The sequence below is a fragment of the Sitophilus oryzae genome, unplaced genomic scaffold, assembly GCF_002938485.1.
Source record: "Sitophilus oryzae breed Bouriz unplaced genomic scaffold, Soryzae_2.0 scaffold_535_pilon_pilon, whole genome shotgun sequence".
Classification (NCBI taxonomy): domain Eukaryota; kingdom Metazoa; phylum Arthropoda; class Insecta; order Coleoptera; family Curculionidae; genus Sitophilus; species Sitophilus oryzae.
In genome coordinates, this window is record NW_022147124.1 from 1,425,142 (window position 1) to 1,497,230 (window position 72,089).

The 72,089-nt window shown below is 32.3% G+C and overlaps 7 protein-coding genes across 8 annotated transcripts; 2 read left to right on the forward strand and 5 right to left on the reverse strand.

Moving 5' to 3' along the window:
• Window positions 1-11,752: 11,752 nt before the first annotated feature.
• Window positions 11,753-12,926, reverse strand: LOC115886914 (vegetative cell wall protein gp1-like). Its single transcript, XM_030906241.1, has 2 exons — window positions 12,804-12,926; window positions 11,753-12,678 (listed from the first exon to the last, which is right to left on the reverse strand). The coding sequence occupies exons 1-2, from the start codon at window positions 12,855-12,857 to the stop codon at window positions 11,827-11,829; spliced, it is 906 nt and encodes a 301-aa protein (XP_030762101.1). The 5' UTR covers window positions 12,858-12,926; the 3' UTR covers window positions 11,753-11,826.
• Window positions 12,927-17,671: 4,745 nt separating this feature from the next.
• LOC115886926 (cathelicidin-3-like) lies at window positions 17,672-18,667 on the forward strand. Its single transcript, XM_030906255.1, has 2 exons — window positions 17,672-17,729; window positions 18,255-18,667. Exons 1-2 carry the CDS (start codon window positions 17,676-17,678, stop codon window positions 18,495-18,497), a joined length of 297 nt encoding a protein of 98 aa, XP_030762115.1. The 5' UTR covers window positions 17,672-17,675; the 3' UTR covers window positions 18,498-18,667.
• Window positions 18,668-29,840: 11,173 nt separating this feature from the next.
• LOC115886917 (clumping factor B-like) lies at window positions 29,841-30,454 on the reverse strand. The gene is made up of 2 exons (XM_030906244.1): window positions 30,353-30,454; window positions 29,841-30,219 (listed from the first exon to the last, which is right to left on the reverse strand). The coding sequence occupies exons 1-2, from the start codon at window positions 30,407-30,409 to the stop codon at window positions 30,028-30,030; spliced, it is 249 nt and encodes an 82-aa protein (XP_030762104.1). The 5' UTR covers window positions 30,410-30,454; the 3' UTR covers window positions 29,841-30,027.
• Window positions 30,455-39,768: 9,314 nt separating this feature from the next.
• LOC115886927 (procyclic form-specific polypeptide B1-alpha-like) lies at window positions 39,769-41,114 on the forward strand. 2 transcript variants are annotated; one of them, XM_030906257.1, is made up of 3 exons: window positions 39,769-39,867; window positions 40,172-40,418; window positions 40,463-41,114. In XM_030906257.1, coding segments are annotated over exons 1-3 (303 nt in total). In that variant the 5' UTR covers window positions 39,769-39,813; the 3' UTR covers window positions 40,465-41,114. The 2 variants fall into 2 exon arrangements, with proteins under 2 accessions (XP_030762117.1, XP_030762116.1); XM_030906256.1 differs by having other exon boundaries at window positions 40,172-41,114.
• A 2,601-nt stretch (window positions 41,115-43,715) lies between these two features.
• On the reverse strand, window positions 43,716-45,523 carry LOC115886909 (cell surface glycoprotein 1-like). The gene is made up of 3 exons (XM_030906236.1): window positions 45,403-45,523; window positions 44,502-45,119; window positions 43,716-44,160 (listed from the first exon to the last, which is right to left on the reverse strand). Exons 1-3 carry the CDS (start codon window positions 45,454-45,456, stop codon window positions 43,768-43,770), a joined length of 1,065 nt encoding a protein of 354 aa, XP_030762096.1. The 5' UTR covers window positions 45,457-45,523; the 3' UTR covers window positions 43,716-43,767.
• Window positions 45,524-53,600: 8,077 nt separating this feature from the next.
• Window positions 53,601-54,830, reverse strand: LOC115886934 (vegetative cell wall protein gp1-like). The gene is made up of 2 exons (XM_030906265.1): window positions 54,777-54,830; window positions 53,601-54,488 (listed from the first exon to the last, which is right to left on the reverse strand). The coding sequence occupies exons 1-2, from the start codon at window positions 54,828-54,830 to the stop codon at window positions 53,601-53,603; spliced, it is 942 nt and encodes a 313-aa protein (XP_030762125.1).
• Window positions 54,831-55,373: 543 nt separating this feature from the next.
• Window positions 55,374-55,781, reverse strand: LOC115886935. Its single transcript, XM_030906267.1, has one exon. It carries the CDS (start codon window positions 55,779-55,781, stop codon window positions 55,374-55,376), a length of 408 nt encoding a protein of 135 aa, XP_030762127.1.
• Window positions 55,782-72,089: the final 16,308 nt, after the last annotated feature.

Genomic DNA, 72,089 nt, shown 5'->3' on the forward strand with positions numbered 1-72,089 from the left:
ACTTCACTGGGAACCTAATGGGTCAAAGACCGCTGAATGAACAGAAGCTGTAGTATTTGGGGAAAGACCAAGGGTAAGCTTATCCTTTTCCTTGGGTAAATACTCAACCGTCTTCCAGACAAATATTTGCCATTCGACAATGTGCGAGAGAAAATCATAAAAGAGCTTATTCAGGTATATAAGCTCATCAATATATGCTCAGACAGGCAGGCGGCACTTGGGGCGTTTAAAAGTCCAATGAAAAAAATTAACGACCATGAAAAAATTTAACGACCATGAAAAAAGCTCAACCTGTATCAAGGAAGTCTTTGCTGCAAAGTCTGCGATAAAGATGCTGAAACAGCTGAGCACATAATTTGTCACTGCGAGGTTCTGGATCGCCAGCGCCACTTTTTATTTGGAAAAGCTAAGCTAGAACCGGAGGAGCTATGCTCCCATCTTACCAATGATACCTGATTAAGTTAGTGCATGGTACAGGGATAGGAGAATAAGTGCAGATATAGAAGGGAGACAAACATAACAGGTCGCAGTGTTTCCGGCATAGAAGTACCTCTTGTTATTGGAAAAAGTGGTTGCCTTATCAGAGATATTTCCATATTTGGATAAGTAAAGATATTATTGTTGTTTGATATAAAACCTGCTTTAAATTTGCGTTTTTTTTTCAATGATACTCCTTGTGGTTAAACCGACTCTGACCACTTTATATTGTGCTGTTTGAATCACAATATAAAGTGTGGACAGAAAGAAAAGTCCCAGGCTAAAAACCAGTTTTAATTTTATATTATTTGGCATTTACCTGATCTTTTCTGATGTTCCTTTCACATATAGAATACCTAGTTTAGATAAGTAGTATCTTGCTGAAGCTGGTACATCAATGAGTCGTTTTTACAATTCGATATAATTTTGTCCAGAGACTTACTACTAGACAGTAACTATTCTGAAGCAAATTCGTTTTAATATCGTAATATACAGGGTGAGTTTTAGATCAGTGTAAATATATTCAGGGTTGGTTGATCTCGATAAAAGAAACATTTTCTCTTTACCGTTTTTCAATTAAGTCCGAAATAACCTAGATATTTTACTTTGAAATCCAATACTTTACTTTTCCAAATCCAAAAAACTTTTCAAAAAACTCCAAATACTTAACAAAAAATTCGCGAAAAAAACTCATAGACGTGTTTCTGGGATCGAAATACCCAAAAATATTTGCATTTATTTAGGACTCACCCCGACTCAGTATTAGTTCTCGGATTTCTGCTTGGTCGAAATAATCTTTTAGTTATTCCTTTCTTACAATTCCAATTACAAGAAATCACCAGTTCAGATTAAAATATTCATTTTCTTTAATTGGATAGATTTGTTGAAGACACCTCTTCCCAACCTCTTCGAGTACATGCAATAGACTTTGATCGATAATAAGCTGCGCTTTTGTCGGAATTAGTACAAGGGTGCGCGCCGCCCCTGCCTCCCCGAGCACTGGCAGATTTGACCCTCAATTGCAATTAGGGCCTGATGACTTGCGATTGCTATTAACTCAATTTGGTCGCGCGTTATTTGCTTGTATTAAGTGCTTGACTGGCGACCCTTATACGTCGTGCTCGGTCGGCGGGTGCCCTCCACTCGGCGCGTCGCCCACATTTCGTCTGCAGAGAGAGGCCCGGAAAATTAATGACGTCCTCCCGACGTCGTTTTTTCCTCTATCTTTGCCGGAAAGCGCCTTTGTGACTTTGATCGCGCTAAATAAACTGCGGAAATGAGTATTGATTTAGCTGAATTTTTAAGAAGGCTATTTGTCAAGGATGCGAAAAGTTATTTCTGTAGCAATATCTAAGTATCTTCTAATGATATTTTCATTAGTCTGAATGGAAAAAGAGTAGAGCCTCGTTAGAAATTAATCTTTTCAGGTTTGGAAAGGTACAGAGAAGTGCGTGAGTGTGCATAGAGTATATTATATAGCATTACACAGATCAAGTGTTTTCAAGACAGAGATACTTGCCATTTGGAAGGCCTACGAATGGCTGGGACACCTTTCGGGTAGGAAACTGCAATAATCATTTACATCTAAGTAACCACATCGGCGCTAAACTATAAAATATCTTCCAAAATCAATATCAATCTTCCAATCAATATCTTCCAAAATAGCTCGCGGTGATTATGCGCTGCATTCTAAATATTCTACATTCTACATGGATATCTCTTTTAACTATGGAATCGTTTCCTTGGAGGCTATAACTTCGTAGATGTTCAACATGTTGCCGGGAAGAGCAAAGCAGAAGTCATCCGTTTAAGCAATGCCACCGAATGGTTATAAACACTTAAAAATCAAATTGTACGATCCATAGGGATAGAATCTTAGAGAAAGTGGATCAAAATGACAATTCTGCTAATTGGAGTTCGACACGCGGTCGTATTCACCACCTTAACCAACTAAACATAACATTCTTAGGGTCATTAATGTCTATTACCATTGCGGGGGGTTCATTCATTGAACTACAAAAAAAACTGGATGTCCAAACCAAACCAAACACCGGAAAACCCAGACACTTGCCTTGGAATCCAGATTGACAGTGGCTTTTTACTAGTACTAAAAACATTTTAGCCTAAAAGACAAAAATATGCTTCACATTTCAGGAGGTTCATATAACCATTCGTTATCAGAAGCAAAAAATCGAGAAGAAAAATATATTTTTTTATTGAAATTGTGTCAAAGACAGCTAAAACATATCTAATCTGGTATTATTTACAAAGGAATTATACTTACAGAAACGGCAAAGAGATTGATATTGCTTGCATTAGTAGCAGAGTTTGTACTAACGCAACGATAGAATCATAATATATAAACTCATACGGAGAGTTTAAAACTTTAAATTGCATATCATATGTTTAGATCTACTTAAGGATTAAGTAAGACACAAATTATATTCTAGACGTCTATCTATATCGATCTTTATAATATACAGGGTTGTTCACCACATACGACACGGAGTATTGTAGATAAACGATTAGATTTTTACAAATTGTAAGTTTTGGGTTCGTTGAAGAACTATTAGAGCTACAATTTGAAAATATTTTTACAAGATACAGAGTGTCCCAAATAAGTAAAAAATATTATAGTTGTATTTTTTTAAATGCAACACCCTGTACATTATTACATTTTTAGATTCTACTATTAAAACAAAGGTAAATTTGATTAAGGTTTATCACACTTAAAACTTACCGTTTTTGAAATATTTTCAATTTTATGAAATTGCAGTAAAAATTTTAAGGCTTCATTTCTCAAAGCGTTACGAACTTTTTAATACTAAATAATTACTGAAGTTTATTTATTGATCAGCTATCGTGTTGCAATAATAAACAAAATACTACCTTATACAAGGTGTCTAAAAATTTATATTAAATAATTACTAGCTTTAAACGGCAATAACTTGTTTAATTTAAATGGAACACCCTGTATATTTTACGAGAATCAGATGCACATTTTAATTGTCTATCAAATTGTATTATGCCATTTTTACTTATCTCTTCAAGTTTTCATAGAAGTAGCATTTTCTGCTAAATTAGACCTCATTTATCACTATACCCATGGGATATTGACATTTTAGATTATTTTTAAAAATGTAACAAATTTTCAGAGTACCAGCTATTAATATTGTCGATACCTATAATTCGCTTATTATTTCATTAAAATAATAAGAAAAATTATTATTAAATATTTGTTAAACAGTACCAATTAATATGATCCCAGTGTTTAAACTATATTAATTGGCTGTTTACGTTGATTAAAAGTAATTGCTCCAAATACTAAAAACTGAATTTTGTATGTGTATTAGACAGTGTGGCAAAAAGCCAACTTATATTGTGTATTTCATTCTTTGACGAATGCTTATTTAAAACAATAGGGACGTTCATTTTCATAACTTATTATTGTATTGAGTCAAATCCACATTTGTTTAGAAACATTTATTAAATAAAACAATTAAGTATGTAATTAACTAATTGTTAGGCGGAAATAATATTCGAAGTATATTAATAATTAGTAATAATTGGTATACTCTTGTACCAAGATTTAAATAGTTTTCTTTTTGTAAACAAATGGGCTTGCAATATTATTATTTTTACCATCTGTATTTTTTTTTACATATGTTGCTTTAAAAAAATCTAAAATGTCAATATTACATGGGTATAGTGATAAATGAGGTCTAAATAATAAGAAAATGCATTTTCTATGAAAACTTGAAGAAAAAGGTAAAATATGGTATAATAAATTTGATAGACAATTAAATTGTGCATCTGATTCATGTAAAATATATAGGGTGTTCCATTTAAATTAAACAAGTTATTGCCGTTGAAAGCTAGTAATTATTTAATATAATTTTTTGATCACTCTGTATAAGGTAGTATAATTTTTATTATTGCAACATAATATCTGATCAATAAATAATCTTCAGTAAATATTTAGTATTAAAACCCTTAATACCTTTGGAGAAATAAAGCCTTAAATTTTTTACTGCAATTTCACAAAATTGAAAATATTTCAAAAACGGTAAGATTTAAGTGCGATAAACCTGAATCAAATTTACTTTTATTTCAGTCGTAAAATCTAAAAATAGAATAATATATAGGGTGTTCCATTTAAAAAAATACAACTATAATATTTTTTACTTATTTGCGACGCTCTGTAGCTTCTAAAATTATTTTTAAATTGTAGCTCTAATAGTTCTTCAACAAACCCAAAACTAACAACTTGTAAAAATCTAATTGTTTAGCTACAATATTCCGTGTCGTATGTGGTGAACAACCCTGTATAGTATAATTATTGGTAAATAAATAAGAAAAATACTTTATTTGGTTACCGCTGTATTAGAATATTCTAATAGGAAATTTCAGGATATTAAGAATAGATTTTCGGAATATTAAATTGGAAATGGAATGATAAAGCATATGTCTTCATTATCTGGTTCATAATTGCAAATGGCGAGGCATATTGTGGTATATTTAATTAAGCCTAATAAAAAGTCCAGTAATAGGCCTAAGATCTTTTACAAGTATCAAAAGTGCTTGTAGAAAAAATACATATCAAGTATCTGATGTGTTCTAATATTTAGATGACTTATGACTTATGGTAAGTGATTCTGTATGGGTTGATGGAATCTCTATTAGTGATAATGTCTATTTATTTCTGATAATAGAGAATATTTTCTTAAATTCGTATTGGTTTTAGTATCGCCTTGATATTTTCAATGATGTTGCCTAATAAATCGGTACAAATAAAAACCGAATATGTAGGTTTACGTAAGCAGTATTTAGATTAAATTTAGTAAACTATTTCGCTTAAACGTACTATCCCCAACAAACGTATAGACTCTATTATCGAGATAATAAAGTCCTTCAAACATACCCATCCCCGATCCAGCTAAAGCCATCATTGTAATGAACATCTGCCGCGAACACGTAACCCGAAGAATAGCAAAAAACGGCCATTTTGTCTGCTGCCACAACAATGGCATCCCGATTATAAAAAGCACTCGGTGCGGCTCGGTTTACCGCACTGGTTAAACATCCCCGACAATAAACAAATACTTTGACTCGTCTCTCTCTATCCCTCTATTCTGGAGGGGGACGCGCCTCGCACCTGCCCCGAGGCAACATTTTTCAATCACTTTAATCTGAGGACGGGCTGGAAATATACTACTATCTTTTGAGCCGTGCTGCGCCCCACGAAATGTGTCACCAAACCTCGGGCTGTATATTTAAAAGTAGTTAAGGGAGGTATTTGCCGAGGGAAAAGTTTAATTAAGTCGTTCGAGTATAAAAAAGACGGAAAAAGTTTCGAAGAAAGAAAAATACATATTATTCACTTATATTGTAAAAACTAAATCTATACTAATATATAAAATCCTTAAGTGACTGACATACTGATTAATCACGATCCTGCTCAAACCACTCAACGTAAGAAGCTCAATTTTGGCATACAGGTTGACTCTATGGTTTAGAGGTTCGATAAGAAGGGATTTTTTGAAATTCCTGTTCCAAGAGGGTGAAACCATTCCTCAAATATTATAATATTTTTTATTTAAAAAACGGTCAAGTTTCCGAAAAAACGCTTAAACACGTATATTCCATTTTGCTTTTTACATATTTTAAGATTTTTTAAAAATGTATACAGGGTGTTTCCAAAAATCTGATCATTGATTAATCACGATCCTGCTTAAAGCGCTTGACGTAAAAAGCTGATATTTGGAAAACAGATTGACTTTAGGGTGTAGAGGTTCGATAAGAAGGGATTTTTCGAAACTCGAATTCTAAGGGGCTGAAACTATCTCTCAAATATTAAAATATATTTTATTTAAAAACCGATGAGTTTTGCGGAAAAACTCATATAAAAACACGTATATTTTATTTTGTTGTTTTACATATTTTAAGTTTTTTTATAAATTTATACAGGGTGTTTCATAAAATATGACCATTGAGTAATCACAATTCTGCTTAAATTGCTTGACGTTTAAAGCTGATTTTTGGCAAACGGATTGACTGTGGGGTGTAGAGGTTCGATAAGAAGGGATTTCTCGAATCTCAAATTCTAAGAGGGTGAAAACGCTCCTCAAATATTACAATATTTGTTATTTAAAAAACGGTTAGTCTTTCGGGGGGAAAACGCTTGGACAAGCATAATTTATTTGGTTTTTTTACATAGGTATTTTGAAATTTTTTGAAAAATCATACAAGGCGTTCCAAAAAGTTGGGTAATTTCTTAACCACGATTCTGCTTAAACTGCTTGACGTAAAGATTTTATTTTTGGCAAACGGATTTTTCGAAAGTCAAATTCCAACGAAATAAAACTACGCCTCAGATATTACCAAGTTATATAATAATATCGCCATATTGTTTTTTCTCATGCTGACATAAATGTGAGAAAATTTTATCCAGTTTGTATGTTAATGGAAATTCTTGCTTTGCTTTATCATCACTATTACAAATGATTAATTCGACGCGAACGAAGTCGCTGGTACACGCTAGTTAATTATAAGACTTGTTATATTCCAATTTCTATAAAGGAAATTACGAAAAACTTTTCACATTGAAAAGGGGGCTAAATAGAAAAAAAATATTCCTTATTTTATACAGGGTGTCCCAGGCTGAGCGTGCATTAGAAGTTTGGTTTGGTTTGGAGAAACAGAACTACAATAGTTAAATCGGAGATTTTTTGTACATCATTGTTTCACAACGAGGTCTATCGATTAAAACTATTTCCAGAATGGAGGCACTTCCGGAAATAGTGGAAGCTGATAACAACTTTTTGAAGTGAAACTTCTTTAAGCGCGTTGGGAGTAAAAAATCAAGGCCGTGACACCGGACTTCAATGATGGCCATGACGCACATTCGGGATAGATTTGCCCCGTTGTAAAACAATTTAACCTCGCTATATCGTGATATTCTACCCCGATGAAAAATAAGCTTGTGGCAACATTGTTTTTTTTAATTTGAAATGGGTACCCCCATTTTTTATTACAAAAAAGTAAAATAAAGTAAATATTTCAGTTAACGTCTCCTTTTTGCTGCCAGGACTAATCTGAACGGGACCTACTTTGTTTACGCGGAATCCGAACCGCGGTCCTCGGCCATATCATGGTCAATGGCCTACCGACTTGGCAAGTGTCTAAATCGACTCTACTCACGAGATATCCGATCTCATCCGGCCTCGAACCGGCGTGAATGAGCAGTGTGTGTCAATAGATTTTACACTTTTGCCTTTATTGGACAACAGCACGATATAGAGTTTCGAACCAGTCACCGGTCCATCCACTAGTATCGCCTTACGTCGCTTAACTTCGGTGTTCTAATGGGAACCAGTGTTTCGACGTAGCTGCGGGCCGTTGCCACTTTTTTATTACATAATTAAATTCTCGGTAAAGTAAAGCTTTATGAATTTTGATATATCAAATACTCTATTCTAACATTAAGCTTGTGAGAAAAAAAAATGCTGGAGGAAAAAAACGGCCTGTCGAAAAAATTTGTATAGCCTAAACGTCAAATTTAGTGATTATCGCAGCCACTGTGACATAAGGAGAAGACATGTGGCTATCTATTTCGAAAATTAAATTATTTGAATGTCATATAAACGTAAAACGTAAAATCCTTACTTTACTTTTTATATTATTACGTATTCCTGTAGATAGCAATTAAAAAACGAATAAATAGCCAAAAAAAACGACAAAATCTGGATTCGTGACCGCACATCAAGAGAGTGGACCCGTTAATCAAACGTAGCATTGTTTGGGGAAACGAATGTTGAACGAACTTTGGGATTAATTAAAATTTTAATCCAATTACCGCGAAACGTCGTATTGGAAGTGGCATCTTGCCTGGTCGTGACACACGTCGCACGCAACACCCCAACTCGCCTCGCACCCTTCTCCCTCGTCTGCAACGACCCCAGCCAATAGCAGTCAAGCGTTAGTAATAGATCTGAAATTGCTCCGAAAAATTCCTTGTTGAGTCGAAATCTCGCAACGTACAAAAATGCAGTTCCATTAATACTAGCTGATTTATACGATCAGTTCTAAAAGTAGACACTATAGATACAGGGTGGTCCGAACTGTATTCCGGAAACTTTGGCAGCATATTCTGCAGATAAAAATAAGTAAAAAACTTCGTATAAATGTATGTCCTAAAATGAAATGAAAGTTTCATTTTTATTTCGATTTTTTCCAAATAATTTCCGACGTAACGTCAATATTTGAATGAAAATTGGTGTCTGGAAGTTTTTTGACATGAGAAATTTGATTTTGATGTCAATATGACTCCTACTAGTAGAGGGCGCCACCTACATATTTTTTAACTGGTTTGAAGACTAATAACTTTTCGTCCGTACCTGCATAAAACTACTGTGTAAAAAAATATTCATTTAAGACGCTGTTTACGTGAAAAAGGTCTCTTAATAAAAATCGCTTTTTTTCCTCGGTAGTTTTATATAGGTACGGACGAGGGGTGTCTCATTCGGGTAAAAAATGTACACGTACTGCCAAAATATCCTTCCACTGCTAAGCCACTGCCAATGTCTATGAAGAAGACTGCCTATGACTGCCATGTAATTATTATAGGCGACTGCCATAAGACTGCCAATGACTGCCAGCGACTGCCAAGAAAATGTACATGTAATTCCAATAGTGAGACACCCCTCGGGTACGGACAAGAAGTTATTACTCTTCAAAACAGTTAATCCGCCCTCGGCGCCCTCTACCAGTAGGAGTCATATTGACATCAAAATCAAATTTCTCATGCCAAAAAACTCCCAGACACCAATTTTCATCTAAATATTGGCGTTACTTCAAAAATTATTTGAAAAAAATCGAAATAAAAATGACATTTCTACACCCTGTATCTCCGAAACTAAGCATTTTAGGACATACATTTATACGAACTTATTTACTTATTTTTATCTGCAGAATATGCTGCCGAAGTTTCCGGAATACAACTCTGACCACCCTGTATAGTATAGTGTAAAATCGCTTATTTCTGGGGCTTACTCAACCGGGTCTCACAATGCAAATTCACCTCAAATATCCATTTAGTTGATCATTGGCAAGCACTCTCTTATTGTACATGAAAATAACAAAACAAACATTTACTGATCTGGATAAAATTGATAATTAAATAGTAAGACTCACCCGGGGGTATTCCGCCCCCTAACCACTGATATCACTCACATTCTATTCAATATATTACATTTCATATCTTCCATCTAATTCAAATATTATTCGGATCTATTGGTTAATAATCTTCAACAACTAGCTAGTGTCACCTGAAATAGTATAGGGGCTTCCCCCGAACGCAATTCTGCCGCTAAACAGATTCGCATCCCAATCGAATATGCTAATTGGGGTAGCTCACTACCCCAACGCCGCATCGTGTCAATCGAGAAGACAAGGGAGACCTCAAACTCTCAAGACCAACCTCGAAGGTAAGACGTCACACCACAAGAGGTTTTCTTCTGGTCAAACGACCCGTTGCCTTACAGTACTTGCAACGTTTATAGTCAAAAGACTTTCAACCCCCAAATATCAGCTCTATGACAAAACACAACACAGCCGGCCGGCATATCAACTACCGACTCGCCTCCGGCAAGCTAAGCCTCCTCTTATATCGCAATTTTACCGGATCGCAAATATTTACATTACTTGCCAATGAATCATACTATTTTCTCTAATCGACTTTCAAATAGAGTGTTTTAGTATTACTAGATAAATAAATAGAGAGTTTCCGAAGGAATGCATATTGTTTATTAGAATAGTGAATAAATAAAAGCATTATTATGACGAACTTATTTTCCAAGTTTTACAATAGTGAGGGGCACTACGATTCTTTTTAGTAAATCGAATCACGCGATTCGATTTCTCATAATGAATCATATAAATCATACAAACACATTTTGCGTATCAAAGTATATGTGGTATAAATAGATATTTTTTTGTAAATAACTTTCACATCGCTTGCGTTCTACATCCATGATGTTTGTTTAGAGCTTTTGTTCGAGTCTATTGATGGTCTACTACAAAATTACGCATTCTTCATAATTATGAAGACCCCGTTAAATTATAGTTTATTTTTTTTACTAATATTTGAATGTTGATTATCTATATTACAAAAGTTTGGATACCCAAGCTCATAGTATATAATTCTAATGAATATTATATAAACACCGATTTTTTTTAACTATTATATAATTCTAATTAATTTTAAAATTAAATACTATGACAATATAAAAAACCGTATTGTAAGCAATGAATTAGTTATCATGATTCTTTGAACGAACAAGCCGTAGAAACGAACGAGTCGCGTTGTGATCTGATTCATTTGTTACGACTCTTTTTTAGGGCTCGTTAGTACAGATTTTATAGATCTGTGCATACTGGTCACTGTTCAATTTAATGGACCGTGTTGTAAGCAATGAATCAATTCTCACGATTTTTTTTTAAACGAGATGTAGAGCCTTTTCTGCTCGAGAAATTTGTCTTTAGTCGGTACGGAAAAATACTCAACATCTCGTGAACTCCAGAAATCATTTCCGAGCGTTTGGTAACTAAAAACACTCATAATATATCACGTAACGTAGAATAGCATTGTTTTCGTCATCGGAAAGCATTGTCACTAAATAAGAAACCGCCTATAAGATAATGCTCGTGTGTTTCTGAAAGCTTATTGAAACTAAAAAAATATTGGACTTCCATTGTCTTTATTTATTTTGCTTACACAACGTTTCGGTTAGAAGTATCAGAAGTGTCTGACCGTTATCAAGTGTGAACTCTGACCAAAATTGACAGAATCAACCATCAGATGCAAAGTAAATAAAGACAATGGAAGTCCGAAATTCTTTTAATGTTAATACTGAATCATTGTCTACTACATTCAACGCTTATAGCTTTGAATTTGATAGTCTTCTGGTAGTCTAGTTTTAGTTGGTATAATATGCTCGAATTAAAAAATAATATCGAAAGTTAATTCCTATCCTATAAATTGAAAAATTTTTTGACAATAAAGGCATTTATTTATTTATTTTATCACCTTAGCTACTACAATATACCAGAACACTTTACTTTTAAGATTGGACGCGAGTTCAGCTAATCATGTTAGCGTCATCAGCAGATGTTTAAAACTGGACAGAACAATTTTATTCATCTGTTTATGATGCTAATAGCGCTTTAGTTTGGTTTAACTTTACTTATGTAAATATTATTAAAAATTAATAAGCTATTAAATATAAAATTGTGATATTTATTTAAAAAAAATATATTACATTTTTATTAATTTAGCAAGGCATAACTTATTTAAGGTTCGTCAGATGGTGGTGGTGGAGGAGATGGTTCACCGGATGGTGGAGTGGGTAAGTCAGAAGGTGGGCTTGGTAAGTCAGATGGTGGAGAAGGCTCATCCTTCACTACTTTAAGAGGTTCATCAGATGGTGGTGGTGGTGGAGATGGTTCACCGGAGGGTGGAGTTGGCAAGTCAGAAGGTGGGCTTGGTAAGTCAGATGGTGGAGAAGGTTCGTCTTTCACTGCTCTGCGTCTACGTGGTTCATCAGATGGTGGTGGTGGTGGAGATGGTTCATCGGATGGTGGAGTTGGTAAGTCAGACGGTGGGCTTGGTAAGTCAGATGGTGGGGAAGGCTCGTCCTTCACTACTTTAAGGGGTTCATCAGATGGTGGTGGTGGAGGAGATGGTTCGCCTGATGGTGGAGTTGGCAAGTCAGATGGTGGGCTTGGTAAGTCAGATGGTGGAGAAGGCTCGTCCTTCACTACTTTAAGAGGCTCATCAGATGGTGGTGGTGGAGGAGATGGCTCCCCGGATGGTGGAGTAGGTAAGTCAGATGGTGGGCTTGGTAAGTCAGATGGTGGAGAAGGCTCGTCCTTCACTACTTTAAGAGGTTCATCAGATGGTGGTGGTGGTGGAGATGGTTCCCCGGATGGTGGAGTTGGTAAGTCAGATGGTGGGCTTGGTAAGTCAGATGGTGGAGAAGGCTCGTCCTTCACTACTTTAAGAGGTTCATCAGATGGTGGTGGTGGAGGAGAAGGTTCACCGGATGGTGGAGTTGGCAAGTCAGATGGTGGGCTTGGTAAGTCAGAAGGGGCAGCTACATGGTTTGCTTTATGCCAACCAAATAAACTGAAGGCTTCGCTTGTCTAAAAAATGTATATAATAATACATAGTAGGATAAAATAAAACATTAAAAACAATTGCTTATATTTACTTAAATCGTAAATAAATAATATATATAATTAGGTTTTTAGAAAATATAGAAACTTACCTGAATAGTGGCTAATGCCACGAATGCTACTACTGCTAAACCTAAAACCTTCATTTTGAATGAAGCTCTTGATCGGTTCTGAATAATTTTTGTAGTAGAAATCGGGTTTATTTATACTGCCGATGATCAAGTGGGTTGGTGTTTTTATCTATCAGATGTTTCCGCTTATTTATCAAATTCGATCTGTTAAATAATTGTTTAGAAAACATCCAGTTTTGTTTAGAACATCGTGATTGACGTACTATCATAAACGTTTTTCCATTTGTATATTAATTAATATTTTTTTGTTCAAATAGTCGGTTTAGTTTAACTCCGCAATACATTCCTCTTTAGTGATTAGTGCATCAAATACGAAATATTGTTTTAAATATCCAACAACTAAATTTATTTATTATATATTAGACTATAATTTTCTATTGTTTAATGAATTTTAGCTAAACCAGATTTTATTTTTCTAAATATTCTTTTTCTATTAGCTATTGCTATAGCAATATTAAGTAATGATAAAATTATTTTAAAGTCGATAGAACCTTTTAATAGCATGTTTTAGTAAAAATCTTATTATAAAAAATTAAAAGCGGATCTACTTCACTATGGACATAATATTTGCAAATATTAAAACTTTGTATGGAAAAATCAAAATTTCAGAATAATATTTAAACATTTATACTTCTAATATTTTCTAGATTTGTTTTTATTTGTAAAATGGTTCTGTGTGCTTATTATATTAAAAAATATATTTAATTAATTTATTTTTATTTGTTATTTTTTAGAAATTTAAAGGTTTAATTTGGTTAGGTTAAAAAATAGTTGTATTTAAATATTTTGTTTTCTTTTCTTTTCTTTGTTTTTTTTGCTTCCGACAGACGGGAGGACCTTAAAGTTTACGTATTCTGAAAGTATTAAGCATTTCTGTCAGTTAGTCAAATTTATTTTACTAGTAAAAAGACACTGAGGTAGGTTCTGTTTGTAAAATATCTGAATATTTTATTTTAATGTAATTAATTAATAAGGTATTTTATATTTATATTAAACTTATAACTAGGTTGATTAACTTTTCAACATTACAATACTCATTTTTCTTTCAATCTAAGTTGAAGTCGGTGCAACTAGAGAGATGGTTCCTGAACCATCTGACCTGAACCTGATAGTGATTATTGTGTTGTTGGAAGTATAATTTGTGAAAATTCTAAAAATAAAAATAAAAAGTAAATATTTTTATATTCTTCAGTAGATTTAACTTGTATTATAAATTATTATTCGAGCTAATAGAACTTTTTAGATGAGTTCAACTACGGTAGCGAGCATAGTTTACGCACCGATCTTGCTAGCAGATACATAACTGGAGCTATTTCGGTTATAACGATTCTTTTTAAAAGTAAATAATTATAATTTTAGGAGACGTTTATAAAAAATTAAGCACTAGTTGATTAAAACAAGTTTACCACTAATATTGCAAATTATAATTTATCCTTTCATAGTATATGCTTATTTAATTTTTTGATTATGTAATGGGCACTTTGTTTACTCACTTAATTCCCTGCTTAAATCCATTTTTGCTTTTGGTCAAATTAGTTTGAGAAGTTGTGAAATGCTGTAAAATCTTGCTTCGGGCGAGTTGAATGTTCGGGAAAGTTGAATTATTAATGTTATTGCACCCAAGAACCACCTAACGTGTCAACATTTTTTCGACAGCTTTATTAACATTTGAAATTGTCACAACACAATACAAAGCGACGCTCAGTTTTTTTTTTACTTAATTTATACTACCTGAATTAAAGCAGCTACCTGAATAGAAGCAGAGGACGATCTCCAAGTCGCTGGACAGAAGATATTAACGGAGTGGCTGGAAACTGGATTCAAGTGGCACAAAATAGAAAGAAATGGCTAGAGTTGAGGGAGGCTTTTCTTCAGCAGTGGACGGAATAAGCTAAATGATGGTGATAATACTACCTGAAACAGCATTGCATCACACAAACCTCGTACCTGAGTGTTGTATAGTTTCAATAACTGCACTATTAAAAAATAAAATACTTAAATATTATGACAAAGCCACAGTTTTGATATGATTTCAATGCGATCAGCATCGGAACTGCGTGAAATACAGAGCCGAAAACTTCTGATTTCTGCTGTATCAAGCGCTGGGGTAGGAATTTTTAAAATCGACATAAATGGCACCAAGTCTATTGTGCTATACAGTATATTTTAGAAATTAATTCATATTTTGCTTTTTAAATTAAATAAATCAAATCCTTTAAAAAAATCTTTTTTTTATTTTACTTCTGTTTCTTATCTGCCTAAAAAAATCTATTTTTAAAGAATGATGATAGATGCCCTTGAAATAGTTTATTGTTAAGTATTTTATCAACAGCTATTAAATAAAAAAATACTTTATATTGTTTGTATTTTATCTACCTACTTTATATTGTGAAAGGTTAGTAAGCATATTGGACACTTACTTTATATAAAGGTAAAAATTAATATTTTAGCAGGTTATTAATCTTAGCTTTGATTTGAATTCCTGTTTATAATACGATTAGAATTAAAATCATTGAATTAAACGATTCTAGAATGGTGTAATTAAATCGTTTTAATTATGTATGAAATTACTCAACTAAAAGTTGCATAATCTTTGTGTACTTGATATGAATTTGTTTTTTTAGATTACTGGCCATGCATATTGATGTAATGTTTACGAATAAAGAAAATTTGACTGTAACTTTTTCTTTTTTTATTTCGTTTTTACTGAAGTGAAAATTTGCATCTAAGAAACGACCAGTGTTCCCCAAAAAAACACACCTTTGAGCTAAGGACACATTCGAATCAAAGTATCTCTTAGTGAAGATGTTAACTTCCGTATTTACGTATTCTTTACATTAAGGCCATTAACGTAAAAATCTAAAGGATTTGGACAATATTGTTAAGTTGCAGAAAAACTACACAAATTATAATTTACCCGGGCATTGACTATAATACGTCTGTTTTAAGACATGCTTCTTGAATGTAATACCATAAGATGTTTCTGGATTACCGAAAATACTTTGATAACAGAAAATACCTGACACGAAATGCGTTACCCGGTATTGCATTGAGTGTCAGGCAAAAGTATTAGGTAGTCCCGAAACATCAAGTTGTATTCAAAAGATTCTACAACTCATGTATATTTTTCCTATATAGAAGGATGTAATTAATAAGTGATAATCATTTAAGTGATTATCGCTTGGTGGCCATATTATAATTGTCATTTTTTGAAATATTAATTCGGAAGTCATTTCTGTCTGTTCCACAAAATATCTCGTCAATTCTTATAATTATTATAATAAAAATGTTTAAGATAAGAAGGATTATGTACTTTATTTCGTTGTATAGTCTTTTAATGTTCATTTTTGTAATAATTAGGGCCTCCTTATATTATTGTGCCAATAAAAAAGTAGCATTTTTAACATTGCCCTCAGTTCAAGGTTATGTCGTAAATATCAGGACTAGGATCTCCGGAGATTGCATTTACTTAAATCAAGACAAATCTTTGATTTTTTTCGGTCGTAAGTTCTGAGGAACTTTTTCGTGTGTCTTAGACCGTTGGAGAATTCCAATTCCCGGTTACGGATGGACTCCTCCAAGTTCTTCAGTTCCATTTTAAGCTGGTTTAGAAAGCAGTTTTCTATCCCTTGGTGAGAGGACACCCAGAGAAGGAGGACTTTATTTTCTTTGCCTAATTTGTTCAGCTTCTCTAGGTATTCTTTGATCAACTTCGAATTGATGGTTACTGAGTTGATCGCTTTTAGTGCTGCTTGACTATCGGATAAGATGGCTATTTCGTGTTTCCGATAGTTCCTATCTAGTTCTTATAGCGTAGAGATATTTAATTACACAACGTTTTGGGCCAGATGTATCTATCTCTTGACTAAAGGATGAAATGGCTATTTCTTGTTTTTTCTTGTTTCCGATAGTTCCTACCTAGGATAAATTGTACGCATCTTTCGATAGCACAGCTTTCTGCCTGAAGGAGGCTGGGGTAGGTGCCCATTGGTTCGGAGTATTAAGTTTTCAGCCCAAATACTTTTATTTATTTTTCTGCTTTGCTTTCGGAAGTATCAGCATGCCACGTTATGGTATGGTTATTTGACTGCTTAGTAAACGTTTGTCTCTTTTATACAGGGTTTTAATTATACAAAAACGGAAAGATGTAGAAACAGAATCGTCAAAGAGAGACAACTAAGATAAATTAATTTTTTTCCCATCAACCACAGGTTTCTGCTTCTGCCTAATAGGTTTTTCCACAGAAAAAATACAGTTTGTGGTTTTTCTCATATTTTATATCAGCTCTGCGAAATAGCAAAAGCAAAAGCTTATGAAGACAATTCCTATTTAGATATCTTTGAGCATAAACCCTTAAGGCCAACAAGCAATTTTTTTACAAAATAAAATGATTTTTTCATTTTTCTTGATAAAATAATAAATACTTATTAAACTATTGTAGGTCTTTTAAATAAAAGTAAACTCTGCTATAAACTTAAATAAAGTCCATAAACTAATTTCGATTTTGAAAATAGTTACTAACTGTCACTAGAAAATTGCTAGCCATCTTAATTGCCATTTTATTGAAAAATCGCTTTTTATTCAAAATCTGAGCCAGCTGGGTATAAAATACCCTAATATAGTTTGAAAGAGCATTTAAATCTACTTCGACTTATTTTAAAAAATACATAGTGTTACGTTTTTTGAAACAACGAAGTTTTTATGTAAAATAAATATTTAAAATTTACCAGCAATTTTTGATATCTCTGTATACATTTAAGGAAGCAACCAAATTTTTCAGCATAGTTTATTTCTCTGGCTTAAAAGTCAGCACAAGAATTAATATCAGTAAAAATGAAAGTCTTGGTATTGGCATTACTTGTATTTGTGGCACTGGCCACTATTCAGGTAATTTTTATTTATTATTTTTGTTTTGGTGATATTTTTCAAGTCTTTTTAGAAAAGAAAAATGTGTTAGAATGTAGAGTTTTTAATAAAAGTATCTAAATAATAATTTTATCACATTACTAACTGATCTAAGTAATGAATATTTACGCTATAAATCCGGTAATTCACAACTTTGACAGTATGATTGAAATGTTTATCCAGAATTTCGAAAAAATAGTGAAAAACTTAATTGCAGACCAATGACGTACAATGTTTTACTGCATACTGTTTGCATAATAGCTATGTTTTTAAATAATTGAGTATTTTATATATCAGCTTATGCATGGGGTTTCGGATACTATAGTATGTACAGGATGTCCCATTTTCGTGTTTTATGGGGTTTCTTGTTTATGATACAAAGATACTGTTTTCACATCACCATGCTACTTTTTTATGAAATTAAAGGCGCTACACACATATTAGTCCTAACCGTTTTAGTTACTAAAAGTTACCATTCTTCATCATCTTGTATTCTTTCTTTTTCAGAAAAGCGAGGCGTTCAATCTATTCGGACGGAACAAGGAAGCGAAGAATGACTCCCAAGCATCTCCTCTGGATAGCAGTGAAATAAAAGAAGAAATTTCTCCAGCTTCCTCCAACAAACCTACTAGAAGACCTTTTCCTCCACCATCACCTTCAGATCGACCAGGACCACGTCCAAGACCTTCTCCGCGTCCAAGACCTTCACCACCACCACGTCCTTCACCACCATCAACACCTTGCGACTAACCTCCATTACCTCAATTACCATAGCCGTCGGATCAAGTTAAATTATTTCTTTCTGATAAGACATATCTTCCCAAAAAATAGTTTTTAATTAGTATATCCCTATATTAACTAAATACATTTTATTTTACTTTGGTTTTTGATATAATAAAATGAATTAGTCCTGATGTTTAGTTAACTGTTTTGTATAGTGTGCAAAATTCGATATACAGGGTGGTTCGAACTGCTATTATATATATATATATATATATAAACAAACTATCGAACATCTTCAAAAAGTACAAAATTTGAGAATCCCCCTGTAGCTTCGAAACCGATCAAGATACCCACGATCCGTTTGCGCCAATGTAATTTTTTCAAAAAAAGAACCCGAGACTGTAGTATCAAAATTTGAATATTTCTCACGGTTTCCTAGATACCCTATAGAAACAACCAAAATGGTCCACCCTGTACATTAAAATAAATAATAGCAATGGATCCGAAATTCATTCAGTTTCAAAGGCAACAGTGATAATACATTGTTACGACGATGAAATAAAAAGAGTGCGTCATTTCGGCTTCTCCATAATCATAAAGAGACCTTTCTGTCGAAGCTCATCTGCGACGCGGTATCGGAGTTGTGTACGAAAGCAAGGCGGTTCGAGGGCGGATTGTTAGTTACGCATCGATGGACGGAAAATATTAGAAGGCGTAGTCTCCCTTCTTGACGTAAATACGGAGGCTCTTTTTCAACCTGGTTCGGAAAATTTTAAGAAAGAGGAATTCCTTTTCGGAATTTCGAAAACATATAAAAAACAGAAAGAGGTCTGAAACTGTTTACACATAACAAAAGCAAGGGATATGTAAAATTAATCTGTAAGGACTGAAACATGATTTCATCACGCAAATGGTAGGTATTGTAACGTTTTTAGTTCGTTACATGTCTTTTTTATATATGATATATGATGTCTGGCGTATTATCACCGGATTCCGTATCGTTCAGGCCTGATAATTTGTTCGAGGCACTTGGCGTAATTTTTACGTTCTCTAATCCACAACCCTGTTATTGTTTCACTGCTCTGTGGAGGCGCTGTCAACATCGCTTGAAGGTTTCGCTCTCTGCGCTGTGGACTCACATTTGCTTTTGCTTTTTTTCAGGGTCCAAGGTACGGACTATTTCCAAGTTACGGACATTATCTTATGGTTGGATGTCCACTGTACGGATAGTTTATCCTATGTACAGAGTGCCCCAGCGTGGATGTGGCGTAGGCCCCATGCTGCATTGCTCCTGTTTTTAAGCCTAATCGATAGTTACGGCTGTAATAGTTCATGGTGTCCTCATCCTGGCCCTTTTTGTTGCATTGGCCGAGAGGCAGTACGAATCCCACCTCACGCTGCTACTCTTTGAAACAGGATTGCTTCAGGAACGAACAGCTAAGTTTAATTTTGGGTTCTGGTTTAATGTTTTACATGTTCTATATCCTCAGTCTTAAATAATATCGTACAGACTTTACGTTTAGTGGTTAAATTTCTTATGTTAGATTAGTATTTAAAATCTGATTTAGATCTTAGTTTCTTTGCAAATATTACGTTTTGTAATAGTACTACTTTCTATATATATTATTATTGTGTCATTTTGACAGATGAATAACCGAACAGGTCCTAGAATCTACGGCTTTCAACATCTTAGATTTAATATCGTATAAAATTTAACAAACTAATAAAGTAATGCTACTTTTTTATATTTTTAATAGCTCTATCTGTATTGTATTTTCCATAGTCTTTCATTGAACGTATTTAATATTATTTTTAACATAACTTTCTTCGACATAATATTACCACTATAATGATTAGAATTTTACAATGTTATTTACCATCAGAGTCCATGAATAAATATAGTCATTAGTTTTAAGTAATATACAACTGTGTTTTCTTTCTCTGTACATGCCTGGCGCCCAATATCTATATTCTTTTGTTTATTGTTATTAATTAGTTTTCTTTCCAGTGAAATACCTTATCCACGACTGCTCTCCAATGAAAAGCTGCCGTTCGCAGTTTTCGTTTGTTGTGTAAGGATACAAAGATGCGGTTTTCACATCACTGAACTACTTTTGTATGAAATTAAAGATGGTACACACAGATTTGCTCAAGCGCTCTTATTAGTTCCTAAAACACAAGGTGAGTTTGATTTTTTTGCCTTTTTGGACTGCCTTTTTATGTGGATTATATAACTTATCAAAAAGCTGAAAATTAAGTTTCGTAGAATTTTTCACGTAAATCTATCACTTTCGAATTATGACTCAAACTTATGTTTTTAGCTCTTTGGCACACCCTCTAAATAGTTTTTATTTTATCTATTTTATTATATTAGCTTTCTGAAAATATACTATACTCTTTGTTTTCATATCATTTTTATTTATTTTTAATTTGGAAAAATATAAACGGCATTATCCATTTTAGAAGATGCAAAATTTGTTATAAAGAATGTATTTTTCCCAAAAAGTTAATAATAAAAGTTTTTCCTCTTAGGTATAAAGACAATCCGGAGACATACTTTCTCTTACTCTACAGGGTGGTCCAAACTGTATTCCGGAAACTTTGGCAGCATATTCTGCAGATAAAAATAAGTAAAAAGTTTGTATAAATGCATGTCTTAAAATACTTAGTTTCGGAAATACAGGGTGTAGCAGTTTTATTTGCATATATATATATATATATATATATATATACATGCAATCCGCCTTTATCAAGACCGAAACGTACCACGCGCCATCATTACGAAGCCCGATTTGGTTTTAGGAAGCCCGATTCCGGGCTTCGTAAAAACCGCGTGTATATATTTAATATAGGCATCAGGAAGGTCATCTCTATCGATAGCCGAAAATCGGTCGGGCTTCATAAAATCTTAAAATATATCAAAATATACACCTCTAGTACCCATGTATGTGACCTAGGGGGCGCGTAAGCGCGTAACAGACATATCAAGTGTATAAAACTATTTTTTGGGAAGATATGTCTTATCAGAAAGAAATAATTTAACTTGATCCGACGGCTATGGTAATTGAGGTAATGGAGGTTAGTCGCAAGGTGTTGATGGTGGTGAAGGACGTGGTGGTGGTGAAGGTCTTGGACGCGGAGAAGGTCTTGGACGTGGTCCTGGTCGATCTGAAGGTGATGGTGGAGGAAAAGGTCTTCTAGTAGGTTTGTTGGAGGAAGCTGGAGAAATTTCTTCTTTTATTTCACTGCTATCCAGAGGAGATGCTTGGGAGTCATTCTTCGCTTCCTTGTTCCGTCCGAATAGATTGAACGCCTCGCTTTTTCTGAAAAAGAAAGAATACAAGATGATGAAGAATGGTAACTTTTAGTAACTAAAACGGTTAGGACTAATATGTGTGTAGCGCCTTTAATTTCATAAAAAAGTAGCATGGTGATGTGAAAACAGCATCTTTGTATCATAAACAAGAAACCCCATAAAACACGAAAATGGGACACCCTGTACATACTATAGTATCCGAAACCCCATACATAAGCTGATTAAAAAATACTCAATTATTTAAAAACATAGCTATTATGCAAACAGTATGCAGTAAAACATTGTACGTCATTGGTCTGCAATTAAGTTTTTCACTATTTTTTCGAAATTCTGGATAAACATATCAATCATACTGTAAAAGTTGTGAATTACCGGATTTATAGCGTAAATATTCATTACTTAGATCAGTTAGTAATGTGATAAAATGATTATTTAGATATTTTTATTAAAAACTCTACATTCTAACACATTTTTCTTTTCTAAAAAGACTTGAAAAATATCACCAAAACAAAAATAATAAATAAAAATTACCTGAATAGTGGCCAGTGCCACAAATACAAGTAATGCCAATACCAAGACTTTCATTTTTACTGATGTCTGTCGGTTGTGATGTTTGGGCTGTAAAAATAAGCAATATTTATACTACTAAACTTTGAGTGGCGGGGTGTTTTATCTTTCATATTTTGACATGGGGGGTATATTTCAAAATAATGTTTTTTTGCAATTAGATATTACAATTTATTTCTTAATTAGTCGTATAAAATGTAATCAGATTTGTGTAAGGTACGGTGATTCATTTATTATTAGTCTAATTTTCGTTTTCATAGTGCGAACTCAGCATTTCTTTTGTAATAATCGATTAATCAGTTTCAATTCAGATAAAGTAAAAATAAAATGTGATATACAATGCCAGTAACTACAATTTATACCGTGTTACAATATCTATAGAGCCTAGAAAATGCAAACTTGCGATTTACGATCAGAGTGTAGAACAAGTGGTGCCTTTTAAATATTTAGGGGCAAATATAAGAAGCACTAGGAATCTGAAGGAAGAAGTAAAAACCCAAAAAACAAAGGCATCATTAATATCAGGATACTTAAAGGATATAATTTGGCGAAATAAATATATGGGCGTCAGAAGCAAAGTTAAAATTTATAAGGCTTGCGTGAGACCGGTAATGGGTAGCTGTAATATGCGATAGAAACTAGAGCAGAGATACACAACACAATAACAAAACGGCTCCTAAGAACAACAGAAATGCGACCACTTCGATTAATTACCGGATATATCTTATATGACCGGAAAAGTGAAGATATAAGGGACACATTATGTGAAATTCAGGATGTAGTAAGATGGGCAAGAAACAGGAGAAGAGAGTGGAGAAACCATGTGGATAGGATGCCAAACGACCGCTTAGCGAAAATTGCTAAAGAGAAAAACCTAACTTGCCTCGATCGCCTGGACGACCACCTATAAAATGGTATGAAAGCTGGTCTTCATCATCCCAACTGTTCTTAGGGAACCATTGAAGAAAACACAGGACTTGGTTTGGATACTAACATATGAGAAAGTAGAAGAAGATACTGTGTTAGTCAAAAGTCTATAGCCAGGAAAATGGCAAACCAATGTTTTTGAAATTTTAGATATAGGTTATATTGACAATCGCCGATTCAAAAATCGTATCTGCGGTGCTGCCAGACTTATTCTTTTTCTAACGTCAATGCAATTTTTTATATTTTAGACACAATGCTATCAATTTTATACCTTTTTTAAATTCTACGTAATATTCTTATTCGGTAATATATTTATTCTATTTTTTCAGAAAACTTTCTATTGATAGATAAATAGATCAAAAGACTTGACTTTTGAGTAGTTAATTTTGTTATAACGTAGAAATAAAATTAGTTTGATGATTTGTCTTCCAGATATTTTTGGAACGGCTTTTACCTTCAAAAAAAAATACGCAAGCTAAGATTTTTTTGAAAGTATATTGTAAATTAATTTTATTCAGCAATATGAATAAAATATGAAAGATGAAGTTTAGAAAGTAGACATGTCCATTATATTTTTAGTAATTTCTTTATAAGTACTTTTTCATTGATTTACTTCATTTCCTTGCAATATAGGCAAAATATATTTAAAAAAAATAAAATGCAGTATATATATATATAGTTTTTAATGGTTTTAATGAAAAATTGGTATCTCTGGTACCTGAAGGTGTAGAATTATTTAGAGCAATGTAAATATAAAAAAAAACAAAATAAGTATATGGTAAAAAGACAACAAAAAAAATGTATTTAGGGTCACTATATATTAACATCTAGATGCCCTATCCATTCCAAAACTGCTGGAGAAACTTCCAGAAAGCCCTTCCAATCTTTACCATAAGCGCGTAAATTACACACTATAGTTATATGATGGAGTTTGCTGAGGAACTCGGCAATCAAATTCTGGAGAAGGTTTTTTACCCTACTTATAAAGAGAATCCTCACATCTTCCAGCCTTTGCGGTTTAGATACAATAGTTAGTTAGCAATAGTTATTTTCGAACCAAGAGTACAGGTGCTTATAAGTCATTTCCCCCCGTAATTGAAGGCACTGTTCTCAAGAGTCGCAGTTGCTGCTCTTTAGTTGTTCAGCCCTTCGTAAAGGTGAATTTCTCGACTTAAGTCTATTCACCTGTAAAGCAGGAAGTGTTTATGGACAGGGAGCATTGCCAAAAGCCTCGTTTCTAAGTAGATTTGGAGGTAGAATGTTACTCAGAACTGGAATCCAGTATCTAGGTGTGGATCTGATTGTACCTGTAATGAGTCCCATGGTGTTGTTTAGCTATCTGTCTATGAGATTTGTGTGATCACACTGCTGCATAATACTCTGCCAAACTGAATATCGGACCAAGGGTAGAGATACGAAGTGTTGTTGCTTTTGCACCCTAAGACGTACCACAAAGTTTTTGTATGATGTTTGGTGTTCTAATTTTACCGAAAACATTTATAAGTGTTTTCGAAATGAGAGTGTGCGGTCTAGAGTAATCCCTAGATATTTTGGATATTTGTTATTACGCAGGATGGTGTTACCAAACTGGACGCTTATCTCAGTATTCGCCAGTTTGTTATTAAGATGGAATGTATCCACGTCTGTTTTTTGTTAGCGTTTCTTGGGTTTGTCATAGCGATCATGTTCAGTTGCTATGGCTATATCGTCTGTATAACAATATTTTCTAGATTCTGATTTGGTTGATTCTAGATCTGGTACAATCATAGAATCCGCGACAGAAATTTTTTCATGACTTTTTACTTAACAAAATTTGCCTAGCTAAACAAAATGCATATGAAGTTTTGTGTGATATACTATTTTCAATGATTATTTCATCTATTTATCTATCTTATTGTTGACGTTCTTCTCTTTCTAAAACTTGAAAATGACGAGATATTCATATTTTGCAGCAAATCAACCATAAAGAAGCATTTTTATACACTTTATAAATTATAAATTTAGCTCTATTTGTTTTCATGGTAAATCTTTTGTATTTTAGGACTTATAGGGAACATATTTTTGTAAATAAAGGAACATATTAATAAAACGTCACATTCATATTTCATTATATTCCGAAAATAAACATATATTACATTTTAAAATAGATGGGTAGTCTATTGAGGTATATAAAGGAACTTAATTGAAGGTATCGGTTGAAGGTTAATCGCATGGTGTCGAGGGTGGTGAAGGAGGTGGCGGTGGAGAAGGTCTTCCTGTCGGTCTTGGAGGTGGAGAAGGATTGTTAGAAGCTGGAGAAAGTTTTTCTTTTACTACACTGCGTTCGAGGACCGACTCTTGAGGATCGTGTTTTGCTTCCTTATGTCGTCCAAATATCCTGAATGCCTCACTTCCCTTAAAAAGTATATAAAATAATTATTAATAATTCTAATATATCAATAATAATTTAAATAATTCAAACATTTAATCCATTATAATTTTTTTTTTTCAAAAAATTCTACACAATAATAAATTGTTAAGAAAATATTTAATAATATCTGGATAGTCGCCAGAACCACAACTGCAAATACTGCCAATGTTAAACACTTCATGTTTAAAGACAATTTTGTTCGATTGTGATATCTTTGCGGGAGAAAATGGCTTTTTATACTTGTAAATATTAAGTAGGCTGTGTTTTATCTTGCATATTTTTAAACATATAGGTACCTATTTCAAAATATGTTTTCTTGCATTCAAATATCTTAATATGTTTCACAATTCCTTGTCTAAAATCTAATTAATTTAAATGTGGTCTAATCAAAAATCTATTTACATTCGTTTTTTGATAACTGTTTACTTTTATTATGTTTTAAATTATATTACCATCAGTATTAGCAAATACGAATTTTTTTCGCAAGAAGTTCTTTGAGTGGTTTTTAAACAATAAGAAGTCATTTTGGAAAAGGGGGTGAAATCATGGGTGAAAGTAAACATTTGTTAAAATCCGTTCTAGATGTATAAAACTTTGCACAGGGGTTTCTAAGAAAATATAATTGAACACTAGTTTGTGATTTTTCGAAATATAAAAATGTGAAAAAAATAAAATGTGTCCTAATGAGTACGAAATTATGCACAGAGGTCTTTTAAGTGACGTAATGGAGTGTTGAGATACGGTTTTTGTACATTTATCCCTCAAAGGGGTAAAATTAGGGATAAACGTTTATCCAAAATACGCTAAAATCAGTTCTAGGAGCATGAAATTTAGCTCAGAGATTCTTTAAGTGACGTAATTGAGCACTAAGAAGCAATTTTGGGAATTCTTACCCTCAGGGTGGTAGAATGTTTAGGAGGGTGTACTTGTCTGTTAATATTTGTAAATTACCCATTGTTCTATAATATAGCCGTGTGGATTTCCAATTGAGCTGAAATTATATTTGATTCTAATTCCGAAAATAAACCAAAAGAAGCTGTTTTTGCTTTTCATTTAGTTGAAAAATGCTTCTATATTGTAGAATGTAGAATATTTAGGAGGGCCCAAGTAGCATTTTCACGACTTGCGACCACATGTTTACTAAACACAACGTTGGATTAGTTACAAAAAATAGTTAGCTCCCTACCTTGGGTATTAAAATAAATTTAAACGTTTTTATAACGTTGTGTCGACGTTGGACTAGTACTACAGCAAAGTAGGAAGCTTCTGCGACGTCAAATAAACGTTGTCTTTTAACCTTGTCTTTTTAACTTTTTTGCTTAAGTGATCTTTAGGTGATTCGGACAACGTAGTTACAACGTTGGACAATATTGAGTTTTCCGACGTCAGTTTCAGGACCTATTCCAACGTTATGCAAACGTCGTTTGTTTTGCTAATTCCAACGTTGTTTAGATTTCCGTATTCTTACGTTGGTAGGACGTCGAGTCACTACCTTTTTGCAACTGTATTGAACCATAACCTTAAATCTTAAATTTTCACTTCATTGTTCTGTTCAGTCAGACAGTTCAGTGCTGTTTTTGTTTTTATAAAAAAAAAACTTAATTAAAATGGGACATAAGAAAGGTACATATAAAACTAAATTTAAATATACATCGACATATATTACCGATAGTTATCCACTCCCTCGTTTATTTAGATTATAGAGGGCGGCACAAGCTAGACTCTAGGATGACTAAATTAGGCAATCTTGCGACTAGTATACTACCTGTTAAGGCTGAACTGCGACTTTATTAGTCCAGTATGCGACTACTCGAACTACTCCATCTTAATCTCCAAAACAACAAAGTGAAAGCCGCCATGTTGTTAAATAAGCAAATGTTTCGTTCTTAAAATAGCAATTCCTGTTTTTGAATACATTAACTTGAAATATTTGACCCTAAAAAACACGGGGAAACATTTTTTCGACTGCGAATAAATTATTCTCATTTTACTAAAAAAAAATTCAGGGAAATTTTTAAAACTTCTTTAATTTTAGGCCCATTAGTATTTTTTCAAAGTAGAAACAATACATTTATCAATAAAGTTGTTTGCGTTTAACTTTTTGCCTTGGGTAACGAGTTACAGAGTCGGTTAAAGTGTTTCAATAATTATAATCTTCAAACATCCTCCACACTTAAATACTTTTGTTTTGTTTTCCTTTACTGCCATCTGGCATATGTCTCTAACTAAATCATAAAAATAATATTTTTACTATAATTATCCCAATTTAGGATAAAACGCGACTTAGACGCCATATTAGTTTTGTATTTCTGTGAATTAGGATTTTAAACAACGTTGCAGTTTGTACTAAATTAGGCTTCTAGCCAACGTCGGTATCCAACGTCGTTTCGACCTAAAAATTATTCTCCAAACTAGTGCACACTAGGGTTGGCACGAGGTTGTGCCGACGTTGCGCCCCGACGTTTGTTCGCGTGACACAACGTTGTCCCGACGTCCAAATGCTGCTTGGGGGGGTTAATCATCGCGACCTTACAAATCTCTACTATGTGTTCCCCTTTTTTGAGTTATAATGAGCTATAACTCATTATACAGTTTTAGGGCTTTGACAAAAGCAAGTATCTCAAACGGCTCTACAGAGGCCAAACAGTCTCCGACATCAGCCGTACCAAAGTTTATGGCACGAACGGTTATCATTTCGGCACACTCAGTGATGACGTGTTCTAGTGTTTCCCCATTTTTCCCACATAATCTGCATTCGCCGTTGTTTCTCAGCCTGAGGGGGTAGCGTCAATATACTGAGGTGTTCCTTGAGGAGACAGTGTCCTCTTAGAAACCCCGTGACAATCCCAAGATTGTTCTTACTTAAATCAAGGAAAATCTTTGATTTTTCTCGGTCGTTCTGAGAAACTATTTCGAGTGTCTTAGACCGGTTGGAAGATTCCCATTTCAGGTTACAGATGGAGTCTTCCAGGTTCTTGAGTTTCGATATAAGTTGGTTTACGCTTGGAAAGCAAAACCGTTCTGGTCCAATCAGTGGAGTTTCGCTCCTTTTCTAGCTAGATAGTTTTGCTTTTTCATTGCCTTCTATTCATTGGTGAGCCGTTACCCATTCCAGATTCCACCATTCTAGGTTACGGATGGAGTCCTCCAAGTTCTTCAGTTCCATTTTAAGCTGGTTTAAAAAGCAAAACGGTTCTGGTCTAATTAGTGGAGTGTTCGCTCCTTTTCTAGCTAGATCGTTTGCTTTGGTTTCATTGCCTTCTATCCCTTGGTAAGAGGTCACCCAGCGTAGAAGGACTTTATTTTCTTTACCTAATTTGTTCAGCCTCTCTGGGCTTTCTTTTTCCAACTTCGAATTGTTGGTTACTGAGATGATCGTTTTTGTGCTGTTTGCATATCCGAAAAGATGGCTATTTTCTGTTTTTGATAGTTCCTGAGGGGTAAGAGTGAAAGTATATATATCGCAGGCGTATCGAATAACTCGGCATTTTGCAAAAACTCTAGGCATATTATAAAAAGCCGGAGTTTTTAACAAAAGAAGTATATTTTACAAAGACCCTATCTGTTTTCAGTCGCTTTACAAGATGCCTAATGAAAACTAGACAAATTGCACAAAACATTTTACACGGGATTGGTATAACTAACCTAATAAATTTATCCAACGACATTTCTTGAATTTTTCTCTTTTCGGAATCCTTCTCTTTCAAAATTTGAAAATAATGTTTTGTGATCATTATTTAAGTGATAACTCTGTTAAATAGAGCATGGTTGAGGACGATTATTATAAAGATCTAAATTCATTTTATTGTCACATATGAAAAGAAAGCAAAGTTCCACAAAGAAGCAGCCCTGGACACAGAATCGAATTACAGAGTATAATAATTAAATGAGAAGTTTTAATATATTTTGTATTTAAAATTATGTTATTTATAATTAAAATTTAAGAAATAGGATTCAAGTAGTTTTCGTCTAAACATAATAAAATTTTGACATAAATAATTATTGTTCTTGTATAGGAAAATATGTGACTTACTTATGCTGACTAAACTTTCTTCATTCTTAAATACCTTAATATCTACCTAAATATCTCTACAGCCAGCGTACTCTACCAAGGAATTAATTTTACATCAGCATTAATAAAACATGTAAATAATATATTTTTAAATATATTCAAAAAGAAAGAATTACATACAAATAGAATAGTATGTAAATTAATAATAGTAATATAATAGAAACAATTACATACAATACAATAACAATTATGTCAAATTATATGCAGAAGTTGCCAGAGATGTATGAAAACTTGGTAGTCCAATATCTGACGATGGTGATGGAAGTTAGTCCAACGGTGTTGGTTCTGGTGAAGGAGGTGGCCTTGGTGAAGGCTTTCCGGTAGGTCGTGGTGGAAAAGGTGTGATAGTAGGTAAAGGGGGAAGGTCTCCATCTTCAACACTGCCTTCAAAGGACAATGCTGAAGGATCATGTTTTGCTGTCTTAAACCATCCAAATAAACTGAAAGCCTCGCTGGTCTGAAAAAATATTATTATAAAAAATATAATAATATTATAGAAAATATTTCGTACTAAATTAAAATCATTATTTATTTATATTTAAACTGCAATTTAATTAAATAAAAATTATTTACAAAATATTGAGATTTACCTGAATAGTAGCCAGTGACACAAATAAAAATACTGCTAATACTATTGCAACCCTCATTCTTGCTGAATCTTTTGATAAACTGTGATGTCCTAGCTACAGAAGGCATATTTATATGACTAAATATCAAGTGGTTGATCTAAAAATAAAAATTTGCAAGATAGAAATTGCATTTTTGCATTTAGATATTTCGAAATTTATTTCTCACAGTTGTTTTTATATATGTTTCTTAATCTATTGTCTTGAATATAATTACATACTTAAAGCACACCATGACCTACGCATTTATTTTTAAATATTTTTTACAAATAATCTTAGATTTACTTTATTAGCCAACCATACCAATAGGTATGGTAGGCTATTAGGATCGGAAAAAAAAAAGTTTTTTTTAATTTCACTCAAAATGAGTTATTTGGATCATAAATGACCTAAATACAAAATATTTTCGTGGTGTCCGTCTGTCTGTCCGTCTGTCCGTCTGTAACACGGTAACTCAAAAACCGCTGAATCCATTTTAACCAAATTTGGCATAAAAATACTGTGGCACCCGAGAATCTGGCCATTATTTTTTGGTTGGTGTGGGGGTTGGTAAGGGGGTATGGGAGGGGGTTAAAAATTTAAAAAAATCGTAACTCCAAAATTACAGTAGCTAGCGAAATGCGGTTTTCAAATTAAGATTAGGAAAAATATTTGCAACAAAATCCATACATATATAAAAGCTCAAAGGGCTTTTGAGCTTTTATGTATGTTTTTTTTGTTACATCCATCCCGCCCAAACTGCTTTACCAATCTTGATAATTCTTTTTTTAAATGAAAGGTATATATGTTTAGATTTGTTATGAAGTATTTTTAAATTGTTGAATGGCTATTTCTTTGTGTAAATTGACTAAATATTAAAACATACCTGAAAAACACCTACACACAATACCTCCAGAAATAAATTATTTGTCATTGTGAGTGGTTTGTCAGTTAGATTATATATCAAGTTTTTAGATATTTTAGGGATCAGTTCATACAGCCCGCTTTAGATACATAAATATTAGAACAAAGGTTCGTTTAAACGACATTAGTGAATTAGCTACACAAAGCGATTTTAGGAAATTCATCCTCTTAGAGAGTAAAATTATGTCGGAGCAATTTGTTGTATGAAAATTCCTTACTATGTGGTCTAGAAGAATGAAATCCTACAAAAAGAATTAGAAGAGATTTTTGAAATTCATCAACCAAATGGGTAAAGTTAGTAAAAATTTATATAAAACTTGGTGACCTCTGGATTATACACACAAAAATTGGCACAAAGGATCATTTAAAAGACATGAGTAAATTATTTAGATAAAGCGATTTTATGAAATTTATAATCTTAGGGAGTAGAATAGGGAATGAAAGTTTGCTGTACGAAAATGTATTATTATAACATCTAGCAGTATAAAATTTTATACAAGGGTTTATTTAGTGACACATCAATAATATAAACGAAATATTTCTTCTTCAATTATCCTTCAAGGAATAAAAAATAACTATAAATATAGTATTAGTGCTCTTAATAAACCAAAAAGATGAAGAATAAAAAAAATATCAAGGGAGTATATTAAGTAAAGCGACAATTAAAAATTTCAAATATTCATTTGAAAACTTCATATTTCAAAACTATTTATTTTAGTAATACAGTTTATATGGGACCATAGGTAGGGGTTCTATCTATAGAGGGTAAATAATCATTTCTCTATTTATTATTTTGGAGAGATTTTATTTTTTCAGATTTTGCAAAATTTCTTTGAAATTGACTTTGGTTCGATTTCGAAAATAATCTATATATAAATAAGAAATAAAAAACCACCCTGGAAGATCGCCATCCACCCTCTATCCAACCATACATAATTAGTTTCAGTCAATGGAAGTAGTTAAAAAAATTGAAAAAAAAGTGTTAAAAAAAGCAAGAATTCAAAAACATTTTGTGGCCAAAATTGAACTTCTTTGAAATACTTTGATTTCGATAACTTCTAGAATTATTACAATTTTTTATTTCAGTATTTCAAGCGGCTCTAATCAAAAGTTTTATTTTTGGTATACAAAGTGTGTCATAAAGTCATATACAGGCGATGAAAAAATAAAAAACGGTTTTTAAATTTTGGAATTTTCTTAAGTACATAATACATACAAGTACAATAATATTTAAAGAGAATAAAAATGCTCTTGAAATTGGATTATTGACGGCTTTTTATAAATTTTAAGTAAAAAATATGTAATAAGTCAAAAATAACAATATCATTTTTTGTCGAGCGAGTCTTAGATAAGTTTACAATTATTCTTGGCGGTAGTAGGTATATTTGACCCCAGAAACACGATTATGAGTTTTTCATGAATTTTTTTTGGAAATTTGGAATTTTTGAAAAACTTTTTTTTGATTTTTTAGTTTTTAGTTAAAAACCATAATTTCTTGATAATATGGCAACATAGATAGGTAGTAGATTAAATTTACAAGACAGTAAAACCCGAAAAGCTGCAGTGGTTCTCAAAATTTAAGCAAAAATATTTTTTTTTTTGGAAATTTTTAAAGTAATTCGGAAGAGTTATTTGAATAACGGTAAAGAGAAAATATGTTTTTTTATCGAGATCTACCAGCCCTGAAAATATTTGCACTTATTTAAGACTTGCCCTGTATAATACCCAGAAAATCGACAATTGATAACTTTCATATGAAATACGAGTAGCTCTAAAACTCTTAAAAACATAGTTTAAATAGGGCATTTGTAAGGCTCACTAGCTCTATATACAAAGTAAATCATTTAAATCAATGCATGAACTATTCGAGGTGTAACGCGAACGTAGTCGCGGGAAAAACCTTGTTTGTAATAACATCAAAATCAGTCAAAGTCGCAGTTTTCGAGATATTAACATATTTTAGTATGGGCGGCTATACGTGCCTCCCGGCGCCAATTTTTTTTATTTTAGTCTGATATGTTTTTGAATCGCGCAGCTTTCCGTACATTTATTTTTATATTATAATAAATATTATATGTGCACAAATATCTTTTTTTAAGGTTTTTAGATCTTAGAGCGATGCTTTTCTAATTAATGATACTGATTTGTTTCTCTTCAGAAAAGTCCTATAGGTATTTCGTCACTTGTATTGTAAGAAAAAAGAAACGTTTGGGTGGACAACTGAAAAAATACAGGGACATTTTCCATGAAAACTTAAAGGGGATTAACATGCAGAATGAGTGGGAAGAAGCAGCTTACAATAGAACCCAATGGAGAAGAATTGTAAACTCAGTTAACAGCGACAACCAAAAAGAAAAGAGGCAACAAAGCAATGAGATTTTTGAATGTCCGCAGTGCGGTAGGCAGATAACATCACCTCTCGGGCTTTTCAGTCACAGAAAAGCTCATGAAAGGAAAGGCCGCGGTTCCTTCCCCTAGGAGATGCAAGACCTTGTCGTTGGTGGGGAAGCTCCTGGTCAGGTGCTGGGGGGAATCCCCCCTAGCACTTGGCTTGGTCTAAGAAGCATCTCACTCATCGTCTTGTCTCTGACTGTAGTGTCGTGGCCAGGGAATTGCACCAAGATATATAACGATACCGGGCGGGGCTACGGACAGCCTCAACCTTGGGGCACCAGGGGCACCCATTGTATTTTACCCCTTACTTCTACATGCGGGGCTCTGTAGAAGTGGACCGATTGTCCCCTAGCGACTCCTTAGGAGACACTATGAGATCTGGTAATAATAGTAATAAAAACATCACCGGTGAAGCTGTGGGGAAATCCCCTAGCGACACTGGGAACAGTAACAACAGAAAGTTCAAGGGGCCAAACCCAAAAGAACTACAGGAGAGGTGGCTGACTTACTTGCGTGAGACCATCCTCCGCAAGTGGCATACAAGCTACCACCTCTCCTCCAGGGTCGGGAGCCTACCTCCTACCTCTAAACCCAACAGGCGACACAAGCTACCGTTTCGTCTACCCGGCCTGGGTCGTAGCTCCTCGACTGTGAGGGACACGGGTCTCCGTAGGAAGTCCTGGGACTGTATGATGAGTTATAACTCAAGAAAGGGGGACACAATAGATCTCTAAGGTCGCAGAGATTAACCCCCCTCCCACTTATTCTAAATTCTTATTCTAAAAGGAAAGGCCTTGCGTGACCATCTTCTGATGTGTGTCGAATACTCGTCAGCGAGCAATGGCTGTATGTATGTATGTAAATATTAGCATGTCATTAAAGAAACATTCACAAGTTTAAGGTTTATCTACCTTAAGCCAAACATTAATAAAATAAAACCCAGCACGTTTTTGTCCACTCGACAATAAAACAAAAGATATCTCTGCCGCCCCTAAATAGCCGCTCGTAAGTTGGAAAAAGCCGTAATATTTCATTCAAATCCTATCGTTTCATACACACACACACACAGTGAAAAGGAGGAACGTATTTTGTGTCGTCCGGCACGGTCCACTTCAGGGACAGGCGACGTCCGAAGGATTTGCCCAACGGCGTGTGAATGAAGAACAGTCGAATGGGTCAATTTCTAGTTTAATACCGGTCAATCTCGGACCCGGCAGATAAATTCTCCGTTTTTAAATCGGGCACGTCCGGACCTGATCTATGGCTCAAAGATCGCTTTATGAGCGTTTCGTTTTTCGTGGCTTGCGCTCTATTTATTTTTAACTTTTTTTGTAGATTTAAGGTGACTGGTCTGTCCATTCTTGTTACTTTAATTGAACATGGTAGCGATCGACATCTGACTAAAAAAACCATCTCTCTACTAGTGTGTTGATAAGGACCAAAATTCTTCAATAAAAGTAATGCTATAGTCTCTCCGACGACAAAATCCTTGACAGTGACAGATGTGTGATATGTCTGTCATTTTAATTTCAAAATAGTTTATTTTATTTTACAAAGAAATAAGTTGGTACCATTAGAAGGCATAGCAGGAAATTAGTATATTCAAAATTTGAGCGACAAGTGATTACTTCAAAATATTGTGTATGTATTAATACTGTATATAATTGAAAAAAATATAATCGAGTTATTTTATTTAAAAAAAGTACGTGTTAATACAAAACAAACAAGGGTGCATTTTAAACAAAATACCATATACCAAAAAATATACAGGGTGTTTCAATAAACAAGTGCCAAAACGCGTGAGGAGATTCCTCATGTAAAAATAAGATTTATTTTTCATATCAACATAGGCCCGATTCTGCTTTGTTTCGTAGCTACAGGGTGTTAAAGTCTTAATATTTTTTGATTTATTATAATTTTCTTCCATGTACTTTTAGCGTTTTAGCCTCATCAAAAAATATGAAAAAAAGTTCTTATAAACATGGGTATAGAAATGCTTAGTTTTAGAGTTACAGGATGTTAAAACTTTTTAAAATTAGGTTTTTTGCAATAATTTATATACCATTATTTTTTTATTTGAAATTGCTGTATGCTGGAATAATAGTAATAATAACTAATAGTAACAATATTTAATAAAAAATTAGGTAAAATATATAACTTATTAAATGTAGTATTCATTTTATTTTTATTATTATTTTATTAATTGTGATTAATAAAATTGCGTTATCTCATCAAAGAGGCCAAATTGGACAAAATATCAAGAGATAACTTTTATTTGGCATTAAACGGTTTTTTTTGAAAAATTATCCAGTGATAACCCATAGGCACGTCCCTGATGAATTTATTGACACCTTTTTAGCATTAAAATATGCAACACTTATAGTATCTTTTATGCCCAAAATTTCATTCAAATCATTAAAAGTACTTGGAAGAAAATTATTATAAATCGAAAGATTGTTAAGATTTTAACACCCTGTAGCTACAAAACAAAGCAGAATCGGACCTATATGATATGAAAAATAAATCTAATTTTTACGTAAGGAACCTCCCTACGAGAGATGGCACATGTTTTTTGAAACTCCCTGTATAAAAGAACTATTTCTTACTTTCAAACTTCAAGAAACTTCCCACATTTATTATTATATTTATCAATATAACTTCTGTACAAATAAAAAAAATATTGCACCGGAATAAATAAAACACTTAACTTACTCAAATTTTATACCTTAAAATTTAGTTAATTTTTTAAACCAGTACCTTTTGACTTTATCTTTCTGCAGTACTAAAATCTATTATTTATCTATCATGTGATGTCGTTATTTTACAGCTACTCAAGTTTTTAGTACAATATACGAGATGGTATACGAACTTTATTGATATTAAATACCGTAAAATGGGGAATAGAAACATAGTGGTGAAAAGAAACAAAATTTCTGAAAAAAATCAAATCACGATTAAAAATATTCAAAGTAAAAAGAGTCGACGTATCTAATTTTTCTATCATTGGTAATACACAATAAAATGTAAAAACTATATTTTTATCTGTGGCAGCACTGTTTCTGTCAATCAGCTGATCAATAAATGTGAGATCGATTTATCACCTATTTTGTATGGCGCGAAAACTTTACAAATAAAATATTTATTTTTAAAGTAATACATAAGCTGGTACATGTAAGTTGTTATATTATATGTATTGTTAATTATTGTTAAACCTACTTAAATATGTAATAATTTACTGTTTCTAATCACCTTGTTGGAAGTAGAATAGATAATAACCTTAACATCAATGTGTGTTTCTATTCTCCCGAATAGCAGGTGAATAGAAACACAAATGTTATTTTTATTTAATATTTATACGCATATTTTTCAAAAATCAAATTATATGTATAATACGCAAAGAACAAACAAACACCCATATTTTAAAATATTCGGGAAAATAATACCACATTTTTATCAATCGGTATATCGCTAATAGCCTACGAAACTGTTTCTATTCACCCCATTTTACAGTAGTAACTTTATTGGTATAAAACTCTCTGCCTGGGGCCAGACTGGGCACTGAATATTATTTTATAACTATAGACTGTGCTCTGAGTCTACAGTTAATTTTCCCTCGATTTTTCCTCCACCTAACTTCAAAAGACACAAAATACACAACTAATAACACGAACCAAAATGCATCATCTACCAAAACGCAGATTATTTACTAACTTATAATTTGGCAAGCAAAACTTCTATAGGAAAATCTTAAGTCGAGTTCATACGCATCTGCGTCCTAGTATCGTTTATCTTTCCGTCACTCCAAGTTGAAATATGGTCTGTCATTTTTGAAATAAACCAATAAAAGTGGTTAAAAACAAGAAACGACGCATGACGGAGTTATATGTCATTGTATACAGGGTCGCTAATAGGTATGTACGGAAACGGTCGATTATTGGGTAAAATATAGGAGGTACCACAAACAGTTAAATTAATATAAAAATGTCTATTGGCGCGGAATAAATTTAAGTATACAGGATCGGTCATTGCATATTTCAATTCTCCTTTCAATTCTAAGCAAAAATAGATACACATACCTAATGCACCTCAAACCAACCGTGTCCAAGTTATTGACTTTTGAAAATATCACTTAAACAATTCGATTTAATTAATTTCGATGTGTTCGGTTTCGTTTAACGATGCCATTCTGCGGAAACTGTGATACTTAATGATATTTGACATTACTTTTTAAGTTTTATTTTTATAGTATAATTTTTTAATTTTTATATATAGTTATATCTATTTTTTTTATAGATATATAAAATAAGATTATATCAGTCTGGAAATTACCAAATTTTCGTTTAATATTTCAAAACCAAAATTTGATATCTCGGAAACGGTTGGATTTAGTTATATTATGTGTATTACAATTTTTGCTTAAAATTGAAGGAAGTATTGAATTACCCAATAATATACAGGTGGTTCCATTTAAAAAAAAAAAAAATCTTTGATGTGCCACGGTTTTATGACCGACCCTGTATACTTAAATTTATTACAAGATGTTATGCATTTAAAAACCCTATAACTTTTGTATATAAATTTTTGCGGAAATTTGTACTCTTTGTACAATAATAATCGACCGCTTTCACACTTATTAGGCACAACCCTGCAATAAACCCATCCATAAATTTACATAAAAAAAATATAAGAATTTTTTTTAGCGAAATAAATAGATTGGTATGGACGTCATCTGCTTTTCTGTCATCGTCTGTCGAAATCTTACCTGAGAAAAAGAAAACTAGAGTATATCAAGATGAAACAAATTATAGAAAAAAAATCGACAAGTGCGAGTCGGACTCGCCCACCCAGGGTTCCGTATGAAGACTATATTTTTATGATTTAATTACTAATGTATACTTAGTTTTTAGATTTTTCCCTATACTTGTAGTATAAGACGGTATTACTCCACAAAAGAAAATCGATAAAATAAAAAAAAATAGCTATTTATGTAACAAGTTGCGAAATGAATGTGTTTTAAGCATGGGGCGCAAAATTGTCCAACCAGGCGAAAACCGAGTTGGACAATGCGTCGAATGCTTAAAACACTCTTTTCGCAACGAATTTCATACAAGATTTTTTGTTAAAGCGGATAATTTGAGATTTTCATGTTATTATTATTACTTATTTTTAAACATTTTTTAAAATGTTCTGGTAATCGGTTTCTAAGGCATTGTTTATGCATTGTTTAATGACAAAGTTCTGTCAGGTTCAAACGTCGCCGTATTTCCTACAAAGTTTTATGAAAAAATGAGTGATAATGACGAGTCTTTGGATATTCAACAAGCTGCTGAAACTGCGCTATCCACGTTAGTGCCCGGGACCGGGAAGTCGAAAAACTTATACGTGACCACCTACAACAACTTTGAAACCTGGGTCAAAGAAAAACATGTTGAGAATTTCACAGAAAAGGTATTTGCTAGCCTATTTACTTATTCCGACTCCTTCAACTTGCATTTCTCTTAGAGATGAAAAGTTGGATGCCTCTTGTATTCACTTTAAATAATTTAAATAATTATTGTACCTTTCAGATTTATAATAAATATATATTTTCATTGTTTCTAACGTTTGATTTTTTACTTTTAGGCACTTACTACTTACTAGTGCTTAAACAAGTGTCACTTTTAGATACTAGTGCCTGAATGAATGTCATTTCGAATCCCAAATAAATATCAAAAACTGTCAATTTTGAAACGCTTTCACAAAAAATATTTTATTTTTTTTTATTTACTAAAAGAAATAAATAAAATAATTAAAAAAAAATATTATCTAGTTTACTGTAAACTAGAACCTACGGCATATTAACTAAAATTAAACTAAACCGATTACTAAAAGTTAATTCGATAGATCCATACATAAAATCAAAAAATGATTACAAATTTGTTATTGTCATTGCGCTTTCCACGAATCTGATTATATATATCTAGACAATAAATCAAGAATTACTAACGCAAAAAACAATTTTGAAATATTAATATTTTAAATTTCAAAATATGAAGGATAAAAACATCCCACCACCTGCCGTTTAGTAGTATAAATAAAGCTGTTTTCTATATTGCGAATATCACAACCAGTCAAAGGTTTAATTAGAAATGAAGGGTTTAACATTGGCAGTATTTGCATTTGTGGCACTGGCCACTATTCAGGTATTTTAACAATAGTTTTTTTTATTCAATCTTTCTCTCAGTTATATTTTGTATTTCTTAAAGTGAAAAAAAAACTTTTACTAACTTATATTTATTTTTAATCATTTTTGTTATGTTAAAATGTTCTCTTTTTCTGTTTAAACTTATTTTTTCAGTAAAATGAGAGTTGTAGAAGACTATAAAATGAAGGGAAGGGGGGGGGGTCTTGAGTTAAAATGAGAGTTACTAGTTATTTTTTATTTTAATTTATTGATATTGTTGGATTAATGATTTTTGAATCTTATATTACGTGAACCTTTTCCAGAAAAGCGAAGCACTCAGTTTATTTGGAAAGCAAAAGGAGACAAAAGAAGATCTTCCAGCATCCTATGTCGAGTCTGAAGTAGAAAAAGAAGTTCTTTCTCCTCCATCTTCTACCAAACCGTTTCCACCACCACCACCATCAGGTAGGCCTGGACCACGTCCAAGACCCTCTCCAAGACCAAGACCCTCTCCACGTCCAAGACCTTCTCCACCACCACGTCCTTCTCCACCATCCACACCATGTGACTAATCTCTTAAATTATAGGCGGCAGAGCCAGCTGGGATACCTCCCAATAAACTTTGTCCTCCAACTAAATTAACATATATTTTAAGATGTATTGTAGGATATTCCTTAATTTTTCTTTATTTTTTTTTTGAATAATATATTAATGCTATATTACATTTTTCTCTTATTAATACTCTTATACCGTGTGTTGCATCGTCGACCTGAACATAGAAAATTCCTCGGAAAATCCCATGTAAATTTTAAAAATGATGAATAAGTTTTCGCTATTTTATTTTACAGAAAATTTTATTTGAAACTTTTTAAATAGTTCCTTAAAATTAAGCAAATTGTTCATTTTGAATAATTTATAAGAATTCATTTTGAGTTACGAGAGATACAAAAAAACTAAATAAGAAGAAAATTTAAAATAATCCGGTTCTGGTCAAACTATCATAAAACGGGCCACACATTATAGGATTTATCGTACAAGTTGTACAACACTAAATCGTTTCGACCGTTGCGTTGGATGAATGGTTGGATCGTTGGGTAGGGGCATTGTAGTACAACTTGCAGCTCGACTCTGTCGTATCGTATGGAAGTATAGCATGCATAAAATCTGTGGTACAATGTATTAGTATCTAGATACGAAAGGTTTGATAGTTTGTGTGCAAGCACTTCTTGTTGAAACGAAATATAAACATTTTTCGTGGCAAATTAAGTACAATACAGTGCATAAAAATTGAAAATAAAAAGTTTTGGTCAGAATTTATAAACATATATCGTTTGCATGCATCGGTGTGTGGGATGTAAAAAATTCCGAATCATCATCATCATTATCATCATTTAGCTTATACCGTCCACTGCTGAACAAAAGCCTCCCTTAACTTTAGCCATTTCTTTCTATTTTGTGCCACTTTAATCCAGTTTCCAGCCACCCTCTTAATGTCATCTGTCCATCGACTAGGAGTTCGTCCTCTGCTTCTATAGGCCTCATGTCTTGGCCTTGATTCCACAAGTCTCTTTGTCCACCGTCCATCTGTTATCCTAGCCATATGTCCTGCCCAATTCTATTTAAGATGCAAGACAGGTATCACCACATCTCTTACTCCTGTTCGATTTCGTATTGTATGATTGGGTATTTTACCTCTGAGTGTAAGTCCCAACATGGACCTTCCCATTTTCCGTTGCATGAGCTGTATTCTGAGTATGTTCTTTTTTGTTAAGGTAAGCGTTTCAGCTCCATACGTGAGGACAAGCAAGACACACTGGTGAAAGATCTTTCTTCTTAAACATATATGGTAATATCAGATCTCAGTATATGCCTTAGTTTGCCGAATGCCGCCCACGACAAACCTATTTGTAGTAGAATTTCGTGGGTCTGATTATCCCTTCTAATACCGAAAAATTCCGAATACTTAAACAAAAATTAAAGAAGTGCATGTTATATAATAAAGCGGATGCTACTTTGGAATCTTTGGAACAAGACAAAATCAACTGGGAAGCAATTTATTGTACGACAGACATTAAACTAATAGTTTAAGTTTGTCGACAACAGTGCATCCGATCTGTCGTTCAAACGGTCGCGGTCGCATCAAATTTGTGTTATACAACCTGCAGTACGATAAATTGTATAATGTGTGGCCCGTTTAAGTTATGTCACGATAATAGAATAATATAACCATTAAACGGCCTACACACGTAACGATTTATCGTACTGCATGTAGTACGATATCCATCGAAACTGCCGCATTAACGATAAATCGTAGCGTGTGTAGGGAAATTGAATGGTTTGCAGTATGCAGTCGTCAAATCGTTTGCAGTTCGGAGACGGAGCTTTCGTAAAATATCGTATCAACGGGTCGTGTCTGGGGTGGGGTTTGAACGCAAGTCTGAACGTGTGGAGTGTATTTATTCCGTGCCGCAGCGCCGCAATTTTATTACAAACTAAATCCATCACACAAATAATTTTTAAAATCAAGAGGTTCTTCTTTTTCCAGTACTTTTACCAACCTCAAATGTGAATATTTCTTTCTCTCCAGCAACCACTTCTTACACCATTTTCGCTTTTTGATTTCTTTTTGTTCATCATCTTCATCTATCAGCAATAACGCAGCTACAAGCACGGCAGCTTTTTTCTTTGAAATTCTTGACATAACGGTAGCCCTTTTCGACGAAAAGTGAATAAGCTGAACTGCGGTACTTGCGGCAGTACAATGTGTTGCATCGTGTGTACAAAAAATGGCTGTACTGCAAGCCGTACGATTTTCTTTACGATCTGCAGTTCAACGCGCAGTACGATAAATCGTTACGTGTGTAGGCCGTTTTATAATTTTCTTCTAGAGAGATCTATCAAAAATAACTCATGTTCTTTATGAAAAGTTCCAAAAAGTAAGGATAATAGAATCTTTAAAAAATCAAATATATTTCGTAGAGATGTCAACGTAAGAAGAGTTGAAGTAGTAATAAAGAAAATTTATTTATTAAACACTAAACAATTCACCAAATTCAGTACCTAAGTACTTGTTAATTCTAAAATGGACAAAATTTGATCTAGAAATTATGCTTCTTCAAAATACGTCAAGCAGTTTAAACTTCTTCAAAAAACTTCTTCAAAATACGTCAAGCAGCGTCAACGCGAAAAAATTATACTTAAACCATTAAATTCTAGGTAAAAACGTGCTTTGGAAATGTTTTCATAGAAATACAACATTTTCCAGAGCAAAAAAGCTACAGCGAATTGTTAAAAATGCACATTTTTGAAAAACACCCCGTAACTCCGAAACGGTAACAGATATTGATGTGCGGTTTTCACCATCATATTTTTTATGAAAATTGAGCTCCAGACACCGATATTAGTTTTCGTCTATCTCCTATACAAAAAGGGTGTTTCCATTTAAAAGCGTCCAATTTGACCTACCCTGTACATATATTAAATATCAGGTAATATTATATTTTAGTACCGTTGTTTTATATGTTGACGTAGTTATTGTTTTAATTATAAAGTACCTATATATAGTTACACAACATTTTATAGCGTCTCTTTAATAGTTTAAATCAATGGATTTTTAATTCTTAATATCACTTGGTATTTTGTATTTTCATATAATGGGACGGTAGGCATAAAAATATTAAAATTAGCATTATAAAATTTTGAATTATGTCATATGACAAATGAAATTATGTTGTTTCGTTAGTAATTGGGTTTTTTTAGTTACAAGACTGAAACTATTGATGTGATACGAAATTTTGAATAGGTATACTGACTGAGTGTAGACAAAAACTATTTTTAAATATTAAAATAATATATTATTTTATATATTTACAAAAATTAAAAAAATACATTATCTTACAAGGCGTGTTAAATTTTCAGTTTAGAAAATATAAGCAGTAGGTGGTGGTGGTGGAGATGGTTCACCGGATGGTGGAGTTGGTAAGTCAGATGGTGGAGAAGGCTCATCCTTTACTTTAAGAGGTTCACCAGATGGTGGTGGTGGTGGTGATGGTTCACCGGATGGTGGAGTTGGTAAGTCAGATGGTGGAGATGGTTCGTCTTTTACTGCTCTGCGTCTGAGTGGTTCATCAGATGGTGGTGGTGGTGGAGATGGTTCACCGGATGGTGGAGTTGGTAAGTCAGATGGTGGAGATGGTTCGTCTTTTACTGCTCTGCGTCTGAGTGGTTCATCAGATGGTGGTGGTGGTGGAGATGGTTCACCGGATGGTGGAGTTGGTAAGTCAGATGGTGGAGAAGGCTCATCCTTCACTACCTATAACAATTTTATGAATTATTCCGTATCTCCGCTGCTGGGTTTGTTCCAGAGGAATTTTAAGTAAGCTTTGTTTGGATTATAAATATATTTTCGAATTAAAAATTTCATTCTTTTTCATTCCTTAATTTGTTCATTTTTTTTACCGATGGAGGAAATTTGATATAAATAAATATATTTTTAATTAAGTATAGGTTAAGTTTGAATAGCTGCCATTTATTTGTTAGCTAGACTTTGCCATTTAAGCAAATTATATCAAAATATGTATTTTGATGTAGTATGTAATTTTACACATTGTAAGTACCTATATGCTTAATAAAGAATATTATTATTTTTATTACCTTAAGAGGTTCATCAGATGGAGGTGGAGGTGGTGATGGTTCACCAGAAGGTGGAGTTGGTAAGTCAGATGGTGGAGAAGGCTCATCCTTTACTTTAAGTGGTTCACCAGATGGTGGTGGTGGTGGTGATGGCTCACCGGATGGTGGAGTTGGTAAGTCAGATGGTGGAGAAGGCTCATCCTTTACTTTAAGAGGTTCACCAGATGGTGGTGGTGGTGGTGATGGCTCGCCGGATGGTGGAGTTGGTAAGTCAGATGGTGGAGAAGGCTCATCCTTTACTTTAAGAGGTTCACCAGATGGTGGTGGTGGTGATGGCTCACCGGATGGTGGAGTTGGTAGGTCAGATGGTGGAGATGGTGGAGAAGGCTCATCCTTTACTTTAAGAGGTTCACCAGATGGTGGTGGTGGTGGTGATGGCTCACCGGATGGTGGAGTTGGTAAGTCAGATGGTGGAGAAGGCTCATCCTTTACTTTAAGAGGTTCACCAGATGGTGGTGGTGGTGGTGATGGCTCACCGGATGGTGGAGTTGGTAAGTCAGATGGTGGAGAAGGTTCATCAGCTAGTGCTGCTACGTGTTTTGCTTTATGCCAACCGAATAAACTGAAGGCTTCGCTGGTCTAAAAAAAAATCGAAAACTATAGAGTGCATTTATAACAAAATTGTTATCAGTTGTATCATAGACTTTAGAGTGTGGTTGTATTAAGAAAACAAAGAAAGTTTTAAGATAAATTAACATCACGTAATAAAAAAATAATTATAAAAATATATAAACAAAATTATTAAAAATATTAAACTAAAATATTGAAATAATTACTTAAAATGGTTATTTTTATCTTCTCATCACTTAATATACAAAATCAGAAGCATACTTAAGTTTTTAATAATAAAATTGGAAATTACCTGAACAGTGGCAAGTGCCACAACTGCAACTAATGCCAATCCTAGTAACTTCATGTTTAGAGAAGCTTCTGATCGGTTATGATACCTTAGCCTTAGACACCGGTCATATTTATACTTCGATGCGGAATGTCAAGTGGTTAGGTCCTTTATCTAGCGCATTTTTAAGCATACATTTATCAAAACTACTTATGACTTTTATCGAAAAAGAATTAGTTCTATTTACAACGCCGTGATTCACGTTTTTCTATAAATGTTTATTTCTTGTAAGTCTGTATTGAATATCTATACTTTTAACAAATAGTTATATAATGTGTTATATTATTAAATAGTTATGCGGCATATTACTTATGGTGGACTCGAAAAAAAAAACTTAGTCTGAATTATTTTTCCATAGCTTATATTATTTGCTAAAATAGATTATTCTTAATATATATTATATATTTCTCTGAAATATTTCATGATCTTAGATCTTAGATTTATCAGCACAATATTTTCGATTTTTTTTAATTCGACTTTATTTCTAATTTATATTTATCTTGTAATTATCTTATTTTTACTGTGGTACAAAAAAATCAATTAGACAGATCTTGATATTCCTTATGAATAAAGTGAACCTTTTAAGCTGGATTCATAAACTTCAAAGTGGCGATACAGGGGATGTTCAGTAAAGGTAGTCAAACTAAATCTTAAATGAAATGTGTGCATATATAAAATCGTCTGTTCTTCGTAATGTTGAAAGTTCATTCTATGCTCAATACAAATCGTTGGACGTAGTTTAACTTTACAGTTCAGTTTAAAGTCAATTTTAAGTCGTTTATATATGACAAGTTTTGTTTTCATTTTCAATAATGTAATAGAAATAGTTTAACTTATTAAGTTAAATGAATTTAAGAAATTGTTTTTAATTAAATTAATGCAATTCCATTTAATAGTAATGAAATTATTATTATTATTAATGTTTCGCTTTTTAAAACAGGACTAAATTTTTTTATGTTTTATGGAAGCCAAGATTATAGTGCGGTTTGTAATATTCTAATTCACAAATTTCTCATTGTTTATATTTATTAATTATTACAGGAACGAAAAATAGAAACCTCAAAATTTTCATGTATTTTAAAGTTGAATATTTTTTCTACTAGTGTCAGATTTTGATGTTATTTAAGCATTTTTCTTTGGAAATATTCAATATAAATCCTGTAAGGTTGAAATAAATAAAATTGTTTGGTTTGGTTGGATGTACAAACAGCATTTTAATAATAGCATCTACGTCCCGCTAATCAACTCGCGTACCCGTAGTGGATTGTTTATTTTGTTATAATCTAAAATCTGATGTTTACAAGATACTTATTTAAAATTTGATTAAAAATTAAATTCAAATACTATTTCTGCTTATAAAAATATAAGATAGTTTAATAAGAAAAAAGTTTGATAAGCTACTAGATATTAATTTTCACTACATTTTATTCAAAGTGAACGTTATAGTCAAAACATCTAGAAATATTTTTACTATTTTTGAATTCAACTATTATATTTTGTTTATAAAACTATAAGATATGTATATTATTAAAAATTATTTTTGATAAAGTATTTGATTTACACTTTTACTGAATTTCATTCGGAGTGAGCATTAAACAAATCATCCAAAAAGGAAAATCTCAAAATCTGCAAAAATGTTGATGAATTATTATATATGAAAATGCCTTAATAATACTAACTTATCTTATAAATAATAAAAGTCAATGTATAGGTAAACAATGTTCTTTAATTTTAATTCATTTTATAATAATAAGTTAAGAGCTATTTTGATTGTTTCTGGTTTAGATGGTTTAATAATCTTTCTTGGGTTTATCTAAGCTTCTTTTTGTGCTAAAAAGTATTTATTTGGATATTTTTTGTTGCCAGGCTCTTTTGGTTTTTTATTAGACTGTATCAAAGGTGGTATATACAAGGTGCTACAAATTTGAGGTACGAGCATTGCTATCTCGGAAACCGTAATAGATACGACCATGGTTAAATTATGCTATATTCGATTTATAAACTTCAAAGTGGCGATATAGGGGATGTTCAGTAAAGTAGTCAAACTAAATATGTACCTTGTGCATTTACAAAATAATTCTGTTCATCGTAATGTTGAAAGTTCATTCTATGCTCAAACAATACAAAACGTTGGACGTAGTTTAACTTTACAGTTCAGTCTAAAGTTAATTTTAAGTCGTTTATATATGACAAGTTTTATTTTCATTTTCAATAATGTAATAGAAATATTTTAGTTTATTAAGTTAAATGAATTTAAGAAATTGTTTTTAATTAAATTAATGCAACGAGTTGTGTAACCAAACAAGTATTTTAATGGAGTTAACTCGCGTGTATTGTACAATATTTTATCTATGTACTAACTATAAAAACACACAATGAATTTTAAAAATTATTGTACTTAACTATATACCTATCCTAAAAATCAATTACCTTAATACCTTTGTTCAAATAACACCATGCATGGCAATGTCAATATGACAGTAAATAATATTGATGTGACTACTTAGTTTAAAAAATGAGCGATTCGGAAAGTATTCCGTCTGACATTGAAGAAGAGGTATTCAGAGCCATTTCTGGATTGCTTCCAGCAAGATCGAAACAGAAGTATGGATATGCATACTCTACGTATGAAAAATGGTACATCAAAAAAAAGTTCACGCAACTATGGAAATGAAAAGGTACTCATAAATAACATATTTTTCCAATTTAGTGCAAAATAAATGTTTTACAAAATATTTTTTTCTTTTTGGTAGTCATCTAAATAAGGAGTGCGGTAATGAAAATGCGTGAGTTAAGAGCTTCTTAATTCACTGACGTAGATAAATAGATTTTTTAAAGCTCTGCCGTATGCTGAATACACATACCAACTTTGAACAATTTTGGAAAAGCCGTTTTTCAGTAATTTAAGAAAAACTGTAACAATATTTAAATGAAAACTGAACAGGTAACAATGGAAATCCAGGCAAATGCCTTATGTTGTCAACTTATAATTTTGTCAATATCAAATTACATTTTCTAAACGTTAGGCTTTTGCCGCAACAAGTTTTAAATTAGAAAAATGCATTTCGGGCACATTAACTATAGGTACTATAACGTATTAGCGTTAAGCAGAACAACAAATTTACAAAATCATAGGTTGAGGACTTAAGGTGTATTGACATTTGTCTGGTTTTGCGTTGTTACCTGTTCAGTTTTAATTTAAAAATACTTAGATGCATTTTTAAATCAGTTAAAAACGGCTTATCCAAAATTGTTGAGTTTTTTTGGCATGTATATTCAATATACCCAGGCCTTTAAAAACCTATTATGGGGGGATAATATGGGATTCCCTATGTTTCCAACGCTGATGCACCACCTGATATATGTATAGTACTGGACATTGACATAGCTTCTGAAGGTATTTTTGTAAAAGTGGAATTGATTAAGATACAAGATAAGGATAAGATACTAGTAAGGATAAAGAAATGATAAGATAGTAACATGGAACTAAACCATGAAGATTTTAAAGGAAGACAGGTTTCACTAATCTGATTAGTTTGTTTCGAGTTTGATTGAGGTTTTAAAAAATACGTTTGTATACTCTGTCACAAATTACCTATAACAGATGCAAAAGAAAGCGACTGCATCGGAAACCGCTTGGCAAACCCGACACGCCTATTGAGTGGTGTAAATACACCAGTCGTTTAGTCCGGAAACCTATGCTGTGTCGTATTCGCTTGCTGGAATGACATAGTGCGTGGTTATATGTTTCTTTTTAAAAACGCGTGTAGGATTTTTGTTGAACTTTTGAACTGTTATTTCTAAGTTTTGGTAATTTGTATATCTTATTTAAAATGGGATGCAAATGTGTTTATTTATAAGGAAAAAAAAGATATTTATAGTATAAAAAATTAATTTATTTAACAAAATTTAATTAAAAATGTTACAAAATAGTTACCTTTCTATTGGTTCTATCGGACTTTTTTCGACTATATAAATCTTTATTTGTAAACTTTAATACATCAAATATTTTCAATCTAATTAATCATTTAATGATGTAAATAAGAGGAAATTTCTCACATGGGTGGTCAAATTTTATAGTTTTCATTATATCAAACAGCCTCTGAGAAATGTTTTCAACTCAAAATGCCTTTAATTATGTTTGACTACATCATTAAAAAGGGTGTTCAAATACATCAATGTGATATTTGTCTAAAATTTGCAAAAAAATCCGAATCTCTGGATAACTCGAAATTATTTACCCATTTAAAAGCCTTTGATCATGAAAGTGGAAAAATTTGTTCATTTTATTTACAGGCTGGAAAAATTATTTAAATTAAATTTTGATGAGTTTTGCACTGAAGAAAACGTTCAGAGGCTGTTTGATATAATGAAAACTATAGAATTTGACCACCCATGTGAGAAATTTCCTCTTATTTACATCATTAAATTATTTATTAGATTGAAAATATTTTATTCATTAAAGTTTACAAAAAATAAAGATTTATATAGTTGAAAAAAGTCCGATAGAACCAATAGAAATGTAACTATTTTGTCACATCTTTAATTAAATTTTGTTAAATAAATTAATTTTTTATACTATAAATATCTTTTTTTTCCTAATCACCTACGAGCTGATATAATATGACGAACAATCTATTAAATTACTGCGAGATTATACAGAAAAGTCCACAGACTTCGAGACATAGGAAAATCAAGTCCATTTAGCGTGTGTCCAAATTTTGACAAGTTTTCAAAAATTACAGTTTTGTTTAGACTGACGTTTAATTTCACCTGACTTCTCGGTGAATGATTTTTTTTATGGGGGTACATAAAATCTAAAATTTACGGCCATGAAGAAATTCAAAACTTGGAGCAGTTAAGGCAGAAAATATTTAATGCCTTTGACACTGTCACCCCTGATATGTTATCCAATGTGAGGAGGGGATTTTATGATCGTTTGGGTTATTGTTTAATGCAAGAGGGAGGCACTTTTGAACAATTTTTGTAATTTTTTAAATTTCATTATCCTGTTTTTTTACCGTTTACCCATTACCTACCTTGACGAACATGGGAAAACGAAGGTCCTTTTCAGGACCACAAATATTTTGATTGAGAAAATTGGTAACTTTTTTTTGGATTAAAAAACAAAAGTTGTTAATATAATACCAATTTAAAAGTGTTTTAGTAGTTTTAATACACACTATGATATAAAATTTATTATTATTATAATGTACATTATTAATACTATTGTTCATTCGAAATGGCATTAAGGCCCAATTGCAACAATGATTTAAATTTTTCTTAAAGATAAGTAGAGCTTAGAATGAGCTGTATTTATATTTACTTTATATTCACCTTAAATGAGGGAATTTGACTGATAAATTTTTTGAATTTGAATTGTTTTTAATGATACTAACAATTTTAGTTCAATTTTTAATAAAATTTATTTAATATTAATAGAAATCCAAGAGATTTGAAACCTCTTTTAGCGATTTATAACATTCTTAAATGAATTACAAGTGCCCTTATTTTCTATGAAAATCACACAGCTTTTTTCATAGTCTCTGCAATTGCTATAGGTATAAAAAACTATTTTTTTAAGGTGTGAAAATTGCGACACACGCTAAATGGACTTGATTTTTCGTATGTCTCGAAGTCTGTGGACGTTTTTGTATGCCTCGATAATATATTGGTGCAGATTATTTTCACCCAAACAAATAATAACCCAAACTATACATTGATGCGGATTGTCTATGAACACTTTCTGAAGGTCACAGAAACCTGAACGCGTAATTCGGTGTTCTTTCGCATCTGTTATAGTTAATTTGTGACTCTGTTTTCTGACTGAGGGAAGATTTCGACAGACGATGACTGAAAAAATGCAGATACAAATCTATCTATTTCAGTAAAAGAAAGTTTCTAATATTTTTTAACTATGGATGAGAATACAGGGTGTCCCAATATTCCGTTGACATAGAACTACTATGTAATTATGGAATCAAAATAAGTTCATATAAAGTGCTTCGTTTGTCCGTTAGAGGGAATCAAACTTTAAAAAAATGAGTGACTATGTTTTGCTAATTGCTTCAATATTTTACTTTTACAAAAACCAAGAAAAAGTACGAGAAAGGTGAAAACCAGGGTTGGAAAAAATCATGATTAAAAAAAAATAAAAAAATCATTTTTTTTTTATTTAAATCAGATTTTTTTGATTTTAATCCAAAACATTATTTAAATTGAATTTCCAAATAATTAGGACTTAATTCTAATTAAAGTCCTATTCTAAATGGCTAAATCTTCATAATTCTGCTCGATAAAGATAACATTAACAATTCTACGGCACGTGTCATTTTCCCACATCGGTCACAAATATATTCCCCAAAAAAGATCCTCTTCAGATCAAAAGGATTTTTTTTCAAATGTCACAAGAGATGTTACATAAGAGAATTAATTTTTGTCCTTTCAACGCCTTGGCATAAAAATAAAGCAGTTTTACGCCTAAGCATAAAAGTACAAAAATATATTATTAAATTGATATTAAGCGTCAATTTCAACGACTGAACAAATTGTTACTCGATTACTTAAAAGGTATTATTTGCAATGTTTGAAATTGATTAAAAAAATATTTGTAATGTTTGAAAAAATATAGTAGGTAAATTACCTATATAGGTAATTTACCTACTATATTATCTACTCGGAGTAAAAATGTATTTTTGTGCCTCCCTGTTTACTCTAGTCCGTCAAACTTACAACCTCGTCAAAAATAGGATAATTTTTACTCCTTACACAATACATTACTGTTCGGAACTAGTCTTAAGTCGAGAATCAAATTAGTATTATCTATTGTCAAAGTGTAAAATACTTAGGTACTACAGGTCGAAATATCGCATGTCGGTAGAAATTTGGAAAGGACTAGAAGATAATTTGATGAAGGCAGAAGTTATCTTGATCAATATACAGCTGTTTCAAAAAAGATATAAAGCAACATATTTTCTGACAACGATTTGAAATTATAGTCTAACATCCAAAGAACCTTTTTCTGCACTAGAGGTTGCGAATGAAATGTATTCGAACAGCGTTTTTTTTTGTCACTTGTACATAAATTTCAAAATAAATCCCTACCCTTTAGAAGTCTAATGGATTCACACGCTGATGAATAGAATGTATATGTGGTATACAAATCATTTTTATATAGTATTATAATATACAGGGTGTCCCAGAAATAAGTGCAAGTATTTTCTGGGATGGTAGATCTCGACAAAAGAAACATATTTTCTCTTTATCCTTTTTCAAATAAGTCCAAAAAATGTATACTTAAATTCATGTAAAGGTGGAGGTAGTTTTACTGAAAACTGCATTCACCTTTGTATGTCGTTTTGTCGTTAGAAAGACTATACTAAGCATTTGAATAAATAATAGAACAATTATTACTCTCAACACCTCTTCATTAACTTAGTGTACTGAGGTAACTAGTATATGTGTACCATCAATGGTTCCAGTATTAAAACTTGAGAAATATGTATAGAAACATTTATTTAAATAAAGCATCAACCAGAATCCTCTGTATTACAGTCTGAGTACAATTTTTAAGATAAGACTTGAAGTGCTCCTTCTTTGGAAAATCTAATAAGCATATAAATCTCCAATAGGATTCTTTAAATATTTTCAGAACTTCCTCAAGAATAGACGGTTTAGCATAAATAGTTTTGAATATTATCTAGTAGAATTAGAAAATGTCGATTTTTTTATGGGATTTACCTGATATTATTATATCAGGGCACAGTTGCCTTATATGCTAAGACAGTTATTAATAATACATTGTTTTTAGCATGCCTTTAAAGTTTAAAAAAATGGATATTTACTTCTTAATATCATTATTTATCTTTTAATAAAATGGATTTATGTATATAAGAATATTAATATTAGATTTCCAATTATATGAATTATCTTTTATTCGAAATTAAATTATATTGTTTCCTGAGTTAGAAATAGTAATTAATTGGTAATTATTTTTTTTTAGTTACATGCCTAAAACAATTGATAAGATACGATATTTTTAATAGATATACTGATTTTTAATATAGACAAAAACTATTAAAATATGTAATATATTAATTTATATATTTACAAAAATTAAAAAATACATTGTCTTAGAATACAGGGTTTGCTAAATTCTCAATTTAGAAAATATAAGCAGTTGGTGGTGGTGATGGTGGAGATGGTCCATCGGATGGTGGAGAAGGCTGGTCCTTCACTACATTGATGGGAGCGCCAGATGGTGGTGATGGTGGAGTTGGTAAGTCAGATGGTGGAGAAGGCTGGTCCTTCACTACATTGACGGGGGCGCCAGATAGTGGTGATGGTGGAGTTGGTAAGTCAGATGGTGGAGAAGGCTGGTCCTTCACTACATTAATGGGTGCACCAGATGGTGGGGATGGTGGTGTTGGTAAGTCAGATGGTGGAGAAGGCTGGTCCTTCACTGCATTGATAGGGGCGCCACATGGTGGTGATGGTGGAGTTGGTAAGTCAGATGGTGGGGAAGGCTGGTCCTTCACTACATTAATGGGTGCACCAGATGGTGGGGATGGTGGTGTTGGTAAGTCAGAGGGTGGAGAAGGCTGGTCCTTTACTACATTTATGGGAGCGCCAGAGGGTGGTGATGGTGGAGTTGGTAAGTCAGAGGGAGGAGAAGGCTGGTCCTTTACTACATTGATGGGAGCGCCAGATGGTGGTGATGGTGGAGTTGGCAAGTCAGATGGTGGAGAAGGCTGGTCCTTCACTACATTAATGGGTGCGCCAGATGGTGGCGACGGCGGAGTTGGTAAGTCAGATGGTGGAGTAGGCTGGTCCTTAACTACATTGATGGGAGCGCCAGATGGTGGCGACGGCGGAGTTGGTAAGTCAGATGGTGGAGAAGGCTGATCCTTCACTACATTAATGGGTGCGCCAGATGGTGGTGACGGTGGAGTTGGTAAGTCAGAAGGTGGAGAAGGCCCAGCTTCATCAGCTAGTGGTGCTGCTACGTGTTTTGCTTTATGCCACCCAAATAAACTGAAGGCTTCGCTTGTCTAAAATAGATGGTCAGTAGAGAGATACATAGTGAATTTATAATAAATTATAATTAGTTGTATTAAGAAAGCGAAGATCATTTTAATACATAAATATTTTTAAGTGATTAGAGGACCATAACGCATTAAAATAACAGAATTAGGAATAATTATAATAGTATAAAATTAATAAAAATATGAGAATAAAATATTGAAATAATTTACTGGATACCTACTTATATTATCCATTTAATTATTACACAAAATTAAAAAAAGTTAACTAATTTTTCAATAATTATTGGTAATTACCTGAATAGTGGCAAGTGCCAGAACTGCAACTAATGCCAATCCTAGTAACTTCATGTTTAAGGAAGCTCCTGATCGGTTATGATACCTCAGCCTTAGATACACATTACGACATTATTTATACTATACGACATTATTTATACTACCAAAAAGAATGTCAATCTAGCATAGTAGCCCTCTATCTAGCATTTTTTGACGCATAGGTTTAAACAAACTACTTTTGTTGAAAAAGAATTAGTTCTATTTAAAACGCCGTGATTCACGTCTTTCACGAATTGTATATCTGTACTTCTCTTTTAAAAAGTGGTTAAATTATGTAGTGACTAGTTTTTCATTTTTACCGCGTCATAAATACCTAATATCCGTTTATAATTATATATATATATATATATATATATATATATATATATATATATATATATATATATATATATATATATATATATATATATATATATATATATATATATATATATATATATATATATATATATATATATATATATATATATATATATATATATATATATATATATATATATATATATATATAATCGAGGGCCTTCTACGCGAAGGTGCGAAGGTGTAGGCTTCTAGTAGCTACTTTCCATAAATAAAATTTTGCCACTTCTTCTTGTCCAGGGCCATGCTTGCTGCTTCGGCGCAGCCGATCCCTCTAGTTTTAAGTAATTTTGCAACATTTTGATCCCAAGTAGTTGTAGGTCTACCCTTTTTCCTTTTTTCTTGCCTTTTTGCCTCCCATACTCTTCTTACTTGTCTCTCTTTGTTGAGTCTTTTCAAATGTCCGTACCACCTCAACTGGCAGTTTTCGATAGTTGTTAGTACTGGCTGGACTTTCAGCTGCTCTCTAATATGGGAATTGCGTAGTTTATTCATCCTCGTAATCCCTAGCACTTTTCCTAGGTATTTCATTTCTACTGCTTGTATTAAGCTTTCTTGTCTCTTGGTGAGAACCCATCTCTCACTACCGAACATAACTACTAACATAATTATATAAACGAGAATAATATGATATTAAATAGTTACGCGATATATTACTTTTTCAGGATTAAAAATGAAAAAATTCATTTTTAGTTTTAATTATTTTTTCTACAGTTATAATATTTTATTTATATAATTTGACTATTCATTTATATTTGCTAATATAGATTATTTTTTGAATGTTTTTACAGTCTCAAATGTTTGATAATCGTAGATCTATCACTACAATATATAATATATTTTTCATTTTATTTGTAATTTACATTTAACTTGTAATTATCTTAATTTTACTGTGATATAAAAGATCAGTTAGTGATCCTCTTATTCAACATGTATACAATAAAAAAAGCAACTTTTTAAGTTTTAATTTATAAGCTTCATAGTGGTGATGCAGTGATAATTCCAATAATGGTAGAAATAACTGAACTAAATACCATGAAATTGATGTGTGCTTTTATAATATCTGTTCTTCGCAATGTTGAAAGTTCATTCTAGACCTAAACTGTATACAAAGTTGGATATTTTATAATTTTACAGTTCAGTCTGAGATCACTACTTTTAAAACGTATATTTGATTGCTTTATATATGACTTTTTATAAGTTTTGTTTTGCATTATCAATAATTTAATAGGTATGTTTTACTTTATAATTTTGGCGATAGTTGAAACATCCTGGAATAATTTAATAAGGTAAAAAATTTAAAAACCATTTTATCATTAAGGTGCACCTTTTCTCGATTTTTGGTTCATCTCAATAGCTGTAAATATTTTTATTAGAGATATTTGCTTTTGAAGGAGACAGTGATGATTTACAGCAATTTTAACAGCATGCCTTTGATTTTGGTCCTTATCCAGACATCTATGAATTGCTTTTATGATGTCGCTGTTATAGAGAAAAGTCATACTAAACTACTCAAATCAATATTGCATATATTTTAAAAATATATTAATTTGAAAAAAAGGCACCTCGAATTCTCTTGTTATATTTTACTTGAAATTTATTGGAAAAAAAAGTAAATAATAGTTAAAGTTGTTTTTATATTCCTTACAGCGTTAAACCATTGCGTAGGGTGTTTCAAACTTGGCTAAAATCATAACGTTAATATAGCAGCTGAAAAAAACTACTTACGCCACGAGATACGAGGAGAGTTGAAAAAAGTAAAATATTTGAAAATTTTCGCCCTGTATTTAAGGAAGTAAGAGGTCCAGGACCAATATGTGTATAGCATCTTCAGTTTCATAAAAAAAGTAGCACTTGATGTGAAACCGCATATTTGTAGCTATACTCGTAAACGAGAAACCCCGTAAAACAGACGGAATTGGGACACCCTGTACAGAGCGTGTGCGACCTCACGCATATACTTGTGATGCGTGTTATCAGTTTTTCACAAGTACCTACACGGGGCACACTTTGTCGCTGCATTCGAAAGACACAATTGGAGAGATTAAATCTTGGGACAATAATACTGAAGGTGACATTGTCATCCTCGAGGTATTACTAGAAATTAGTAGACACTTTTTCAATAAATATACAGGGTGAGTTTTCTACGATATTCTCTATGGGTATCTCGGAAACTACTGGAGATAGAGAGTTGGTTAAATGGGGAAAGAATTGCAGTTTTGTGGGGTCATAAATTTGCGCTGTTCAGATTTTTGAAAAAGTTCATGGCTTACTAGATATTTAAAAAAAACTAATTTTGGGTATTTTAAAATTTGCCCCTAATTCCATTATAATCTATTTTAGACTCAAAGTTTTCAGATAAAAGTTGTAGATAACCACATCCCTAATGAGTTTGTGTTCTCCGATTTCTCAACCCTGTCATTTTTGACATACCTATGACACAAACATATGTTTTTTTAAATAGAAACCTTAGTTGGCCATAGCCTCATAAAAAGCGCCATTTTTTAAGCTTTTCAGCGATATAAGCTATAATACGTTTTTTTTTCATAAAATTACTGAGTTATAGCCAATTCTTATCTTTCTCGACTAATTTCACTTAGTTGGCATGGCGTTCTTATTTTGTAATGATTTATAACTTATAAAAAGACAAAGTATATTATTAAACGACTTTTTACAATTTACATTAGATAAACTGAAACTTAAAAATATAACATCACTACAACACTTTAAGTTATTTTAGAAAATGTTCAAAAAATCCGCCATTGTTTTGAGTACATAAATGCATCTTTTTCAAACTGAATTTCTAGCTATTCTCACAGAACGGCCGGTCGACTTTATTAAACTTAATTCATAATTTTTTTGTTGTTAACTATACCGCATAAAAGAATCTAAAATAGATAGGTGAGGTGATCGGGCAGGCCCATGCAATTGATCCACCTCTTTCTATCCCTGAATTACATGAGACATAATTATGATATAAATAATTTTTAACAATTCTTACAATGAGGAAGGGGGTGTGTCATAATAAAAGTTATGCTGGAACCACAAAGCTGGAACATAAATTTAACTTTTCTGATATGTCTTGAAAACCGTTCTCTAAAAAACGTAAGTAACGTTACCGGTTAACGTATCCGAAACCGTATAGCCAAGAAGAGTTGAACAAATAATTTTAAAAATTCATATTTACAATTTTTGTTTATTTTAATTTACAAAATTTGGATGTGACGGTTTCATATTTCTGAAAGCAACGACGATTGAACTTGTTTCCATGGCTAACTAAGTGAAATTAGTCAAGTAAGATAAGAATTGGCTATAACTCAGTAATTTTGTGAAAAAAAAAACATATTATAGCTTATATCGCTGACAAGCTTTAAAAATAGCGCTTTTTATGAAGTCATCGCCAACTATGGTTTCCGTTTAAAAACATATGTTTGTGTCATATGTCAAAAATGACGGGCTTTAGAAAAAATAGGAGAACACAAACTCATTGTGTTCTGTGATTGATTATCTACAACTTTTATCTGAAAACTTTTTGTCTAAAATTGATTATAATGGAAAAAGGAACAATTTTTAAAATAGCCGAAATATGTTTTTTTTTCGAAATATCTAGTGAGCCATGGACTTTTTCAAAAATCTGAAAGGCGCATATTTATGACCACACAAAACTATAATTCTTTCCTCATTTAACCGACTCTCTATCTCCAGTAGTTTCCGAGATACCCACAGAGAACATTTCCAAATAATAAAAAAATAAAATAAAAACTAAAATTATAAAAAAAACTAAAATATATATTAAAATTTAGAAAATCTAAAAATTAGTGGGGTTGCAGTCGGAAGGGTTGAAAATAGAATTGATACACTTTGTTAATTGTCAAGCTTTCGGAATTTATTCATTCCTTCCTCAGGACATCAACGTGGATAGATCAGATGGATGTCAGAGTTGTCATTTGTCGGTTGCTTTGCGCCTTCACGCCTTAGATTGATAACCGCCCCAAGAGAGCCCCCTTCACTGTGGAGTTTTCAATGCATCCCACAAGCCAATTTTTGTTAATGTAGTTTTTTATGAAGGTGTCCTGTACCCCGTTGATGTCCCTAGGAAGGAATGAATAAATTCCGAAAGCTTAACAATTAACAAAGTGTATTAATTCTATTTTAAACTCTTCCGACTGCAACCCCACTAGTTTCTAGATTTCCTTTCTCACTGGTCAGTCGATACTACTCTCTGCTTATTAAAATTTATATATTTAAGGTTATATTGTATATTTCTTAAGCTAAATGTTTTATTATTAACACTTTGAAGAAAATGCATTTGTTATAAATAAAATTGCTTATATCGAATTGGTTAATGCCGTTTTACTTTTGCAAATTTCCATACCGTTCTAGAGAAAAATAGAAAAAAAATTCACAGATTTTGCAACATGCGCAACCATCATAGGCGTATTGAAAATACCAGACACAAAAGTCGGCGGTGGTCAGCAATCACCTGTTTTTTACATTTTATATTAACTTGTGACGTCATTTGGAAGAGCTCAATAGAAATATAAAAGAACTAAAGCTTGTTTGGAAAGCAATTTGACATTCGTGAAGTCAGCACTCCGGCAACGTATCGCTAATTGCCATTCGCAAATATATTCCAGATACGTATAGCGATATTGTATTTTGATATTTGATTTTTATCGTGATGGCATTTTTATAAAAAAGTGAAGAATTTAGTAAGAAAAATATTAATGATGGAGATGAACGTGTACGGATTCATGAATGGTCACGATCACGGTCACGACACTATAGAAATGTGAGGTATGTATTTTATGTCTATATATACATAGAATTAATGGAATTAATTTGCAATAGCACCTCGAACCCACAATTTCATTATGGAGCCAGATAAAACCACTCAGAATGAGTATTATGTTACCGTAAAAGCCCGAATATTGGTTAAACGTAGGGTTACCCACGTAGGAGCCCGAAATATCCAAAAAAGGTCACTTTAGGTTAAGTTTAGATTAGGCCTATATTTTTATTAATGCAAAACCAACTAAAACCTAATTCTAATCTAACCTAAACTTACTCCCTCTTTTGCATATTTCGGGCTATTACCTGGGTATTTCTAGGTTTAACCAATATTCAAGCTTACGGTGTAAATTTATGGACGGTCCATAAATTTAAATTCGCCGTACAAAAAATAAGTAATAGTTACTGTAGATAAACTATAAACTAGGACACTCGAAGAAGTTTCTGAGGGCTTATGATCAAGAAAAATCACAGATCTTCCTGGGTCTGAGTAAGAACAATCTTCGGATTGTCACGGGGTTTTTAACAGGACACTGTCTCCTCAATGAACACCTCAGTAGATTGAAACTAAGAAGAAACGGCGAATGCAGATTCTGTGGGGAAGATGGTAAAACACCAGTACACCTCATCACTGAGTGCGCCGAGACGACAACCATTCGTGCCATGAATTTTGGTACGACTGATATTGGAGATGGAGAACTACCCTCTATAAAACCGTCCCAGATACTGGCTTTTGTCAAAGCCCTGGGACTGTATGATGAGTTATGATTCAAGAAAGGGGGACACAATGGATCTGTAAGGTCGAAGTGATTAACCCCCCTCCCACTCATTCTAAATTCTAAAATTCTACTGTAGATAAAAATAAATAAAATATAGTTCCACGATAACTTAGTTTGCAGCTTCTTTTCATCATACCTAGTAAAAACCCGTCACAACCACTACTCATAGTATGTATACCTATGTATTTTTAAACATCATTATGAGATTTAAGTTATAGGTGCCAATAATATGAGTAGCGGTATTGACGGTTTTTATGTTATGATGAAAATGTTGTGTGATATGAAAAAGCAACAAAATATATTATCGATTGCAGCAACTATACCTAGTTTACATTCAGTATGTCCAATTAATATAGAACATTATAGCTATGCATGATTTTAAAAATTTGCTACCATTATATTTTGATAGTTGAGTTTTTGAAATTATTTGTTAGCTTCTTAAACAAAACAGACCCATATAATTCAAATCTTTATCATCCAAGACTTCCAAGAATTATAAAGTAATCTCACGTCAAAATTTTTTAAAATTATTGCGTGCCTTAAATGTTTGCAAACTTAACAAAAATATTTCTTTGATTACCTGCAATTAATATATTTGGTCCAATTTATCAGTTCTGCATCATATCCGAAATTCAGATTGTGTGACACATAACGAAGAGTCAACGTGCAACGTGAACGACGAGAAAATGGCAAGTAAAAAAAAATTGTAAAGTCTTAATTACTAATTACACAGTCGTTCTCTTGAGTTCTCCTGCCTAAAATCTATATTGCCTTCCCTAAGATTTTAAATATAAATGATTGACACTCATACAAGTTTACCACAATTTAAACTTAAGATAATTATTTAATTATTAAATCCATAATTATATTAAAATATAACACTTACGAAGTTACTAAATATATTAACTATTTCTACTTAATCATTTAATAATTCTGATAAAAAACACGCTTGATTATTTATTTTAGAAATCATACGGGCTATAATCATTAATATGACTATATTAACAATACTTTAATCAAAATTTATTTGAAGGAATGCTACTGTATTACAATAATAATTGTAAAACAAGTGTAATAATAACTCGGAATAATTATTAAAAACTGCTCATCTTGTTATAGATGTTGGAGTCTTGTCTCTATTATTTTATTAGCCGTTTAGCTATAGTTTGATTTCAGATAATGCAGATTTTAATGTGCCATTTGTGTTTTTTTTGGAATTATTATTTTTAGCATATTTGGTATACTCTATGAAGTTATTTTTAAAGTGCTCCTGTCCATTTTCAATTATTAAAGTGCCTTTAGATACAATTAAAATTAATTAATTGGTGTATAGTATTTGTATTATGGGTTTGTTTATTTTTTATGAAATGATTTTTTTCCTATTAAAATAAACATAGCTTACTAAATCACTAGCTAGCCATTTTTAAATACAGGATGTTAATTAAGTATCTGGCCAAACTTCAGGAGGTGATTCTTTGAGTGTTTTTAAGATAAAAAGTTCATATAAACATGTGTCCGGAAATGTATAATTTTAAAGATACGATAAGGGGTGTCAAGGTGTTTTCTAATAGACCTTTTTTATTAATATCTCAAAGATCCGTTAGCCGATTTTGTTGAAATTTCGCCGTGTTGTGAAATTTAATAAGTTAGCACTAATTAAATGATAATTATTATTTACAACAATATTTAAACGATAAAAACTTATCCCAATAAATATTTGGCACCGCCTTGAATTCATTTATTTTGTTTTACGTTGGCGGTGGAAACCATGCAAGCTTTTTCTTTGTCCTAAGTTGTTAATTAAAAAAATAATTAACATATAAAAAATATAGGTCCTAATAGCCTAAATTTTATCAAAATATATCAGCAGATCCGATGAGACCCGAATTATTATATGTTTTGGAACTTAATGATTTAATTAATTATTCCCTTTAATGCATCGATTGTGCGCATTATCCTACGCGCCAAGAAAAAATATTGCATTAGTCTAAATTTATTATTTATGTTATTCCGCTCTTTCACGTATAATTTGCCCCCAGCTTCTCATACGGAAAGAGTTAGATTAAAATAGCCCAACTGTACTTAACAACCCATGCCTTGACGCATATTCTTTTTTATAATAATATCGGCTTTCAGAGACTAAACATCCATATCCATAAAATAGTTGGCCCACACTAATAAGACCTCATTTCGGCCCTCGGACGGCCTTGCTCTATTCAGTTATCGACTTACGTGTTGACAAGTTGATTAGGCAGGTTATTGAACTCCATGTCGCCTCTAGCATGTCGTTCTTTCAAAGATGGGTCCCATATAAACGCGGCCAGAAGTATTTTCAATACTAAAATGGAAATATAGTTGAATAATCTTGCAGTCCTAAAAATCAAAACGCCTTTCCTGCAGATATATTTTGTAGGGACCAGTTAGACCTACTATAATATTGTAAAATCCCAACCGAGATCCCAACATTAAGAAATTGGCTTATCAAGTTTTTCCCCTGGACCCTTCAATGGTGAATTACAGCGTATTTTTTTCCTGTTTTAGTATATCAAAGAAACACAAGATTTATTTAGTTTAATGCTTCAGAATAGGTGATTATAAATATTGAATTATATATTATTATATTATTAAATTTGGAAAAGTATAAACAGGATTAACCATTTTAGAACAAGCAAAAACTTTCATGAAGAATGTGTTTTTCTCAAAAAGTTAATAATAAATAAGTGTTTTCTCTTGTAAACACGATCCGGGGGCATAGTGAATATATTCTTTTCAGTAAATTATTTTAATAAATTTAATTTTTTTATTAAATATATTTTTTTGTATTTCACACGTTGTGAAGATACCAGGTGTATTCTGTGCTTGAACCTAACAGAAACACACCTTCTTTTCTATTATCTTGCGCCAGTTGAAAAGTTTTGCTGATGCGGAAATGAACGCGATTAGTTTTTTTTTAAATGTATCCTATCTTTCAACAATTTTTGCTTCACAGAATATCTTGAAAGAAATATTACTGCTTGAAGATGTACGAGAGATATTAAAAATAATCTGAGTATACGTATGGTTAGCGATAACGCTTGTAAAAATTTAATCTTATGATCTCTTCCTTTTAAGTGGGTGCTCCAATAACAATTTTTATTGTTATAATAAAAAACACTTAAAGCTGACGATAAAAGACACTCATTATCTGAAATAATTATTAAACAAACATAAGCATTTTTTAGTAAAATGCGAAAACATAAAAATAGGTTTAAAAACATATTATGCCATAATCATGAACATTTGATCACGTTAATATGCATAACAAACTAAATAAATGATAACAGAATTAATATACGGAGCGAACAACAATGATTGAAGTAGCTAGCAAAGGTGGCGGATCCAGGATGCGGGAAAGAGGGGGGCTAGACCTACAACTTTACCCAAAGTACATAATCCAGGGTCGTTTGTCACAAAATAAATTAATAATATGGTATTACTTGACTGAAATCAGGGGGGGGGGGGTAGGGCTTGATGAAATCGACATATTTTTCAACGCTACTGTGTGGTGCCTTTAATTACATAATCTTTTTTATAAACACGATAAATCTTTAAAATCAAAATCCTTCTAAAAGCAAAAAACTTGAAACGAGACGATCAGTGATGATAACGTCCTTCTTAGGAGCCATACATGTTTTTAGTTTAAAAATAAACCATCTTAAGGAATTCGTATAGATGAATTGTTAATGTCAGATAAGGTTGTTGAGAGGCTTATAAAATGTTATCAGATACATAATATAGGAAGTAAAAATTTATTAAAAATATTTAAGTATAAGGTATGATCATATAAGTAGAAATTCAAACATTTTTTTTTTGGTGAAACGCATCATTTTGCACCGATTTCAATGGTTTCACTGGTCAGTTAAGTTTCAAAGGAGCTCAGAACATGCCTTGTTACCTACATAAGATTAGTGAATATTTCGGTAGGTATGCAGATGTCCATTCAAATGGTGAAATGTAGACAGGCTGGAGGCTGGATAGGAATAGACTGAAAGAGTTACAAGTTTCTAAAAAAATATTTATCGAAAAGTGTATTCTCGTAATTTATTATTTAAGAAATTCTTAGGACTTGTAGACAACTCGTTAAAATGGGACTTGCACATCAAAGCTTTATCAAAGAAACTAAGCGCTACTGTTTTGCGCTAAGATCAGTTTCTAACGATCTTAACTTCAACCTCTAGAATAGTCTATTATGCCCTTTTTCAGTCGCATCTTCGTTATGCTCTTCTATTCTGGGGTACTTGCTGCGCGACAAAATTTGATCGTATTTTCAAAAGAGAGCAGTTCGATATTTATTGGGACTGAACAGTATAATTCACTGCCAGAACGTCTTTAAAAATGTCAAAATACTGACTCTTCCTTCTTTATTTATTTTTGAATATGTTTGCTTAATCCGCAAATATATCTGTTATTCCCGAAAGGCCACCTGACAACTATCCACTTAGAAATACGGAGCACGATTTTTATCTGCCAACCCCGAGCTCAGAACTAGTTAAAGGCTCAATACTGTACAATGCCAAAAAAATGTACAATCATATCTGCCTTTGGATATCAAGTCGCTTACATTCTTTCCCGCATTTCGCAAAGCTCTGAAATCTCCAGTAAGTATGGAGAGAGCTATATATGCGGTAAAGGACTTTTTTTTGATGTTTAATCTTTAACAATTGTTAATTTTAAAATTTTGATCATCACACACACTGGTTAAAAGTCTAGTATTTAATATTTTATAATAACTATTAAGTGATTATAACCATTTACAATTTTAAAATTGTAAAATTTTTAATGATACGTTTTTTCTGTTCTGCAATGTCTGTTCTATTTGTGATTTTAATGACGTAAATTTTTTTGAATTGTATGACATTTTTTGTTATTTGTATATTTTCTGTGCTTTTATTTGTTTTTTAAATGCTTTGTCGATTAAGCTATTTTGGCTTTTTGTACAATAAAGCTTTATTTCTTAATTTATGTTTATTATTCTTTTAACTAAGACATTTAAATTTCACGTCGTTTTCTTTTAGAAATGCTTCTAGCTTTATTTTCGTATTATTTTTAAAAACTTATCTCGTACTTTAATTTTCGGCAATATATTTCCTTTACTCAATTATCAATTCTAATGCCAAATGATTACCTAGCTCTATGCTGCATAGCTTTTATATGGAACGAAGAATTAAAAGTATCAAAGGAATGCGTATTGGTTATAATAATAGTCAAAGATAAGGACATTCGCAGAATTATATAGATGTATTTAGATTGAAATCTAAAACAAGAAGGACTTTCTATAAATACATTTACTTCTATATATATATTTAGATAAGTTTAGCTGACATTTATTACTCACGTGATAAATTTTCCACAATTTTCCAATTTTGATCCAAGTTCCACAATTTTGTTGTGGAAAATTGAACTAATGCGACTCAGTCTTAAGAGTCCATTTCACTAGAAAATGACTCTTGAATTAAAGATAAAAGATCATACTAACGTATTGTAGCACATTTTTAAACAACTTCTTTTTTTTAAGATTTTGATGGTCGAACATCAACGAAATATTCCTTAAATTAGTTTGGACTAAATTTGCTCGAAAATAAAGACATAATTTAAAATTTCGTTACAATATGGAAATAGATTGTAGTTTTGTGATTACAGTGATATATAATTTATATGGTTTTGTAACACAGTTTTTTATGATTTCGAATATATACTTCGAACTTCGAATATTTATTACAGGAGATATGCAACTGATATGTCTCTAAAATAGATAATGTCTAATCAGAGCTCAAAAATATTTAAAAATCAGTCTTAAGTTTTCTTTATAATGAGTTAAGTCTTTTCTAAAAACACTTAAATCTTTAGTCTTAAATCTTTTAAAAGATTTAAGTCTTTTTTTATTGGCTTAATTCTTTTTCTGTTTAGGAATAAGGGATTAAATCACAAATCATTTTCAAAATTACTTATGTTTTAAGTCTTGAGTCAGGTTTCGAAAAATGACTTAAAATCAAATGACTTGTTTCATTAAAATGATTTAAATTAAAGTTTAAAAAAAAGACTTAAGTTTTTTGGGAGCTTGCACCTCGGTGTCATTGTGGCGGGTTCATTTCTTAAAAAAAAACTTCTGGGTTTTTCGACACTTTAATGAAATCTACATAATAAAAAGATGTATTTTGTAAACATTTCGAGACCAATTTGTCAGTAGTATTTTACTAATAAAACAAATGAAAGGACCAGGGGTAAAACATGATAAACATGATTTACTAATTTTACAGAAGAGCACTGGACCCCGGCTGGTGATTATCAGATTCTTTTCCTGTACTCTATATTTTTTACTAGAGATATATTATAGGTTTTAAAAACTTATTGCCCTGCAGAGTTTTGATGTAAAGTCGATCGTGTCTGCTGTGCTGGGCTCATCAGGGTGGTCTCTCAATTCGTCCAACTCTTCATCTTCAGCCGCCAGAGGGATAACTACAGGCAAGTCCAACTCCTCTTCATTGGATTCGTCAAGTGACACTTCAGTGACGTTGTCACAGGATTTCCCATTGCAGTATGCACAAATCATTGATCATTTTAATCCTGATTTTCTGCATCCGCAGGCTTTACCACAGTTGTTGGTTTGCATTTACAGGATAAAAATGCCAATAGGGATTTTGGAGCTGGATCTGTCAACGTTGTGACTGTAGTAATGCCTGTTATTGTTTTCTTCCAATCCCATTCTTCGGCATCTTTGGTACAACGCGACCAATGCTGAACCTGGTGGTAAGTTCGCAATGAATGCTGTCCAGCACGACAATTAATTATTCATAAATGAATTATTATTATATTAAACGAATTAATGATATGTCACTGCTTTATGACAAAATTGAAGAAACTAAACTAAAACTAGTTTTAGTGAACCCTAATCGACATTTGGTTTCGGAAAATCGACTATACATAATATATCATACTTTAAGCAAAATTGTAAAATTTCCAGGGATTTTGTGCCTAAACGGTTCATTTTCGCAAAAATTTCCATAGAATCTTTTTATAGGAAATTTTATTCTCTTTAATTTTTCTTTCTTCATTTTTTTACGAAAAACGCATAGTTTTCGAGATATTTACAAAATACCGATTTTGGGCGCCATCTTGGCAAGATGGCGGCGGCAAGTCTGGAGATGTGCATTTTATGGATTTTGGTTAGGGACCCGAAAACCTATATACCTGCTTTTTTCCAAGCAGGCCCCTTTTTTTGATCCCCAATGACTGAACTATACCAGTTAGACCTACTTTAATATAGTAAAACACAAAAAATAAAAAAATGGCGCTTATCATGTTTTTCCCCTGGGCCCTTAAAATATATCCAGTCGTCAGTACAAAAAAACACAAAGAACGACGAAAAAATTATTTAAAATATTTAAATACAAATATTTTAAATAGTTTTTTCTTTGTTCTTTGATATTTTTTCTTCTGACGACGGGAGGAGATACACTTCCTAAAACGTGAAGCATTTTGTGCATGTTAGGAAAATTTGTTTCATGCTTAAAATACCACAGTGATGTATATGTTACAGTGAAAGTCGGAAATTCAGTGATTGTTAACATTCACTAGGAAATGCTAACAATTACGTATTGGACCATGGAATGCCTTATTTTAAAGAAATTTGTCGACTATTACTAGTAATTTCTAATATTCACTAGTGAAAGTAACATTTACTAAAGATTGCCAGTAAAAGTTATTCTACAATATGATGATGAAAAACGGCGTCAGCTATGGCTATGAAATGAAAATCATTGTCATTTTTTATGTAAAATTATATGAGGGATGTCTGGACACCGTTTTTTTCGATCATACGGTATTTTACAGGGTGAGTGTGATGAGGAAGAGCGTTAGTGGAAGTTAGAACGAATAAAACTTCTAAGAATATTGGATCATCTCAATATTCAAGCTGATCCACATATCTTAAAATTATAATTTACTTCTTTAGCATATTTATTAAAAATTATAGAAAATAACGACACATTATAACCTTATAAGTATTAAAAACATAATAAATTTTTCACAGAAAATTTCTTCCATTTGGGGAAAATTCGGCACAGCACATTTTGCAACGATAAAAAAACAATTATACATAACCAAAAAAAAAAAACAAAGCGAATTTACGCCAGATGTCTGTCAACGTTGCCAATATTTAACCCAATTTAACGTTATCCTTATATTGCCTATTATTCTACTTATCCGTATTTATCCTAATATGTTACAACATGCAACCGCGCTAACTGAACCTTTCAAACTCACTGCTATCGTCCAGGGAATGCTTAGAATTCACTAGTAAAAGTTGGTTTCAAAAATAACTGTTGAACTTTTACTAGCGTAGTCTTAGCAAATCAGTGAATGTGAGCTTTTATCTACTAGTAATTGTTAACAATTACTGATTTCCGACTTTTACTGTAAGATTTACAAAAAATAAATTGTTTATTTTGTAGATTTCCTTCTAGTGACGAAAGGCCCAGAAGCCTTTTCAAGAAATGCCTCTAAACGTATAACTTCAAACAATAATTGCTTTATGATATTCAACCATCAAATGTCCTTTTTAAGCCCGATGTGCGTTATTGCTAATGGTGAACAAAATAAGCCACGCGTCCCATTGTTTAACAAAATATTTACGTCTCCCGTTCGTCTAACGACTTAATTCGAAACGAATCACGTTATAAAGTAATTTGACGGGTCTTAGCCGTCAAACGGGGGCTCGCAGCGCATTAATATTTCGGCCACGCGACCTGCACGCGCCTACGTCTCGCCCATTCTTTTGACAGCTCTATTTAGGACGGACGATATGACATATTTGACACTATCAGTGTCGGCTTTAATATCGAACCTAAAACACCACTCCACAGTCTCGTATCGACGAGAGGATGCTATAGAAACACTTTAATAGTTGATTGAGGAAAAGGGGACGAAGCTTTGATGGCAGTTCGATTGGATTTCAGGCGGTGTCTTTATTAAAACGACTTTGAAGCTGCTATATTTATTAAATGACGAGAGCGAATGTCGTGAGTGATATTGGAGGTTGTAGAGGCAGGGATATACAGGGTGCTACAAATTCGAGGTACGAGCATTGGTATCTCGGAAACCGTAATAAATACGAAGATGGTTAAATTGGGGCAAAGTTGCTCCTTGGGATGCTCGCCAAGATGCCATCAAAAAAGTTTTAAAAATTTCAAGGATTGCTGAGTTTTTTTGAAAAAAATGGATTTTTTTGCTCTACATGTTTGAAGGGGTTACCACCTTCCCTAATGCAGAAATGTATTTTTCGTTCAATCTTATTTATAGCTATTTGAATTGCTCTTATCATTGTTAAGTTTGAAAGCTTATCAAGATTGTAACGATGAACAGATTTAATATTTAAAAAAAGCAGATTGAAACCGGACTTGAAATTAGTTTAAATAAATTGTGTTCAAATTATGTTCAAATCTGTTGGCTCGATTTTCCTTATTCAATATTAATTAGCGCTGATCAATATTGTTACGATGAATATAATCAGATTAAATAATTTAAAAAAACAGAGTCGGATTTGAAATTATTAATTTAAATATTAATTAAATAGTCTTCTTATTGTTAAGGTACCCAAATCAAAACAAAAATTAAGTGGGGCATATCATTGTACTCAGGAGACCGAGTGCTTTCAAAGGCTCAAATAAAAATTGCAGGTCCGTATTTAAAAAAATTAAGTGGGCATCTGTATCTCACAAATTATCAGCTAATTTGAAAATCTAAAAATACTATCAGATAGCCCTAATAAAGTGGTTATGAGAATGTGCAATTAGTTTTTTGATTTTCTAAAACGTAACGACAGGAAAAAATAAAATAGATTTTCAAATAAATCCGTTTTTTCCAAAAAACTCAGTAATCCTTGAAAATTTTAAAACTTTTTTGATAGCATCTTGGTGAACATCCTAAAGCGCAACTTTGCCCCAATTTAACCATGCTCGTATCTATTACGGTTACCGAGATACCAATGCTCGTACCTCGAATTTGTAGCACCCTGTATTCACCGCTAATACTAAACTAATTATTATTAACTAGCTTGGAAGTCTGGAGTGATTCATTTTAGACTCCACTTTGTTAAAAATTTTATCAAAGCCTAATCCTAATGATATTTGGCCTTATACAGAGTGATTCAGGGCCATGGCGCGTTAGACGTTTATGGAGAACCGGTGATAGGATTTTTTGGAAAATTGGGATTTCTCATAAAGGCATCTGCTGCATCTGTCAAAAAAAAATCAAAACCCAAATAAAATTGCGATATATCATGTTTCTATACCTATACCTTCTGGTTTCTTCAGTAAGATATAGATATAGAATTAATATCGTTTAAATTACTTTAAAAGGTAATAATAATATTATAATTTTTCGTTTAAAGAAAATCGTTGCCATGACAAATATTCAAACTTGATAAGTATCAATTAGAGATTTCTAAAATTGTCATGGTAACGGAATTCTTGAAATGAAACTACGAGCTCTAACAACTATATGTTGGGAAGTAATAGATTTAAATTAAATTTTCGCTTAAAGGTATTGTGACTATAAAAAAAATAAACCTAGATTGTTCTGGATTTCTATTTTGATCGATATTATTAATTTCTTTTGTGACAATTTCAATTTATACCAGATTTTCTAATTTATAAATTTCTTCCTGGGAGGGGTAATTACCCCCATTACCCCTCCCGTATATGCGCCCCTGGGACAAGGTCTTTTTTGCAATAAAAATAGTACTTTGTTAAAACGACTTAATTTATTTTGTTTATTATTCTAAATTCAAACATTACAATATGATATAGACACTTTTACTATACTTTTATAACTTTGCAAACAAATCACTTTTGATAATAGCTTATTTTGCCAAAATCAAGCCAAATTTGCTGACAGCTATATATTGGGACAGCACAACAAGAAATTTGTTTAATACGAAGTTACATCAACTTTCGCATTAACAACTGCCTGAACTCTTAATGGCATTGTATTTACCAAAGATTGGATTGAGGAGAAAAATTATCCCAAATTTCGTGCAGTTTTGTCCGCAAATCAAAAATTGTTCGTTGAGGATGGTTTCTTAAATATTGCTTCATTTTATGCCACACAGTTTCTATAACATTGAGGTCCGGACTACTTGCAGGATAGGATAGAACTTTTATATTATTATTACCGAACCAATTTTTAGTTGATTTTGCTGAATGGCACGATGCTCCATCTTGTTGAAAAATATAGTTTTCGTTTGGAAACAATTCTTGAGCACTAGGCAAAAGTGATGTCTCAAGTATATATTGATATTTTTGGGCGT

Excerpts from the sequence above, each read along its gene's own strand:
- LOC115886909 (XM_030906236.1), bottom strand. The coding sequence starts at position 45,456 with ATGAAGTTACTAGGATTGGCATTAGTTGCAGTTGTGGCACTTGCCACT. Across the intron at positions 45,120-45,402 it reads TGGCACTTGCCACTGTTCAG|ACCAGCGAAGCCTTCAGTTT; the intron begins GTAATTTCCAAT and ends ATTTTTTTTTAG. Across the intron at positions 44,161-44,501 it reads CATCTGATGAACCTCTTAAG|GTAGTGAAGGATGAGCCTTC; the intron begins GTAATAAAAATA and ends AAATTGTTATAG.
- LOC115886935 (XM_030906267.1), bottom strand. The coding sequence starts at position 55,781 with ATGTTAGTAGTTATGTTCGGTAGTGAGAGATGGGTTCTCACCAAGAGA.
- LOC115886934 (XM_030906265.1), bottom strand. The coding sequence starts at position 54,830 with ATGAAGTTACTAGGATTGGCATTAGTTGCAGTTCTGGCACTTGCCACT. Across the intron at positions 54,489-54,776 it reads TGGCACTTGCCACTATTCAG|ACAAGCGAAGCCTTCAGTTT; the intron begins GTAATTACCAAT and ends CATCTATTTTAG.
- LOC115886926 (XM_030906255.1), top strand. The coding sequence starts at position 17,676 with ATGAAAGTCTTGGTATTGGCATTACTTGTATTTGTGGCACTGGCCACT. Across the intron at positions 17,730-18,254 it reads TGGCACTGGCCACTATTCAG|AAAAGCGAGGCGTTCAATCT; the intron begins GTAATTTTTATT and ends TTTCTTTTTCAG.
- LOC115886914 (XM_030906241.1), bottom strand. The coding sequence starts at position 12,857 with ATGAAGGTTTTAGGTTTAGCAGTAGTAGCATTCGTGGCATTAGCCACT. Across the intron at positions 12,679-12,803 it reads TGGCATTAGCCACTATTCAG|ACAAGCGAAGCCTTCAGTTT; the intron begins GTAAGTTTCTAT and ends TACATTTTTTAG.
- LOC115886917 (XM_030906244.1), bottom strand. The coding sequence starts at position 30,409 with ATGAGGGTTGCAATAGTATTAGCAGTATTTTTATTTGTGTCACTGGCT. Across the intron at positions 30,220-30,352 it reads TGTCACTGGCTACTATTCAG|ACCAGCGAGGCTTTCAGTTT; the intron begins GTAAATCTCAAT and ends ATATTTTTTCAG.
- LOC115886927 (XM_030906256.1), top strand. The coding sequence starts at position 39,814 with ATGAAGGGTTTAACATTGGCAGTATTTGCATTTGTGGCACTGGCCACT. Across the intron at positions 39,868-40,171 it reads TGGCACTGGCCACTATTCAG|AAAAGCGAAGCACTCAGTTT; the intron begins GTATTTTAACAA and ends AACCTTTTCCAG.